The following is a 72,089-nucleotide window of genomic DNA, read 5'->3' as shown; positions in this document are numbered from 1 at the left end:
CGTCAATAAGAAGGTCCAAGGGATACAGAAAACGTGAAGTGAAGCATCGTAATCTATAACGAGGGTCACAGGAATGGTTCAAAACATAGACAGTGGGAAGAGACAGTCTTCTTGTACTTAAGTCGGCATTGTGCCTTTTGTATTTTATTCCGAACAATTTCTGTGTTTCAGCGTCAATAAGATGGTCGAAGGGATACAGTAAACCTGAAGTGAAGCATCGGAATCTATAACGAGTGTCACAGGAATGGTTCAAAACATAGACAGTAGGAAGAGTCAGTCTTCTTGTCCTTAAGTCGACATTGTGCCTTTTGTATTTAATTCCGATGCAATTTCTGTGTTTCATCGTCATTAAGAAGGTCCAATGGATACAGTAAACCTGGAGTGTAGCATCGGAAACTATAACTAGTGGCACAGGAATGGTTCAAATCATAGACAGTAAGAAAAGTCAGTCTTCGTGTACTTAAGTCGGCATTTTGCCTTTTGAATTTAATTCCGATGCAATTTCTGTGTTTCATCGTCAATAAGAAGGTCCAAGGGATACAGTAAACCTGAAGTGAAGCATCGGAATCTATAACTAGTGTCGCCGGAATGGTTCAAAACATAGTCAGTAAGAAGAGTCAGTCTTCTTGTACTTAAGTCGGCATTTTGCCTTTTGAATTTAATTCCGATGCAATTTCTGTGTTTCATTGTCAATAAGAAGGTCCAAGGGATACAGTAAACCTGAAGTGAGGCATCGGAATCTATAACTAGTGTCACAGGAATGGTTCAAACATAGTCAGTAGGAAGAGTCGGTCTTCATGTACTTATGTCGGCATTGTGCCTTTTGTATTTAATTCCGATGCAATTTCTGTGTTTCATCGTCAATAAGAAGGTCCAATGGATACAGTAAACCTGGAGTGTAGCATCGGAAACTATAACTAGTGTCACAGGAATGGTTCAAATCATAGACAGTAAGAAAAGTCAGTCTTCGTGTACTTAAGTCGGCATTTGGCCTTTTGAATTTAATTCCGATGCAATTTCTGTGATTCATCGTCAATAAGAAGGTCCAAGGGATACAGTAAACCTGGAGTGAAGCATCGGAATCTATAACTAGTGTCACAGGAATGGTTCGAAACATAGACAGTAAGAAGAGTCAGTCTTCTTGTACTTAATTCGGCATTCTGCCTTTTGTATTTATTTCCGATGCAATTTCTGTGTTTCATCGTCAATAAGAAGGTCCAAGGGATACAGTAAACCTGAAGTGAAGCATCGGAATCTATAACTAGTGACACACTAATGGTTCAAAACAAAGTCTGTAGGAAGAGTCAGTCTTCTTGTCCTTAAGTCGGCATTGTGCCTTTTGTATTTAATTCCGAATCAATTTCTGTGTTTCATCGTCAACAAGAAAGTCCAAGGGATACAGTAAACCTGGAGTGTAGCATCGGAACCTGTAACTAGTGTCACAGGAATGGTTCAAAACATAGACAGTAAGAAGAGTCAGACTTCGTGTACTTAAGTCGGCATTGTGCCTATTGTATTTAATTCCGATGCAATTTCTGTGTTTCATCGTCAACAAGAAGGTCAGAGGGATACAGTAAACCTGAAGTGAAGCATCGGAATCTATAACGTGAGTCTCAGGAATGGTTCAAAACATAGACAGTAGGAAGAGTCAGTCTTCTTGTCCTTAAGTCGGCATTGTGCCTTTTGTATTTAATTCCGATGCAATTTCTCTGTTTCATCGTCAATAAGAAGGTCCAAGGGATACAGTAAACCTGGAGTGTGGCATCGGAATCTATAACTAGTGTCACAGGAATGGTTCAAATCATACACTGTAAGAAAAGTCAGTCTTCCTGTACTTTAGTCGGCATTTTGCCTTTTGTATTTAATTCCGATGCAATTTCTGTGTTTCATCGTCAATAAGAAGGTCCAAGGGATACAGTAAACCTGAAGTGAAGCATCGGAATCTATAACTAGTGACACAGGAATGGTTCAAAACATAGTCAGTAAGAAGAGTCAGTCTTCTTGTACTTAAGTCGGCATTGTGCCTATTTTATTTAAATCCGATGCAATTTGTGTGTTTCTTCGTCAATAAGAAGGTCCAAGGGATACAGTAAACCTGGAGTGAAGCATCGGGATCTATAACTAGTGTCACAGGAATGGTTCAAAACATAGACAGTAAGAAGAGTCAGTCTACTTGTATTTAATTCGGCATTGTACCTTTTGTATTTAATTCCGATGCAATTTCTGTGTTTCATCGTCAATAAGAAGGTCCAAGGGATACAGTAAACCTAAAGTGAGGCATCGGAATCTATAACTAGTGTCACAGGAATGGTTCAAAACATAGTCAGTAGGAAGAGTCGGTCTTCATGTACTTATGTCGGCATTGTGCCTTTTGTATTTAATTCCGATGCAATTTCTGTGTTTCATCGTCAATAAGAAGGTCCAAGGGATACAGTAAACGTGAAGTGAAGCATCGTAATCTATAACGAGGGTCACAGGAATGGTTCAAAACATAGTCAGTAGGACGAGTCAGTCTTCTTGTCCTTAAGTCGACATTGTGCCTTTTGTATATAATTCCGATGCAATTTCTGTGTTTCATCGTCTATAAGAAGGTCCAAGGGATACAGTAAACCAGGAGTGAAGCATCGGAATCTATGACTGGTGTCACAGGAATGGTTAAAAACATAGACAGTAAGAAGAGTCAGTCTTCTTGTACTTAAGTCGGCATTGTGCCTTTTCTATTTAATTCCGATGCAATTTCTGTGTTTCATCGTCAATAAGAAGTTCCAAGGGATACAGTAATCCTCAAGTGAAGCATCGGAATCTGTAACTAGTGTCACAGGAATGGTTCAAAACATAGTCAGTAGGAAGAGTCGGTCTTCATGTACTAAAGTCGGCATTGTGCATTTTGTATTTAATTCCGATGCAATTTCTGTGTTTCATCGTCAATAAGAATGTCCAAGGGATACAGTAAACCTGAAGTGAAGCATCGGAATCTATAACTAGTGTCACACTAATGGTCCAAAACAAAGTCAGTAGGAAGAGTCAGTCTTCTTGTCCTTAAGTCGGCATTGTGCCTTTTGTATTTGATTCCGATGCAATTTCTGTGTTTCATCGTCAATAAGAAGGTCCAAGGGATACAGTAAACCTGTAGTGTAGCATCGAAACCTGTAACTAGTGTCACAGGAATGGTTCAAAACATAGACAGTAAGAAGAGTTAGTCTTCGTGTACTTAAGTCGACATTGTGCCTTTTGTATTTAATTCCGATGCAATTTCTATGATTCATCGTCAATAAGAAGGTCCAAGGGGTACAGTAAACCTGAAGTGAAGCATCGGAATCTATAACTAGTGTCACAGGAATGGTTCAAAACATAGTCAGTAAGAAGAGTCAGTCTTCTTGTACTTAAGTCGGCATTGTGCCTTTTGTATTTAATTCCGATGCAATTTCTGTGTTTCATCGTCAATAAGAAGGTCCAAGGGATACAGTAAACCTGAAGTGAGACATCGGAATGTATAACTAGTGTCACAGGAATGGTTCAAAACATAGTCAGTAGGAAGAGTCGGTCTTCATGTACTTAAGTCGGCATTGTGCCTTTTGTATTTAATTCCGATGCAATTTCCGGTGTTCATCGTCAATAACAAGGTCCAAGGGATACAGTAAACCTGAAGTGAAGCATCGGAATCTATAACTAGTGACACACTAATGGTTCAAAACAAAGTCTGTAGGAAGAGTCAGTCTTCTTGTCCTTAAGACAGCATTGTGGCTTTTGTATTTAATTCCGAATCAATTTCTGTGTTTCATCGTCAACAAGAAGGTCCAAGGGATACAGTAAACCTGGAGTGTAGCATCGGAACCTGTAACTAGTGTCACAGAAATGGTTCAAAACATAGACAGTAAGAAGAGTCAGACTTCCTGTACTTAAGTCGGCATTGTGCCTTTTGTATTTAATTCCGATGCAATTTCTGTGTTTCATCGTCAATAAGAAGGTCCAAGGTATACAGTAAACGTGAAGTGAAGCATCGTAATCTATAACGAGGGTCACAGGAATGGTTCAAAACATAGACAGTGGGAAGAGACAGTCTTCTTGTACTTAAGTCGGCATTGTGCCTTTTGTATTTAATTCCGAACAATTTCTGTGTTTCAGCGTCAATAAGATGGTCCAAGGGATACAGTAAACCTGAAGTGAAGCATCGGAATCTATAACGAGTGTCACAGGAATGGTTCAAAGCATAGACAGTAGGAAGAGTCAGTCTTCTTGTCCTTAAGTCGACATTGTGCCTTTTGTATTTAATTCCGATGCAATTTCTGTGTTTCATCGTCAATAAGAAGGTCCAATGGATACAGTAAACCTGGAGTGTAGCATCGGAAACTATAACTAGTGTCACAGGAATGGTTCAAATCATAGACAGTAAGAAAAGTCAGTCATCGTGTACTTAAGTCGGCATTTTGCCTTTTGAATTTAATTCCGATGCAATTTCTGTGTTTCATCGTCAATAAGAAGGTCCAAGGGATACAGTAAACCTGAAGTGAAGCATCGGAATCTATAACTAGTGTCAATGGAATGGTTCCAAACATAGACATTAAGAAGAGTCAGTCTTCTTTTACTTAAGTCGGCATTGTGCCTTTTGTATTTAATTCCGATGCACTTTCTGTGTTTCATCGTCTATAAGAAGGTCCAAGGGATACAGTAAACCAGGAGTGAAGCATCGGAATCTATAACTGGTATCACAGGAATGGTTCAAAACATAGACAGTAAGAAGAGTCAGTCTTCTTGTACTTAAGTCGGCATTGTGCCTTTTCTATTTAATTCCGATGCAATTTCTGTGTTTCATCGTCAATAAGAAGTTCCAAGGGATACAGTAATCCTCAAGTGAAGCATCGGAATCTATAACTAGTGTCACAGGAATGGTTCAAAACATAGTCAGTAGGAAGAGTCGGTCTTCATGTACTAAAGTCGGCATTGTGCATTTTGTATTTAATTCCGATGCAATTTCTGTGTTCCATCGTCAATAAGAATGTCCAAGGCATACAGTAAACCTGAAGTGAAGCATCGGAATCAATAACTAGTGTCACACTAATGGTCCAAAACAAAGTCAGTAGGAAGAGTCAGTCTTCTTGTCCTTAAGTCGGCATTGTGCCTTTTGTATTTAATTCCGATGCAATTTCTGTGTTTCATCGTCAATAAGAAGGTCCAAGGGATACAGTAAACCTGTAGTGTAGCATCGGAACCTGTAACTAGTGTCACAGGAATTGTTCAAATCATAGACAGTAAGAAGAGTTAGTCTTCGTGTACTTAAGTCGGCATTGTGCCTTTTGTATTTAATTCCGATGCAATTTCTATGTTTCATCGTCAATAAGAAGGTCCAAGGGGTACAGTAAACTTGAAGTGAAGCATCGGAATCTATAACTAGTGTCACAGGAATGGTTCAAAACATAGTCAGTAGGAAGAGTCAGTCTTCTTGTACTTAAGTCGGCATTGTGCCTTTTCTATTTAATTCCGATGCAATTTCTCTGTTTCATCGTCAATAACAAGGTCCAAGGGATACAGTAACCCTGAAGTGAAGCATCGGAATCTATAACTAGTGTCGCCGGAATGGTTCAAAACATAGTCAGTAAGAAGAGTCAGTCTTCTTGTACTTAAGTCGGCATTTTGCCTTTTGAATTTAATTCCGATGCAATTTCTGTGTTTCATTGTCAATAAGAAGGTCCAAGGGATACAGTAAACCTGAAGTGAGGCATCGGAATCTATAACTAGTGTCACAGGAATGGTTCAAAACATAGTCAGTAGGAAGAGTCGGTCTTCATGTACTTATGTCGGCATTGTGCCTTTTGTATTTAATTCCGATGCAATTTCTGTGTTTCATCGTCAATAAGAAGGTCCAATTGATACAGTAAACCTGGAGTGTAGCATCGGAAACTATAACTAGTGTCACAGGAATGGTTCAAATCATAGACAGTAAGAAAAGTCAGTCTTCGTGTACTTAAGTCGGCATTTTGCCTTTTGAATTTAATTCCGATGCAATTTCTGTGTTTCATCGTCAATAAGAAGGTCCAAGGGATACAGTAAACCTGGAGTGAAGCATCGGAATCTATAACTAGTGTCACAGGAATGGTTCGAAACATAGACAGTAAGAGGAGTCAGTCTTCTTGTACTTAATTCGGCATTTTGCCTTTTGTATTTATTTCCGATGCAATTTCTGTGTTTCATCGTCAATAAGAAGGTCCAAGGGATACAGTAAATCTGAAGTGAGACAACGGAATGTATAACTAGTGTCACAGGAATGGTTCAAAACATAGTCACTAGGAAGAGTCGGTCTTCATGTACTTATGTCGGCATTGTGCCTTTTGTATTTAATTCCGATGCAATTTCTGTGTTTCATCGTCAATAAGAAGGTCCAAGGGATACAGTAAACGTGAAGTGAAGCATCGTAATCTATAACGAGGGTCACAGGAATGGTTCAAAACATAGACAGTAGGAAGAGTCAGTCTTCTTGTCCTTAAGTCGACATTGTGCCTTTTGTATTTAATTCCGATGCAATTTCTGTGTTTCATCGTCAATAAGAAGGTCCAATGGATACAGTAAACCTGGAGTGTAGCATCGGAAACTATAACTAGTGTCACAGGAATGGTTCAAAACATAGACAGTAAGAAGAGTCAGTCTTCTTGTACTTAAGTCGGCATTGTGCCTTTTGTATTTAATTCCGATGCAATTTCTGTGTTTCATCGTCTATAAGAAGGTCCAAGGGATACAGTAAACCTGGAGTGAAGCATCGGAATCTATGACTGGTGTCACAGGAATGGTTAAAAACATAGACAGTAAGAAGAGTCAGTCTTCTTGTACTTAAGTCAGCATTGTGCCTTTTCTATTTAATTCCGATGCAATTTCTGTGTTTCATCGTCAATAAGAAGTTCCAAGGGATACAGTAATCCTCAAGGTAAGCATCGGAATCTATAACTAGTGTCACAGGAATGGTTCAAAACATAGTCAGTAGGAAGAGTCGGTCTTCATGTACTAAAGTCGGCATTGTGCATTTTGTATTTAATTCCGATGCAATTTCTGTGTTTCATCGTCAATAAGAATGTCCAAGGGATACAGTAAACCTGAAGTGAAGCATCGGAATCTATAACTAGTGTCACACTAATGGTCCAAAACAAAGTCAGTAGGAAGAGTCAGTCTTCTTGTCCTTAAGTCGGAATTGTGCCTTTTGTATTTAATTCCGATGCAATTTCTGTGTTTCATCGTCAATAAGAAGGTCCAAGGGATACAGTAAACCTGTAGTGTAGCATCGGAACCTGTAACTAGTGTCACAGGAATGGTTCAAAACATAGACAGTAAGAAGAGTTAGTCTTCGTGTACTTAAGTCGGCATTGTGCCTTTTGTATTTGATTCCGATGCAATTTCTATGATTCATCGTCAATAAGAAGGTCCAAGGGGTACAGTAAACCTGAAGTGAAGCATCGGAATCTATAACTAGTGTCACAGGAATGGTTCAAAACATAGTCAGTAAGAAGAGTCAGTCTTCTTGTACTTAAGTCGGCATTGTGCCTTTTGTATTTAATTCCGATGCAATTTCTGTGTTTCATCGTCAATAAGAAGGTCAGAGGGATACAGTAAACCTGAAGTGAAGCATCGGAATCTATAACGTGAGTCTCAGGAATGGTTCAAAACATAGACAGTAGGAAGAGTCAGTCTTCTTGTCCTTAAGTCGGCATTGTGCCTTTTGTATTTAATTCCGATGCAATTTCTCTGTTTCATCGTCAATAAGAAGGTCCAAGGGATACAGTAAACCTGGAGTGTGGCATCGGAATCTATAACTAGTGTCACAGGAATGGTTCAAATCATACACTGTAAGAAAAGTCAGTCTTCCTGTACTTAAGTCGGCATTTTGCCTTTTGTATTTAATTCCGATGCAATTTCTGTGTTTCATCGTCAATAAGAAGGTCCAAGGGATACAGTAAACCTGAAGTGAAGCATCGGTATCTATAACTAGTGTCACAGGAATGGTTCAAAACATAGTCAGTAAGAAGAGTCAGTCTTCATGTACTTATGTCGGCATTGTGCCTTTTGTATTTAATTCCGATGCAATTTCTGTGTTTCATCGTCAATAAGAAGGTCCAAGGGATACAGTAAACGTGAAGTGAAGCATCGTAATCTATAACGAGGGTCACAGGAATGGTTCAAAACATAGACAGTGGGAAGAGACAGTCTTCTTGTACTTAAGTCGGCATTGTGCCTTTTGTATTTAATTCCGAACAATTTCTGTGTTTCAGCGTCAATAAGATGGTCCAAGGGATACAGTAAACCTGAAGTGAAGCATCGGAATCTATAACGAGTGTCACAGGAATGGTTCAAAACATAGACAGTAGGAAGAGTCAGTCTTCTTGTCCTTAAGTCGACATTGTGCCTTTTGTATTTAATTCCGATGCAATTTCTGTGTTTCTTCGTCAATAAGAAGGTCCAATGGATACAGTAAACCTGGAGTTTAGCATCGGAAACTATAACTAGTGTCACAGGAATGGTTCAAATCATAGACAGTAAGAAAAGTCAGTCTTCGTGTACTTAAGTCGGCATTTTGCCTTTTGAATTTAATTCCGATGCAATTTCTGTGTTTCATCGTCAATAAGAAGGTCCAAGGGATACAGTAAACCTGAAGTGAAGCATCGGAATCTATAACTAGTGTCAATGGAATGGTTCCAAACATAGACATTAAGAAGAGTCAGTCTTCTTTTACTTAAGTCGGCATTGTGCCTTTTGTATTTAATTCCGATGCACTTTCTGTGTTTCATCGTCTATAAGAAGGTCCAAGGGATACAGTAAACCAGGAGTGAAGCATCGGAATCTATAACTGGTATCACAGGAATGGTTCAAAACATAGACAGTAAGAAGAGTCAGTCTTCTTGTACTTAAGTCGGCATTGTGCCTTTTGTATTTAATTCCGATGCAATTTCTGTGTTTCATCGTCAATAAGAAGGTCCAATTGATACAGTAAACCTGGAGTGTAGCATCGGAAACTATAACTAGTGTCACAGGAATGGTTCAAATCATAGACAGTAAGAAAAGTCAGTCTTCGTGTACTTAAGTCGGCATTTTGCCTTTTGAATTTAATTCCGATGCAATTTCTGTGTTTCATCGTCAATAAGAAGGTCCAAGGGATACAGTAAACCTGGAGTGAAGCATCGGAATCTATAACTAGTGTCACAGGAATGGTTCGAAACATAGACAGTAAGAAGAGTCAGTCTTCTTGTACTTAATTCGGCATTTTGCCTTTTGTATTTATTTCCGATGCAATTTCTGTGTTTCATCGTCAATAAGAAGGTCCAAGGGATACAGTAAATCTGAAGTGAGACAACGGAATGTATAACTAGTGTCACAGGAATCGTTCAAAACATAGTCACTAGGAAGAGTCGGTCTTCATGTACTTAAGTCGGCATTGTGCCTTTTGTATTTAATTCCGATGCAATTTCCGGTGTTCATCGTCAATAACAAGGTGAAAGGGATACAGTAAACCTGAAGTGAAGCATCGGAATCTATAACTAGTGACACACTAATGGTTCAAAACAAAGTCTGTAGGAAGAGTCAGTCTTCTTGTCCTTAAGTCGGCATTGTGCCTTTTGTATTTAATTCCGAATCAATTTCTGTGTTTCATCGTCAACAAAAAGGTCCAAGGGATACAGTAAACCTGGAGTGTAGCATCGGAACCTGTAACTAGTGTCACAGGAATGGTTCAAAACATAGACAGTAAGGAGAGTCAGTCTTCTTGTACTTAATTCGGCATTTTGCCTTTTGTATTTATTTCCGATGCAATTTCTGTGTTTCATCGTCAATAAGAAGGTCCAAGGGATACAGTAAATCTGAAGTGAGACAACGGAGTGTATAACTAGTGTCACAGGAATGGTTCAAAACATAGTCACTAGGAAGAGTCGGTCTTCATGTACTTAAGTCGGCATTGTGCCTTTTGTATTTAATTCCGATGCAATTTCCGGTGTTCATCGTCAATAACAAGGTGAAAGGGATACAGTAAACCTGAAGTGAAGCATCGGAATCTATAACTAGTGACACACTAATGGTTCAAACAAAGTCTGTAGGAAGAGTCAGTCTTCTTGTCCTTAAGTCGGCATTGTGCCTTTTGTATTTAATTCCGAATCAATTTCTGTGTTTCATCGTCAACAAAAAGGTCCAAGGGATACAGTAAACCTGGAGTGTAGCATCGGAACCTGTAACTAGTGTCACAGGAATGGTTCAAAACATAGACAGTAAGAAGAGTCAGACTTCGTGTACTTAAGTCGGCATTGTGCCTATTGTATTTAATTCCGATGCAATTTATGTGTTTCATCGTCAACAAGAAGGTCAGAGGGATACAGTAAACCTGAAGTGAAGCATCGGAATCTATAACGTGAGTCTCAGGAATGGTTCAAAACATAGACAGTAGGAAGAGTCAGTCTTCTTGTCCTTAAGTCGGCATTGTGCCTTTTGTATTTAATTCCGATGCAATTTCTCTGTTTCATCGTCAATAAGAAGGTCCAAGGGATACAGTAAACCTGGAGTGTGGCATCGGAATCTATAACTAGTGTCACAGGAATGGTTCAAATCATACACTGTAAGAAAAGTCAGTCTTCCTGTACTTAAGTCGGCATTTTGCCTTTTGTATTTAATTCCGATGCAATTTCTGTGTTTCATCGTCAATAAGAAGGTCCAAGGGAAACAGTAAACCTGAAGTGAAGCATCGGAATCAATAACTAGTGACACAGGAATGGTTCAAAACATAGTCAGTAAGAAGAGTCAGTCTTCTTGTACTTAAGTCGGCATTGTGCCTTTTGTATTTAATTCCGATGCAATTTGTGTGTTTCTTCGTCAATAAGAAGGTCCAAGGGATACAGTAAACCTGGAGTGAAGCATCGGGATCTATAACTAGTGTCACAGGAATGGTTCAAAACATAGACAGTAAGAAGAGTCAGTCTACTTGTATTTAATTCGGCATTGTACCTTTTGTATTTAATTCCGATGCAATTTCTGTGTTTCATCGTCAATAAGAAGGTCCAAGGGATACAGTAAACCTAAAGTGAGGCATCGGAATCTATAACTAGTGTCACAGGAATGGTTCAAAACATAGTCAGTAGGAAGAGTCGGTCTTCATGTACTTATGTCGGCATTGTGCCTTTTGTATTTAATTCCGATGCAATTTCTGTGTTTCATCGTCAATAAGAAGGTCCAAGGGATACAGTAAACGTGAAGTGAAGCATCGTAATCTATAACGAGGGTCACAGGAATGGTTCAAAACATAGACAGTAGGAAGAGTCAGTCTTCTTGTCCTTAAGTCGACATTGTGCCTTTTGTATTTAATTCCGATGCAATTTCTGTGTTTCATAGTCAATAACAAGGTCGAAAGGAAACAGTAAACCTGGAGTGAAGCATCGGAATCTATAACTAGTGTCAATGGAATGGTTCAAAACATAGACAGTAAGAAGAGTCAGTCTTCTTGTACTTAAGTCGGCATTGTGCCTTTTGTATTTAATTCCGATGCAATTTCTGTGTTTCATCGTCTATAAGAAGGTCCAAGGGATACAGTAAACCTGGAGTGAAGCATCGGAATCTATGACTGGTGTCACAGGAATGGTTAAAAACATAGACAGTAAGAAGAGTCAGTCTTCTTGTACTTAAGTCAGCATTGTGCCTTTTCTATTTAATTCCGATGCAATTTCTGTGTTTCATCGTCAATAAGAAGTTCCAAGGGATACAGTAATCCTCAAGTGAAGCATCGGAATCTATAACTAGTGTCACAGGAATGGTTCAAAACATAGTCAGTAGGAAGAGTCGGTCTTCATGTACTAAAGTCGGCATTGTGCATTTTGTATTTAATTCCGATGCAATTTCTGTGTTTCATCGTCAATAAGAATGTCCAAGGGATACAGTAAACCTGAAGTGAAGCATCGGAATCTATAACTAGTGTCACACTAATGGTCCAAAACAAAGTCAGTAGGAAGAGTCAGTCTTCTTGTCCTTAAGTCGGAATTGTGCCTTTTGTATTTAATTCCGATGCAATTTCTGTGTTTCATCGTCAATAAGAAGGTCCAAGGGATACAGTAAACCTGTAGTGTAGCATCGGAACCTGTAACTAGAGTCACAGGAATGGTTCAAAACATAGACAGTAAGAAGAGTTAGTCTTCGTGTACTTAAGTCGGCATTGTGCCTTTTGTATTTGATTCCGATGCAATTTCTATGATTCATCGTCAATAAGAAGGTCCAAGGGGTACAGTAAACCTGAAGTGAAGCATCGGAATCTATAACTAGTGTCACAGGAATGGTTCAAAACATAGTCAGTAAGAATAGTCAGTCTTCTTGTACTTAAGTCGGCATTGTGCCTTTTGTATTTAATTCCGATGCAATTTCTGTGTTTCATCGTCAATAAGAAGGTCAGAGGGATACAGTAAACCTGAAGTGAAGCATCGGAATCTATAACGTGAGTCTCAGGAATGGTTCAAAACATAGACAGTAGGATGAGTCAGTCTTCTTGTCCTTAAGTCGGCATTGTGCCTTTTGTATTTAATTCCGATGCAATTTCTCTGTTTCATCGTCAATAAGAAGGTCCAAGGGATACAGTAAACCTGGAGTGTGGCATCGGAATCTATAACTAGTGTCACAGGAATGGTTCAAATCATACACTGTAAGAAAAGTCAGTCTTCCTGTACTTAAGTCGGCATTTTGCCTTTTGTATTTAATTCCGATGCAATTTCTGTGTTTCATCGTCAATAAGAAGGTCCAAGGGATACAGTAAACCTGAAGTGAAGCATCGGTATCTATAACTAGTGTCACAGGAATGGTTCAAAACATAGTCAGTAAGAAGAGTCAGTCTTCATGTACTTATGTCGGCATTGTGCCTTTTGTATTTAATTCCGATGCAATTTCTGTGTTTCATCGTCAATAAGAAGGTCCAAGGGATACAGTAAACGTGAAGTGAAGCATCGTAATCTATAACGAGGGTCACAGGAATGGTTCAAAACATAGACAGTGGGAAGAGACAGTCTTCTTGTACTTAAGTCGGCATTGTGCCTTTTGTATTTAATTCCGAACAATTTCTGTGTTTCAGCGTCAATAAGATGGTCCAAGGGATACAGTAAACCTGAAGTGAAGCATCGGAATCTATAACGAGTGTCACAGGAATGGTTCAAAACATAGACAGTAGGAAGAGTCAGTCTTCTTGTTCTTAAGTCGACATTGTGCCTTTTGTATTTAATTCCGATGCAATTTCTGTGTTTCTTCGTCAATAAGAAGGTCCAATGGATACAGTAAACCTGGAGTGTAGCATCGGAAACTATAACTAGTGTCACAGGAATGGTTCAAATCATAGACAGTAAGAAAAGTCAGTCTTCGTGTACTTAAGTCGGCATTTTGCCTTTGGAATTTAATTCCGATGCAATTTCTGTGTTTCATCGTCAATAAGAAGGTCCAAGGGATACAGTAAACCTGAAGTGAAGCATCGGAATCTATAACTAGTGTCAATGGAATGGTTCCAAACATAGACATTAAGAAGAGTCAGTCTTCTTTTACTTAAGTCGGCATTGTGCCTTTTGTATTTAATTCCGATGCACTTTCTGTGTTTCATCGTCTATAAGAAGGTCCAAGGGATACAGTAAACCAGGAGTGAAGCATCGGAATCTATAACTGGTATCACAGGAATGGTTCAAAACATAGACAGTAAGAAGAGTCAGTCTTCTTGTACTTAAGTCGGCATTGTGCCTTTTCTATTTAATTCCGATGCAATTTCTGTGTTTCATCGTCAATAAGAAGTTCCAAGGGATACAGTAATCCTCAAGTGAAGCATCGGAATCTATAACTAGTGTCACAGGAATGGTTCAAAACATAGTCAGTAGGAAGAGTCGGTCTTCATGTACTAAAGTCGGCATTGTGCATTTTGTATTTAATTCCGATGCAATTTCTGTGTTTCATCGTCAATAAGAATGTCCAAGGGATACAGTAAACCTGAAGCGAAGCATCGGAATCTATAACTAGTGTCACACTAATGGTCCAAAACAAAGTCAGTAGGAAGAGTCAGTCTTCTTGTCCTTAAGTCGGCATTGTGCCTTTTGTATTTAATTCCGATGCAATTTCTGTGTTTCATCGTCAATAAGAAGGTCCAAGGGATACAGTAAACCTGTAGTGTAGCATCGGAACCTGTAACTAGTGTCACAGGAATGGTTCAAATCATAGACAGTAAGAAGAGTTAGTCTTCGTGTACTTAAGTCGGCATTGTGCCTTTTGTATTTAATTCCGATGCAATTTCTATGTTTCATTGTCAATAAGAAGGTCCAAGGGGTACAGTAAACCTGAAGTGAAGCATCGGAATCTATAACTAGTGTCACAGGAATGGTTCATAACATAGTCAGTAAGAAGAGTCAGTCTTCTTGTACTTAAGTCGGCATTGTGCCTTTTCTATTTAATTCCGATGCAATTTCTCTGTTTCATCGTCAATAACAAGGTCCAAGGGATACAGTAAACCTGGAGTGAAGCATCGGAATCTATAACTGGTGTCAATGGAATGGTTAAAAGCATAGACAGTTAGAAGAGTCAGTCTTCTTGTACTTTAGTCGGCATTGTGCCTATTGTATTTAATTCCGATGCAAATTCTGTGTTTCATCGTCAACAAGAAGGTCTGAGGGATACAGTAAACAAGAAGTGAAGCATCGGAATCTATAGCTAGTGTCACAGGAATGGTTCAAACATAGTCAGTAAGAAGAGTCAGTCTTCATGTTCTTAAATCGGCATTGTGCTTTTTGTATTTAATCCCGATGCAATTTCTGTGTTTCATTGTCAATAAGATGGTCCAAGGGATACAGTAAACCTGGAGCGAAGCATCGGAATCTATAACTAGTGTCACAGAAATGGTTCAAAACATAGACAGTAAGAAGAGTCAGTCTTCTTGTCTTAAGTCGGCATTGTGCCTTTTGTATTTAATACCGATACAATTTCTGTGTTTCATCGTCAATAAGAAGGTCCAAGGGATACAGTAAACCTCAAGTGAAGCATTGGTATCAATAACTAGTGTCACAGGAATGGTTCAAAACATAGTCAGTAAGAAGAGTCAGTCTTCTTGTACTTAAGTCGGCATTGTGCCTTTTGTATTTAATTCCGATGCAATTTGTGTGTTTCTTCGTCAATAAGAAGGTATAAGGGATACAGTAAACCTGGAGTGAAGCATCGGAATCTATAACTAGTGTCACAGGAATGGTTCAAAACATAGACAGTAAGAAGAGTCAGTCTTCTTGTACTTAATTCGGCATTGTACCTTTTGTATGTAATTCCGATGCAATTTCTGTGTTTCATCGTCAATAAGAAGGTCCAAGGGATACAGTAAACCTGAAGTGAGGCATCGGAATCTATAACTAGTGTCACAGGAATGGTTCAAAACATAGTCAGTAGGAAGAGTCGGTCTTCTTGTCCTTAAGTCGGCATTGTGCCTTTTGTATTTAATTCCGATGCAATTTCTGTGTTTCATCCTCTATAAGAAGGTCCAAGGGATACAGTAAACCTGAGGTGAAGCATCGGAATCTATAACGAGTGTCACAGGAATGGTTCAAAACATACACAGTAGGAAGAGTCAGTCTTCTTGCCCTTAAGTCGACATTGTGCCTTTTGTATTTAATTCCGATGCAAGTTCTGTGTTTCATCGTCAATAAGAAGGTCCAAGGGATACAGTAAATCCGGAGTGTAGCATCGGAATCTATAACTAGTGTCACAGGAATGGTTCAAATCATAGACAGTAAGAAAAGTCAGTCTTCGTGTACTTAAGTCGGTATTTTGCCTTTTGTATTTAATTCCGATGCAATTTCTTTGTTTCATCGTGAATAAGAAGGTCCAAGGGATACAGTAATCCTGAAGTGAAGCATCGGAATCTATAACTAGTGTCACAGGAATGGTTCAAAACATAGTCAGTAAGAAGAGTCAGTCTTCTTGTACTTAAGTCGGCATTGTGCCTTTTCTATTTAATTCCGATGCAATTTCTGTGTTTCATCGTCAATAACAAGGTCCAAAGGAAATAGTAAACCTGGAGTGAAGCATCGGAATCTATAACTAGTGTCAATGGAATGGTCTTAAATATAGACAGTAAGAATAGTCAGTCTTCTTGTACTTAAGTCCTCATTGTGCCTTTTGTGTTTAATTCCGATGCAATTTCTGTGTTTCATCCTCTACAAGAAGGTCCAAGGGATACAGTAAACCTGGAGTGTGGCATCGGAATCTATAACTAGTCTCACAGGAATGGTTCAAATCATACACAGTAAGAAAAGTCAGTCTTCGTGTACTTAAGTCGGCATTTTGCCTTTTGTATTTAATTCCGATGCAATTTCTGTGTTTCATCGTCAATAAGAAGGTCCAAGGGATACAGTAAACCTGGAGTGTGGCATCGGAATCTATAACTAGTCTCACAGGAATGGTTCAAATCATACACAGTAAGAAAAGTCAGTCTTCTTGTACTTAATTCGGCATTGTGCCTTTTGTATTTAATTCCGAATCAATTTCTGTGTTTCAGCGTCAATAAGATGGTCCAAGGGATACAGTAAGCCTTAAGTGAAGCATAGGAATCTATAACTAGTGTCACAGGAATTGTTCAAAACGTAGTCAGTAGGAAGAGTCGGTCCTCATGTACTTAAGTCGGCATTGTCCTTTTTGTATTTAATTCCGATGCAATTTCTGTGTTTCATCGTCAATAAGAAGGTCCAAGGGATACAGTAAACCTGAAGTGAAGCATCGGAATCTATAACTAGTGTCACAGGAATGGTTCAAAACATAGTCAGTAAGAAGAGTCAGTCTTCTTGTACTTAAGTCGGCATTGTGCCTTTTGTATTTAATTCCGATACAATTTGTGTGTTTCTTCGTCAATAAGAAAATCCAAGGGTTACAGTAAACCTGGAGTGAAGCATCGGAACCTATAACTAGTGTCACAGGAATGGTTCAAAACATAGACAGTAAGAAGAGTCAGTCTTCTTGTACTTAATTCGGCATTGTACCTTTTGTATTTAATTCCGATGCAATTTCTGTGTTTCATCCTCTATAAGAAGGTCCAAGGGATACAGTAAACCTGGAGTGAAGCATGAGAATCTATAACTGGTGTCACAGGAATGGTTCAAAACATAGACAGTAAGAAGAGTCAGTCTTCTTGTACTTAAGTCGGCATTGTGCCTTTTCTATTTAATTCCGATGCAATTTCTGTGTTTCATCGTCAATAAGAAGGTCCAAGGGATACAGTAAACCTGGAGTGTGGCATCGGAATCTATAACTAGTCTCACAGGAATGGTTCAAATCATACACAGTAAGAAAAGTCAGTCTTCGTGTACTTAAGTCGGCATTTTGCCTTTTGTATTTAACTCCGATGCAATTTCTGTGTTTCATCGTCAATAAGAAGGTCCAAGGGATAAAGTAAACCTGAAGTGAAGCATCGGAATCTATAACTAGTGTCACAGGAATTGTTCAAAACATAGTCAGTAAGAAGAGTCAGTCTTCTTGTACTTAAGTCGGCATTGTGCCTTTTGTATTTAATTCCGATGCAATGTGTGTGTTTCTTCGTCAATAAGAAGGTGCAAGGGATACAGTAAACCTGGAGTGAAGCATCGGAATCTATAACTAGTGTCACAGGAATGGTTAAAAACATAGACAGTAAGAAGAGTCAGTCTTCTTGTACTTAATTCGGCATTGTACCGTTTGTATTTAATTCCGATGCAATTTCTGTGTCTCACCGTGAATAAGAAGGTCCAAGGGATACAGTAAATCTGAACTGAGGCATCGGTATCTATAACTAGTGTCACAGGAATGGTTCAAAGCATAGTCAGTAGGAAGAGTCGGTCTTCATGTACTTAAGTCGGCATTGTGCCTTTTGTATTTAATTCCGATGCAATTTCTGTGTTTCATCGTCAATAAGAAGGTCCAAGGGATACAGTATACGTGAAGTGAAGCATCGTTATCTATTACGAGTGTCACAGGAATGGTTCAAAACATAGACAGTAGGAAGAGTCAGTCTTCTTGTACTTAATTCGGCATTGTGCCTTTTGTATTTACTTCTGAATCAATTTCTGTGTTTCAGCGTCAATAAGATGGTCCAAGGGATACAGTAAACATAGAGTGAAGCATCGGAATCAATAACTAGTGTCACAGGAATGGTTCAAAACATAGTCAGTAAGAAGAGTCAGTCTTCTTGAACTTAAGTCGGCATTGTGCCTTTTCTATTTAATTCCGATGCAATTTCTGTGTTTCATCGTCAATAACAAGGTCCAAAGGAATCAGTAAACCTGGAGTGAAGCATCGGAATCTATAACTAGTGTCACAGGAATGGTTCATAACATAGTCAGTAAGAAGAGGCAGTCTTCTTGTACTTAAGTCGGCATTGTGCCTTTTCTATTTAATTCCGATGCAATTTCGGTGTTTCATCGTTAATAACAAGGTCCAAAGGAAACAGTAAACCTGGAGTGAAGCATCGGAATCTATAACTAGTGCCAATGGAATGGTCTTAAATATAGACAGTAAATAGAGTCAGTCTGCTTGTACTTAAGTCGGCATTGTGCATTTTGTATTTAATTCTGATGCAATTTCTGTGTTTCATCCTCTATAAGAAGGTCCAAGGGATACAGTAAACCTGGAGTGAAGCATCAGAATCTGTAACTGGTGTCACAGGAATGGTTCAAAGCATAGACAGGAAGAAGAGTCAGTCTTCTTGTACTTAAGTCGGCATTGTGCCTTTTCTATTTAATTCCGATGCAATTTCTGTGTTTCATCGTCAATAAGAAGTTCCAAGGGATACAGTAAGCCACAAGTGAAGCATAGGTATCTATAACTAGTGTCACAGGAATGGTTCAAAACATAGTCAGTAGGAAGAGTCGGTCTTCATGTACTTAATTCGGCATTGTGCATTTTGTATTTAATTCCGATGCAATTTCTGTGTTTCATCGTCAATAAGAAGGTCCAAGGGATACAGTAAACCTGGAGTGTAGCATCGGAACCTGTAACTAGTGTCACAGGAATGGTTCAAAACATAGACAGTAAGAAGAGTCAGTCTTCGTGTACTTAAGTCGGCATTGTGACTTTTGTATTTAATTCCGATGCAATTTCTGTGTTTCATCGTCAATAAGAAGGTCCAAGGGATACAGTAAACCTGAAGTGAAGCATCGGAATCTATAACTAGCGTCACAGGAATGGTTCAAAACATAGTCCGTAGGAAGGATCAGTCTTCTTGTACTTAAGTCGGCATTGTGCCTTTTGTATTTAATTCCGATGCAATTTGTGTGTTTCTTCGTCAATAAGAAGGTCCAAGGGATACAGTAAACCTGGAGTGAAGCATCGGAATCTATAACTAGTGTCACAGGAATGGTTCATAACATAGACTGTGAGACGAGTCAGTCTTCTTGTACTTAATTCGGCATTGTACCTTTTATATTTAATTCCGATGCAATTTCTGTGTTTCATCATAAATAAGAAGGTCCAAGGGATACAGTAAACATGAAGTGAGGCATCGGAATCTATAACTAGTGTCACAGGAATGGTTCAAAACATAGTCAGTAGGAAGAGTCGGTCTTCATGTACTTAAGTCGGCATTGTGCCTTTTGTATTTATTTCCGATGCAATTTCAGTGTTTCATCCTCTATAAGAAGGTCCAAGGGATACAGTAAACCTGGAGTGAAGCATGAGAATCTATAACTTGTGTCACAGGAATGGTTCAAAACATAGACAGTAAGAAGAGTCAGTCTTCTTGTACTTAAGTCGGCATTGTGCCTTTTCTATTTAATTCCGATGCAATTTCTGTGTTTCATCGTCAATAAGAAGGTCCAAGGGATACAGTAAACCTGGAGTGTGGCATCGGAATCTATAACTAGTCTCACAGGAATGGTTCAAATCATACACAGTAAGAAAAGTCAGTCTTCGTGTACTTAAGTCGGCATTTTGCCTTTTGTATTTAATTCCGATGCAATTTCTGTGTTTCATCCTCTATAAGAAGGTCCAAGGGATACAGTAAACCTGAAGTGAAGCATGAGAATCTATAACTGGTGTTACAGGAATGGTTCAAAACGTAGACAGTAAGAAGAGTCAGTCTTCTTGTACTTAAGCCGGCATTGTGCCTTTTCTATTTAATTCCGATGCAATTTCTGTGTTTCATCGTCAATAAGAAGGTCCAAGGGATACAGTAAACCTGGAGTGCAGCATCGGAACCTGTAACTAGTGTCACAGGAATGGTTCAAAACATAGACAGTTAGAAGAGTCAGTCTTCGTGTACTTAAGTCGGCATTGTGCCTTTTGTATTTAATTCCGATGCAATTTCTGTGTTTCATCGTCAATAAGAAGGTCCAAGGGATACAGTAAACCTGAAGTGAAGCATCGGAATCTATAACTAGTGTCACAGGAATGGTTCAAAACATAGTCAGTAAGAAGAGTCAGTCTTCTTGTACTTAAGTCGGCATTGTGGCTTTTGTATTTAATTCCGATGCAATTTGTGTGTTTCTTCGTCAATAAGAAGGTCCAAGGGATACAGTAAACCTGGAGTGAAGCATCGGAATCTATAACTAGTGTCACAGGAATGGTTCAAAACATAGACAGTAAGAAGAGTCAGTCTTCTTATACTTAATTCGGCATTGTACCTTTTGTATTTAATTCCGATGCAATTTCTGTGTTTCATCGTCAATACGAAGGTCCAAGGGATACAGTAAACCTGAAGTGAGGCATCGGAATCAATAACTAGTGTCAGAGGAATGGTTAAAACATAGTCAGTAGGAAGAGTCGGTCTTCATGTACTTAAGTCGGCATTGTGCCTTTTGTATTTAATTCCGATGCAATTTCTGTGTTTCATCGTCAATAAGAAGGTCCAAGGGATACAGTAAACGTGAAGTGAAGCATCGTAATCTATAACGAGTGTCACAGGAATGGTTCAAAACATAGACAGTAGGAAGAGTCAATCTTCTTGTACTTAAGTCGGCATTGTGCCTTTTGTATTTAATTCCGCATCAATTTCTATGTTTCAGCGTCAATAAGATGGTCCAAGGGATACAGTAAACCTGAAGTGCAGCATCGGAATCTATAACGAGTGTCACAGGAATAGTTCACAACATAGACAGTAGGAAGAGTCAATTTTCTTGTCCTTAAGTCGACATTGTGCCTTTTGTATTTAATTCCGATGCAATTTCTGTGTTTCATCGTCAATAAGAATTTCCAGGGGATACAGTAAACCTGGAGTGTAGCATCGGAATCTATAACTAGTGTCACAGGAATGGTTCAAATCATAGACAGTAAGAAAAGTCAGTCTTCGTGTACTGAAGTCTGCATTTTGCGTTTTGTATTTAATTCCGATGCAATTTCTGTGTTTCATCGTCAATAAGAAGGTCCAGGGGATACAGTAAACCTGAAGTGAGGCATCGGAATCTATAACTAGTGTCACAGGAATGGTTCAAAGCATAGTCAGTAGGAAGAGTCGGTCTTCATGTACTTAAGTCGGCATTGTGCCTTTGTATTTAATTCCGATGCAATTTCTGTGTTTCTTCGACAATAAGAAGGTCCAAGGGATACAGTAAACCTGAAGTGAAGCATCGGAATCTATAACTAGTGTCACAGGAATGGTTCAAATCATAGTCAGTAAGAAGAGTCAGTCTTCTTGTACTTAAGTCGGCATTGTGCCTTTTCTATTTAATTCCGATGCAATTTCTGTGTTTCATCGTCAATAACAAGGTCCAAAGGAAACAGTAAACCTGGAGTGAAGCATCGGAATCTATAACTAGTGTCAATGGAATGATCCTAAACATAGACAGTAAGAAGAGTCAGTCTTCTTGTACTTAAGTCTGCATTGTGTCTTTTGTATTTAATTCCGATGCAATTTCTGTGTTTCATCGTCTATAAGAAGGTCCAAGGGATACAGTAAACCTGGAGTGAAGCATCAGAATCTATAACTGGTGTCACAGGAATGGTTCAAATCATAGACAGTAAGAAGAGTCAGTCTTCTTTTACTTAAGTCGGCATTGTGCCTTTTCTATTTAATACCGATGCAATTTCTGTGTTTCATCGTCAATAAGAAGTTCCAAGGGATACAGTAAGCCTCAAGTGAAGCATCGGAATCTATAACTAGTGTCACAGGAATGGTTCTAAACATAGTCAGTAGGAAGAGTCGGTCTTCATGTACTTAAGTCGGCATTGTGCATTTTGTATTTAATTCCGATGCAATTTCTGTGTTTCATCGTCAATAAGAAGGTCCAAGGGATACAGTAAACATGGAGTGTAGCATCGGAACCTGTAACTAGTGTCACAGGAATGGTTCAAAACATAGACAGTAAGAAGAGTCAGTCTTCGTGTACTTAAGTCGGCATTGTGCCTTTTGTATTTAATTCCGATGCAATTTCTGTGTTTCATCGTCAATAAGAAGGCCCAAGAGATACAGTAAACCTGGAGTGTAGCATCGGAACCTGTAACTAGTGTCACAGGAATGGTTCAAAACATAGACAGTAAGAAGAGTCAGTCATCTTGTACTTAATTCGGCATTGTGCCTTTTGTATTTAATTCCGATGCCATTTCTGTGTTTCATCGTCAATAAGACGGTCCAAGGGATACAGTAAACCTGAAGTGAGGCATCGAAATCTATAACTAGTGTCACAGGAATGGTTCAAAGCATAGTCAGTAGGAAGAGTCGGTCTTCATGTACTTAAGTTGCCATTGTGCCTTTTGTATTTAATTCCGATGCAATTTCTGTGTTTCATCGTCAATAAGAAGGTCCAAGGGATACAGTAAACCTGATGTGAAGCATCGTAATCTATAACGAGTGTCACAGGAATGATTCAAATCATAGACAGTAGGATGAGTCAGTCTTCTTGTACTTAGGTCGGCATTGTGCCTTTTGTATTTAATTCCGAATCAATTTCTGTGTTTCAGCGTCAATAAGAGGGTCCAGGGGATACAGTAAACCTGAAGTGAAGCATCGGAATCTATAACGAGTGTCACAGGAATGGTTCGAAACATAGACAGTAGGAAGAGTCAGTCTTCTTGTCCTTAAGTCGGCATTGTGCCTTTTGTATTTAATTCCGATGCAATTTCTGTGTTTCATCGTCAATAAGAGGGTCCAAGGGATACAGTAAACCTGGAGTGTAGCATCGAAATCTATAACTAGTGTCACAGGAATGGTTCAAATCATAGACAGTAAGAAAAGTCAGTCTTCGTGTACTTAAGTCGGCATTTTGTCTTTTGTATTTAATTCCGATGCAATTTCTATGTTTCTTCGTCAATTCGAAGGTCCAAGGGATACAGTAAACCTGACGTGAAGCATCGGAATCTATAACTAGTGTCACAGGAATGGTTCAAATCATAGTCAGTAAGAAGAGTCAGCCTTCTTGTACTTAAGTCGGCATTGTGCCTTTTCTATTTAATTCCGATGCAATTTCTGTGTTTCATCGTCAATAACAAAGTCCAAGGGAAGCAGTAAACCTGGAGTGAAGCATCGGAATCTATAACTAGTGTCAATGAAATGGTTCCAAACATAGACAGTAAGAAGAGTCAGTCTTCTTGTACTTAAGTCGGCATTGTGCCTTTTGTATTTAATTCCGATGCAATTTCTGTGTTTCATCGTCAATAAGAAGGTCCAAGGAATACAGTAAACCTGGAGCGAAGCATCAGAATCTATAACTGGTGTCACAGGAATGGTTCAAGACATAGACAGTAAGAAGAGTCAGTCTTCTTGTACTTAAGTCGGCATTGTGCCTCTTGTATTTAATTCCGAAGCCATTTCTGTGTTTCATCGTCAATAGGAAATTCAGAGGGATAAAATAAACCTGAAGTGAAGCATCGGAATCTATAACTAGTGTCACAGGAATGGTTCGATACATAGACAGTAAGAAGAGTCAGTCTTCTTGTACTTAAGTCGGCATTGTGCCTTTTGTATTTAATTCCGATGCAAATTTGTGTGTTACTTTGTCAACAAGAAGGTCCAAGGGATACAGTAAACGTGGAGTGAAGCATCGGAATCTATAACTAGAGTCACAGGAATGGTTCAAAGCATAGACAGTAAGAAGAGTCAGTCTTCTTGTACTTATGTCGGCATTGTGCCTTTTGTATTTAATTCCGATGCAATTTCTAAGTTTCATCGTCAATAAGAAGGTCCAAGGGATACAGTAAACCTGAAGTGAAGCATCGGAAACTATAACTAGTGTCACACTAATGGTTCAAAACAAAGTCACTAGGAAGAGTCAGTCTTCTTGTCCTTAAGTCGGCATTGTGCCTTTTGTATTTAATTCCGATGCAATTTCTGTGTTTTATCGTCAACAAGAAGGTCCAAGGGATTCAGTAAACCTGGAGTGTAGCATCGGAATCTGTAACTAGTGTGACAGGAATGGTTCAAAACATAGACAGTAAGAAGAGTCAGCCTTCGTGTACTTAAGTCGGCATTTTGCCTTTTGTATTTAATTCCGATGCAATTTCTGTGTTTCAACGTCAATAAGAACTCCCAAGGGATACAGTAAACCTGGAGTGTAGCATCGGAACCTGTAACTAGTGTCACAGGAATGGTTCAAAACATAGACAGTAAGAAGAGTCAGTCTTCGTGTTCTTAAGTCGGCATTGTGCCTTTTGTATTTAATTCCGATGCAATTTCTGTGTTTCATCGTCAATAAGAAGGTCCAAGGGATACAGTAAACCTGAAGTGAAGCATCGGAATCTATAACTAGTGCCACAGGAATGGTTCAAAACATAGTCAGTAAGAAGAGTCAGTCTTCTTGTACTTAAGTCGGCATTGTGCCTTTTGTATTTAATTCCGATGCTATTTGTGTGTTTCTTCGTCAATAAGAAGGTCCAAGGGATACAGTAAACCTGGAGTGAAGCATCGGCATCTATAACTAGTGTCACAGGAATGGTTCAAACCGTTGACAGTAAGAAGAGTCAGTCTTCTTGTACTTAATTCGGCATTGTACCTGTTGTATTTAATTCCGATGCAATTTCTGTGTTTCATCGTCAATAAGAAAGTCCAAGGGATACAGTAAACCTGAAGTGAGGCATCGGAATCTATAACTAGTGTCACAGGAATGGTTCTAAACATAGTCAGTAGGAAGAGTCGGTCTTCATGTACTTAAGTCGGCATTGTGCCTTTTGTATTTAATTCCGATGCAATTTCTGTGTTTCATCGTCAATAAGAAGGTCCAAGGGATACAGTAAACGTGAAGTAAAGCATCGTAATCTATAACGAGTGTCACAGGAATGGTTCAAATCATAGACAGAAGGAAGAGTCAGTCTTCTTGTACTTAAGTCGGCATTGTGCCTTTTGTATTTAATTCCGAATCAATTTCTGTGTTTCAGCGTCAATAAGATGGTCCTAGGGATACACTAAACCTGAAGTGCAGCATCGGAATCTATAACGAGTGTCACAGGAATGGTTCAAATCATAGACAGTAGGAAGAGTCAGTCTTCTTGTCCTTAAGTCGACATTGTGCCTTTTGTATTTAATTCCGATGCAGTTTCTGTGTTTCATCCTCAATAAGAAGGTCCAAGGGATACAGTAAACATGGAGTGTACCATCGGAATCTATAACTAGTGTCAGAGGAATGGTTAAAATCATAGACAGTAAGAAAAGTCAGTCTTCGTGTACTTAAGTCTGCATTTTGCCTTTTGTATTTGATTCATATGCAATTTGTGTGTTTCTTCGTCACTAAGACGGTCCAAGGGATACGGTAAACCTGTAGTGAAGCATCGGAATCTATAACTAGTGTCACAGGAATGGTTCAAAACATAGACAGTAAGAAGAGTCAGTCATCTTGTACTTAATTCGGCACTGTGCCTTTTATATTTAATTCCGATGCCATTTCTGTGTTTCATCGTCAATAAGAAGGTCCAAGGGATACAGTAAACCTGAAGTGAGGCATCGGAATCTATAACTAGTGTCACAGGAATGGTTCAAAGCATAGTCAGTAGGAAGAGTCGGTCTTCATGTACTTAACTTGGCATTGTGCCTTTTGTATTTAATTCCGATGCAATTTCTGTGTTTCATCGTCAATAAGAAGGTCCAAGGGATACAGTAAACGTGAAGTGAAGCATCGTTATCTATAACGAGTGTCAAAGGAATGGTTCAAAACATAGACAGTAGGAAGAGTCAGTCTTCTTGTACTTAAGTCTACAATGTGCCTTTTCTATTTAATTCCGATGCAATTTCTGTGTTTCATCGTCAATAACAAAGTCCAAGGGAAGCAGTAAACCTGGAGTGAAGCATCGGAATCTATAACTAGTGTCAATGGAATGGTTCCAAACATAGACAGTAAGAAGAGTCAGTCTTCTTGTACTTAAGGCGGCATTGTGCCTTTTGTATTTAATTCCGATGCAATTTCTGTGTTTCATCGTCAATAAGAAGGTCCAAGGAATACAGTAAACCTGGAGCGTAGCATCAGAATCTATAACTGGTGTCACAGGAATGGTTCAAGACATAGACAGTAAGAAGAGTCAGTCTTCTTGTACTTAAGTCGGCATTGTGCCTTTTGTATTTGATTCCGAAGCCATTTCTGTGTTTCGTCGTCAATAGGAAAGTCAGAGGGATAAACTAAACCTGAAGTGAAGCATCGGAATCTATAACTAGTGTCACAGGAATGGTTCGATACATAGACAGTAAGAAGAGTCAGTCTTCTTGTACTTAAGTCGGCATTGTGCCTTTTCTATTTAATTCCGATGCAAATTTGTGTGTTGCTTTGTCAACAAGAAGGTCCAAGGGATACAGTAAACCTGGAGTGAAGCATCGGAATCTATAACTAGAGTCACAGGAATGGTTCAAAACATAGACAGTAAGAAGAGTCAGTCTTCTTGTACTTATGTCGGCATTGTGCCTTTTGTATTTAATTCCGATGCAATTTCTAAGTTTCATCGTCAATAAGAAGGTCCAAGGGATACAGTAAACCTCAAGTGAAGCATCGGAAACTATAACTAGTGTCACACTAATGGTTCAAAACAAAATCACTAGGAAGAGTCAGTCTTCTTGTCCTTAAGTCGGCATTGTGCCTTTTGTATTTAATTCCGATGCAATTTCTGTGTTTTATCGTCAACAAGAAGGTCCAAGGGATTCAGTAAACCTGGAGTGTAGCATCGGAATCTGTAACTAGTGTGACAGGAATGGTTCAAAACATAGACAGTAAGAAGAGTCAGCCTTCGTGTACTTAAGTCGGCATTTTGCCTTTTGTATTTAATTCCGATGCAATTTCTGTGTTTCATCGTCAATAAGAAGGCCCAAGGGATACAGTAAACCTGGAGTGTAGCATCGGAACCTGTAACTAGTGTCACAGGAATGGTTCAAAACATAGACAGTGAGAAGAGTCAGCCTTCGTGTTCTTAAGTCGGCATTGTGCCTTTTGTATTTTATTCCGATGCAATTTCTGTGTTTCATCGTCAATACGAAGGTCCAAGGGATACAGTAAACCTGAAGTGAAGCATCGGAATCTATAACTAGTGTCACAGGAATGGTTCAAAACATAGTCAGTAAGAAGAGTCAGTCTTCTTGTACTTAAGTCGGCATTGTGCCTTTTGTATTTAATTCCGATGCTATTTGTGTGTTTCTTCGTCAATAAGAAGGTCCAAGGGATACAGTAAACCTGGAGTGAAGCATCGGAATCTATAACTAGTGTCACAGGAATGGTTCAAAACGTAGACAGTAAGAAGAGTCAGTCTTCTTGTACTTAATTCGGCATTGTACCTTTTGTATTTAATTCCGATGCAATTTCTGTGTTTCATCGTCAATAAGAAAGTCCAAGGGATACAGTAAACCTGAAGTGAGGCATCGGAATCTATAACTAGTGTCACAGGAATGGTTCAAAACATAGTCAGTAGGAAGAGTCGGTCTTCATGTACTTAAGTCGGCATTGTGCCTTTTGTATTTAATTCCGATGCAATTTCTGTGTTTCATCGTCAATAAGAAGGTCCAAGGGATACAGTAAACGTGAAGTGAAGCATCGTAATCTATAACGAGTGTCACAGGAATGGTTCAAATCATAGACAGAAGGAAGAGTCAGTCTTCTTGTACTTAAGTCGGCATTGTGCCTTTAGTATTTAATTCCGAATCAATTTCTGTGTTTCAGCGTCAATAAGATGGTCCTAGGGATACACTAAACCTGAAGTGCAGCATCGGAATCTATAACGAGTGTCACAGGAATGGTTCAAAACATAGACAGTAGGAAGAGTCAGTTTTCTTCTCCTTAAGTCGACATTGTGCCTTTTGTATTTAATTCCGGTGCAGTTTCTGTGTTTCATCCTCAATAAGAAGGTCCAAGGGATACAGTAAACCTGGAGTGTACCATCGGAATCTATAACTAGTGTCAGAGGAATGGTTAAAAACATAGACAGTAAGAAAAGTCAGTCTTTGTGTACTTAAGTCTGCATTTTGCCTTTTGTATTTAATTCCTATGCAATTTGTGTGTTTCTTCGTCACTAAGACGGTCCAAGGGATACGGTAAACCTGTAGTGAAGCATCGGAATCTATAACTAGTGTCACAGGAATGGTTCAAAACATAGACAGTAAGAAGAGTCAGTCATCTTGTACTTAATTCGGCATTGTGCCTTTCGTTTTTAATTCCGATGCCATTTCAGTGTTTCATCGTCAATAAGAAGGTCCAAGGGATACAGTAGACCTGAAGTGAGGCATCGGAATCTATAACTAGTGTCACAGGAATGGTTCAAAACATAGTCAGTAGGAAGAATTGGTCTTCATGTACTTAAGTTTGCATTGTGCCTTTTGTATTTAATTCCGATGCAATTTCTGTGTTTCATCGTCAATAAGAAGGTCCAAGGGATACAGTAAACCTGATGTGAAGCATCGTAATCTATAACGAGTGTCACAGGAATGGTTCAAATCATAGACAGTAGGATGAGTCAGTCTTCTTGTACTTAGGACGGCATTGTGCCTTTTGTATTTAATTCCGATGCAATTTCTGTGTTTCATCGTCAATAAGAAGGTCCAAGAGATACAGTAAACCTGATGTGAAGCATCGTAATCTATAACGAGTGTCACAGGAATGGTTCAAATCATAGACAGTAGGATGAGTCAGTCTTCTTGTACTTAGGTCGGCATTGTGCCTTTTGTATTTAATTCCGAATCAATTTCTGTGTTTCAGCGTCAATAAGAGGGTCCAGGGGATACAGTAAACCTGAAGTGAAGCATCGGAATCTATAACGAGTGTCACAGGAATGGTTCAAAACATAGGCAGTAGGAAGAGTCAGTCTTCTTGTCCTTAAGTCGGCATTGTGCCTCTTGTATTTAATTCCGCTGCAATTTCTGTGTTTCATCGTCAATAAGAAGGTCCAAGGGATACAGTATACCTGGAGTGTAGGATCGGAATCTATAAGTAGTGTCACAGGAATGGTTCAAATCATAGACAGTAAGAAAAGTCAGTCTTCGTGTACTTAAGTCGGCATTTTGTCTTTTGTATTTAATACCGATGCAATTTCTGTGTTTCTTTGTCAATACGAAGGACCGAGGGATACAGTAAACCTGAAGTGAAGCATCGGAATCTATAACTAGTATCACAGGAATGGTTCAAAACATAGTCAGTAAGAAGAGGCAGTCTTCTTGAACTTAAGTCGGCATTGTGCATTTTCTATTTAATTCCGATGCAATTTCTGTGTTTCATCGTCAATAACAAAGTCCAAGGGAAGCAGTAAACCTGGAGTGAATCATCGGAATCTATAACTAGTGTCAATGGAATGGTTCCAAACATAGACAGTAAGAAGAGTCAGTCTTCTTGTACTTAAGTCGGCATTGTGCCTTTTGTATTTAATTCCGATGCAATTTCTGTGTTTCATCGTCAATAAGAAGGTCCAAGGAATACAGTAAACCTGGAGCGAAGCATCAGAATCTATAACTGGTGTCACAGGAATGGTTCAAGACATAGACTGTAAGAAGAGTCAGTCTTCTTGTACTTAAGTCGGCATTGTGGCTTTTGTATTTAATTCCGAAGCCATTTCTGTGTTTCATCGTCAATAGGAAAGTCAGAGGGATAAACTAAACCTGAAGTGAAGCATCGGAATCTATAACTAGTGTCACAGGAATGGTTCAAAACATAGACAGTAAGAAGAGTCAGTCTTCTTGTACTTAAGTCGGCATTGAGCCTTTTGTATTTAATTCCGATGCAAATTTGTGTGTTACTTCGTCAACAAGAAGGTCCAAGGGATACAGTAAACCTGGAGTGAAGCATCGGAATCTATAACTAGAGTCTCAGGAATGGTTCAAAACATAGACAGTAAGAAGAGTCAGTCTTCTTGTACTTATGTCGGCATTGTGCCTTTTGTAATTAATTCCGATGCAATTTCTGAGTTTCATCGTCAATAAGAAGGTCCAAGGGATACAGTAAACCTGAATTGAAGCATCGGAAACTATAACTAGTGTCACACTAATGGTTCAAAACAAAGTCAGTAGGAAGAGTCAGTCTTCTTGTCCTTAAGTCGGCATTGTGCCTTTTGTATTTAATTCCGATGCAATTTCTGTGTTTTATCGTCAACAAGAAGGTCCAAGGGATTCAGTAAACCTGGAGTGTAGCATCGGAATCTGTAACTAGTGTGACAGGAATGGTTCAAAACATAGACAGTAAGAAGAGTCAGCCTTCGTGTACTTAAGTCGGCATTTTGCCTTTTGTATTTAATTCCGATGCAATTTCTATGTTTCATCGTCAATAAGAAGGTCCAAGGGGTACAGTAAACCTGAAGTGAAGCATCGGAATCTATAACTAGTGTCACAGGAACGTTTCAAACATAGTCAGTAAGAAGAGTCAGACTACTTGTACTTACGTCGGCATTGTGCCTTTTCTATTTAATTCCGATGCAATTTCTGTGTTTCATTGTCAATAACAAGGTCCAAGGGATACAGTAAACCTGGAGTGAAGCATCGGAATCTGTAACTAGTGTCAATGGAATGGTTCAAAACATAGACAGTAAGATGTGTCAGTCTTCTTGTACTTAAGTCGGCATTGTGCCTATTGTATTTAATTCCGATGCAATTTCTGTGTTTCATCGTCAACAAGATGGTCAGAGGGATACAGTAAACCTGAAGTGAAGCATCGGAATCTATAGCTAGTGTCACAGGAATGGTTCAAACATAGTCAGTAAGAAGAGTCAGTCTTCTTGTTCTTAAGTCGGCATTGTGCTTTTTGTATTTATTTCCGATGCAATTTCTGTGTTTCATCATCAATAAGAAGGTCCAAGGGATACAGTAAACCAGAAGTGAGGCAACGGAATCTATAACTAGTGGCACAGGAATGGTTCAAAATATAGTCAGTAGGAAGAGTCGGTCTTCATTTACTTAAGTCGGCATTGTGCCTTTTGTATTTAATTCCGATGCAATTTCTGTGTTTCATCGTCAATAAGAACGTCCAAGGGATACAGTAAACCTGAAGTGAAGCATCGTAATCTAAAACGAGTGTCACAGGAATGTTTCAAAACATAGTCAGTAAGAAGAGTCAGACTTCTTGTACTTAAGTCGGCATTGTGCCTTTTGTATTTAATTCCGATGCAATTTCTGTGGTTCATTGTCAATAAGAAGGTCCAAGGGATACAGTAAACCGGGAGTGTAGCATCGGAATCTATAACTAGTGTCACAGGAATGGTTCAAAACATAGACCGTAGGAAGAGTCAGTCTTCTTGTACTTAAGTCGGCATTGTGCCTTTTGTATGTAATTCCGATGCAATTTCTGTGTTCCATCGTCAATAACCAGGTCCTAGGGATACAGTAAACCTGGAGTGAAGCATCGGAATCTATAACTAGTGTCAATGGAATGGTTCAAAACATCGACTGTAAGAAGAGTCAGTCTTCTTGTACTTAAGTCGGCATTGTGCCCATTGTATTTAATTCCGATGCAATTTCTGTATTTCATCGTCAACAAGAGGGTCAGAGGGATACAGTAAACCTGAAGTGAAGCATCGGAATCTATAGCTAGTGTCACAGGAATGGTTCAAACATAGTCAGTAAGAAGAGTCAGTCTTCTTGTTCTTAAGTCGGCATTATGCTTTTTGTATTTAATTCCGATGCAATTTCTGTGTTTCATTGTCAATAAGAGGGTCCAAGGGATACAGTAAACCTGAAGCGAAGCATCAGAATCTATAATTAGTGTCACAGGAATGGTTCAAAACATAGACAGTAAGAAGAGTCAGTCTTCTTGTACTTAAGTCGGCACTGAGACTTTTGTATTAAATCCGATGCAATTTCTGTGTTTCATCGTCAGTAAGAAGGTCCAAGGGATACAGTTAACCTAAAGTGAAACATCGGAATCTATAACTAGTGTCACAGGAATGGTTCAAAACATAGTCAGTAGGAAGAGTCGGCCTTCATGTACTTAAGTCGGCATTGTGCCTTTTGTATTTAATACCGATACAAATTCTGTGTTTCATCGTCAATAAGAAGGTCTAAGGGATACAGTAAACCTCAAGTGAAGCATCGGTATCGATAACTAGTGTCACAGGAATGGTTCAAAACATAGTCAGTAGGAAGAGTCGGTCATCATGTACTTAAGTCGGCATTGTGCCTTTTGTATTTAATTCCGATGCAATTTCTGTGTTTCATCGTCAATAAGAAGGTCCAAGGGATCCAGTAAACCTGAAGTGAAGCATCGGAATTTGTAAGTAGTGTCAGAGGAATGGTTCAAAACATAGACCGTAGGAAGAGTCAGTCTTCTTGTACTTAAGTCGGCATTGTGCCTTTTGTATTTAATTACGATGCAATTTCTGAGTTTCATCGTCAATACGAATGTCCAAGGGATACAGTAAACCTGAAGTGAAGCATCGGAATCTATATCTAGTGTCACACCAATGGTTCAAAACAAAGTCAGTAGGAAGAGTCAGTCTTCTTGTCCTTAAGTCGGCATTGTGCCTTTTGTATTTAATTCCGATGCAATATCTGTGTTTTATCGACAACAAGAAGGTCCAAGGGATTCAGTAAACCTGGAGTGTAGCATCGGAACCTGTAACTAGTGTGACAGGAATGGTTCAAATCATAGACAGTAAGAAGAGTCAGCCTTCGTGTACCTAAGTCGGCATTTTGCCTTTTGTATTTAATTCCGATGCAATTTCTATGTTTCATCGTCAATAAGAAGGTCCAAGGGGTACAGTAAACCTGAAGTGAAGCATCGGAATCTATAACTAGTGTCACAGGAATGTTTCAAAGCATAGTCAGTGAGAAGAGTTAGACTTCTTGTACTTACGTCGGCATTGTGCCTTTTCTATTTAATTCCGATGCAATTTCTGTGTTGCATTGTCAATAACAAGGTCCAAGGGATACAGTAAACCTGGAGTGAAGCATCGGAATCTATAACTAGTGTCAATGGAATGGTTCAAAACATAGACAGTAAGAAGTGTCAGTCTTCTGGTACTTAAGTCTGCATTGTGCCTATTGTATTTAATTCCGATGCAATTTCTGTGTTTCATCGTCAGCAAGAGGGTCGGAGGGATACAGTAAACCTGAAGTGAAGCATCGGAATCTATAGCTAGTTTCACAGGAATGGTTCAAACATAGTAAGAAGAGTCAGTCTTCTTGTTCTTAAGTCGGCATTGTGCTTTTTGTATATAATTCCGATGCAATTTCTGTGTTTCATCATCAATAATAACGTCCAAGGGATACAGTAAACCTGAAGTGAAGCATCGGAATCTATAACTAGTGTCACCGGAATGGTTCAAAATATAGTCAGTAGGAAGAGTCGGTCTTCATGTACTTAAGTCGGCATTGTGCATTTTGTAATTATTTCCGATGCAATTTCTGTGTTTCATCGTCAATAAGAAGGTCCAAGGGATCCAGTAAACCTGAAGTGAAGCATCGGAATCTATAACTAGTGTCAATGGAATGGTTCAAAACATAGACAGTAAAAGGGGTCAGCCTTCGTGTACTTAAGTCGGCATTTTGCCTTTTGTATTTAATTCCGATGCAATTTCTATGTTTCATCGTCAATAAGAAGGTCCAAGGGGTACAGTAAACCTGAAGTGAAGCATCGGAATCTATAACTAGTGTCACAGGAATGGTTCAAAACATAGTCAGTAAGAATAGTCAGACTTATAGTACTTACGTCTGCATTGTGCCTTTTCTATTTAATTCCGATGCAATTTCTGTGTTTATCGTCAATAACCAGGTCCAAGGGATACAGTAAACCTGGAGTGAAGCATCGGAATCTATAACTAGTGTCAATGGAATGGTTCAAAACATAGACAGTAAGAAGAGTCAGTCTTCTTGTACTTAAGTCGGCATTGTGCCTATTGTATTTAATTCCGATGCCATTTCTGTGTTTCATCGTCAACAAGATTGTCAGAGGGATACAGTAAACCTGAAGTGAAGCATCGGAATCTATAGCTAGTGTCACAGGAATGGTTCAAACATAGTCAGTAAGAAGAGTCAGTCTTCTTGTTCTTAAGTCGGCATTGTGGTTTTTGTATTTAATTCCGATGCAATTTATGTGTTTCATTGTCAATAAGAGGGTCCAAGGGATACAGTAAACCTGGAGCGAAGCATCAGAATCTATAATTAGTGTCACAGGAATGGTTTAAAACATAGACAGTAAGAAGAGTCAGTCTTCTTGTACTTAAGTCGGCACTGTGCCTTTTGTATTTAATTCCGATGCAATTTTTGTGTTTCATCGTCAGTAACAAGGTCCAAGGGATACAGTTAACCTCAAGTGAAACATCGGAATCTATAACTAGTGTCACAGGAATGGTTCGAAACATAGTCAGTAGGAAGAGTCGGTCTTCATGTACTTAAGTCGGCATTGTGCCTTTTGTATTTAATACCGATACAAATTCTGTGTTTCATCGTCAATAAGAAGGTCCAAGGGATACAGTAAACCTCAAGTGAAGCATCGGTATCAATAACTAGTGTCACAGAAATGGTTCAAAAGATAGTCAGTAGGAAGAGTCGGTCATCATGTACTTATGTCGGCATTGTGCCTTTTGTATTTAATTCCGATGCAATTTCTGTGTTTCATCGTCAATAAGAAGGTCCAAGGGATACAGTAAACCTGGAGTGAAGCATCGGAATCTATAATTAGTGTCACAGGAATGGTTCAAAACATAGACAGTAAGAAGAGTCAGTCTTCTTGTACTTAAGTCGGCACTGTGCATTTTGTATTTAATTCCGATGCAATTTCTGTGTTTCATCGTCAGTAAGAAGGTCCAAGGGATACATTTAACCTCAAGTGAAACATCGGAATCTATAACTAGTGTCACAGGAATGGTTCAAACATAGTCAGTAGGAAGAGTCGTTCTTCATGTACTTAAGTCGGCATTGCGCTTTTTGTATTTAATTCCGACGCAATTTCTGTGTTTCATCGTCAATAAGAAGGTCCAAGGGATACAGTAAACCTGAAGTAAAGCATCGCAATCTATAACTAGTGTCAATGGAATGGTTCCAAAATTAGACAGTAAGAAGAGTCAGTCTTCTTGTACTTAATTCGGCATTGTGCCTTTTGTATTTACTTCCGATGCAATTTCTGTGTTTCATCATCAATAAAAAGGTCCAAGGGATGCAGTAAACCTGAAGTGAAGCATGGTAATCTATAACGAGTGTCACAGGAATGGTTCAAAACATAGACAGTAGGAAGAGTCAGTCTTCTTGTACTTCAGTCGGCATTGTGCCTTTTGTATTTAATTCCGATGCAATTTCTGTGTTTCATCGTCAATAAGAAGGTCCAAGGGATACAGTAAACCTGGAGTGTAGAATCGGAATCTATAACCAGTGTCACAGGAATGGTTCAAAACATAGACAGTAAGAGGGGTCAGCCTTCGTGTACTTAAGTCGGCATTTTGCCTTTTGTATATAATTCCGATGCAATTTCTATGTTTCATCGTCAATAAGAAGGTCCAAGGGGTACAGTAAACCTGGAGTGAAGCATCGGAATCTATAACTAGTGTCACAGGAATGGTTCAAAACATAGTCAGTAAGAAGAGTCAGACTTATAGTACTTACGTCTGCATTGTGCCTTTTCTATTTAATTCCGATGCAATTTCTGTGTTTCATCGTCAATAACCAGGTCCAAGGGATACAGTAAACCTGGAGTGAAGCATCGGAATCTATTACTAGTGTCGATGGAATGGTTCAAAACATAGACAGTAAGAAGAGTCAGTCTTCTTGTTCTTAAGTCGGCATTGTGCTTTTTGTATCTAATTCCGATGCAATTTCTGTGTTTCATTGTCAATAAGAGGGTCCAAGGGATACAGTAAACCTGGAGCGAAGCATCAGAATCTATAATTAGTGTCACAGGAATGGTTCAAAACATAGACAGTAAGAAGAGTCAGTCTTCTTGTACTTAAGTCGGCACTGTGCCTTTTGTATTTAATTCCGATGCAATTTCTGTGTTTCATCGTCAGTAAGAAGGTCCAAGGGATACAGTTAACCTCAAGTGAAACTTCGGAATCTATAACTAGTGTCACAGGAATGGTTCAAAACATAGTCAGTGGGAAGAGTCGGTCTTCATGTACTTAAGTCGGCATTGTGCCTTTTGTATTTAATACCGATACAAATTCTGTGTTTCATCGTCAATAAGAAGGTCCAAGGGATACAGTAAACCTCAAGTGAAGCATCGGTATCAATAACTAGTGTCACAGAAATGGTTCAAAAGATAGTCAGTAGGAAGAGTCGGTCATCATGTACTTAAGTCGGCATTGTGCCTTTTGTATTTAATTCCGACGCAATTTCTGTGTTTCATCGTCAATAAGAAGGTCCAAGGGATACAGTAAACCTGAAGTAAAGCATCGCAATATATAACTAGTGTCAATGGAATGGTTCCAAACATAGACAGTAAGAAGAGTCAGTCCTCTTGTACTTAAGTCGGCATTGTGCCTTTTGTATTTAATTCCGAATCCATTTCTGTATTTCATCGTCAATAAGAAAGTCAGAGGGATACACTAAACCTGAAGTGAAGCATCGGAATCAATAGCTAGTGTCACAGGAATGGTTCAAATCATAGTCAGTAAGAAGTGTCAGTCTTCTTGTCCTTAAGTCGGCATTGTGCCTTTTGTATTTAATTCCGATGCAATTTGTGTGTTTCTTCGTCAATAAGAAGGTCCAAGGGATACAGTAAACCTGGAGTGTAGAATCGGAATCTATAACCAGTGTCACAGGAATGGTTCAAATCATAGACAGCAAGAAAAGTCAGTCTTCGTTAACTTAAGACGGCATTTTGCCTTTTGTATTTAATTCCGATGCAATTTCTGTGTTTCACCGTCAATAAGAAGGTTCAAGGGATACAGTAAACCTGAAGTGAAGCATCGGAATCTATAACTAGTGTCACAGGAATGGTTCAAAACATAGTCAGTAGGATGAGTCGGTCTTCATGTACTTAAGTCGGCATTGTGCATTTTGTATTTAATTCCGATGCAATTTCTGTGTTTCATCGTCAATAAGAAGGTCCAAAGGATACAGTAAACCTGGAGTGAAGCATCGGAATCTATAACTAGAGTCACAGGAATGGTTCAAAACATAGACTCTAAGAAGAGTCAGTCTTCTTGTACTTAATTCGGCATTGTGCCTTTTGTATTTACTTCCGATGCAATTTCTGTGTTTCATCATCAATAAAAAGGTCCAAGGGATACAGTAAACCTGAAGTGAAGCATCGTAACCTATAACGAGTGTCACAGGAATGGTTCAAAACATAGACAGTAGGAAGAGTCAGTCTTCTTGTACTTCAGTCGGCATTGTGCCTTTTGTATTTAATTCCGATGCAATTTCTGTGTTTCATCGTCAATAAGAAGGTCCAAGGGATACAGTAAACCTGGAGTGTAGAATCGGAATCTATAACCAGTGTCACAGGAATGGTTCAAATCATAGACAGCAAGAAAAGTCAGTCTTCGTTAACTTAAGACGGCATTTTGCCTTTTGTATTTAATTCCGATGCAATTTCTGTGTTTTTCTTCGTCAATAAGAAGGTTCAAGGGATACAGTAAACCTGAAGTGAAGCATCGGAATCTATAACTAGTGTCACAGGAATGGTTCAAAACATAGTCAGTAGGATGAGTCGGTCTTCATGTACTTAAGTCGGCATTGTGCATTTTGTATTTAATTCCGATGCAATTTCTGTGTTTCATCGTCAATAAGAAGGTCCAAGGGATCCAGTAAACCTGAAGTGAAGCATCGGAATCTATAACTAGTGTCACAGGAATGGTTCAAAACATAGACCGTAGGAAGAGTCAGTCTTCTTGTACTTAAGTCGGCATTGTGCCTTTTGTATGTAATTCCGATGCAATTTCTGTGTTTCATCGTCAATAAGAAGGTCCAAGGGATACAGTCAACCTGAAGTGAAGCATCGGAATCTGTAACTAGTGTCACACTAGTGGTTCAAAACAAAGTCAGTAGGTAGAGTCTGTCTTCTTGTCCTTAAGTCGGCATTGTGCCTTTTGTATTTATTTCCGATGCAATTTCTGTGTTTCACCGTAAACAAGAAGGTCCAAGGGACTCAGTAAACCAGAAGTGAGGCATCGGAATCTATAGCTAGTGTCACAGGAATGGTTCAAAGCATAGTCAGTAAGAAGAGTCAGTCTCCTTGTCCCTAAGTCGGCATTGTGCCTTTTGTATTTAATTCCGATGCAATTTGTGTGTTTCTTCGTCAATAAGAAGGTCCAAGGGATACAGTAAACCTGGAGTGAAGCATCGGAATCTGTAACTAGTGTCACAGGAATGGTTCAAAACATAGACAGTAAGAAGAGTCAGTCTACTTGTACTTAATTCGGCATTGTGCCTTTTGTATTTAATTCCGATGCAATTTCTGTGTTTCATCGTCTATAAGAAGGTCCAAAAGATGCAGTAAACCTGAAGTCAGGCATCGGAAACTATAACTAGTGTCACAGGAATGGTTCAAAGCATAGTCAGTAGGAAGAGTCGGTCTTCATTTACTTAAGTCGGCATTGTGCCTTTTGTATTTAATTCCGACGCAATATCTGTGTTTCATCGTCAATAAGAAGGTCCAAGGGATACAGTAAACCTGAAGTAAAGCATCGTAAACTATAACGAGTGTCACAGGAATGGTTCAAAAAAATAGACAGTAGGAACAGTCAGTCTTCTTGTACTTAAGTCGGCATTGTGCCTATTGTATTTAATTCCGATGCAAATTCTGTGTTTCATCGTCAACAAGCAAGTCAGAGGGATACAGTAAACCTGAAGTGAAGCATCGGAATCTATAGCTAGTGTCACAGGAATGGTTCAAACATAGTCAGTAAGAAGAGTCAGTCTTCTTGTTCTTAAATCGGCATTGTCCTTTTTGTATTTAATCTTGATGCAATTTCTGTATTTCATCGCCAATAAGAAGGTCCAAGTGATACAGTAAACCTCCAGTGAAGCATCGGAATCTATAACTGGTGTCACAGGAATGGTTCAAAACATAGAGAGTAAGAAGAGTCAGTCTTCTTGTACTTAAGTCGGCAATGTGCCTTTTGTATTTAATTCCGATGCAATTTGTGTGTTTCTTCGTCAATAAGAAGGTCCAAGGTATACAGTAAACCTGTAGTGAAGCATCGGAATATATAACTAGTGTCACATGAATGGTTCAAAACATAGACAGTAGGAAGAGTCAGTCTTCTTGTACTTAATTTGGCATTGTGTCTTTTGTATTTAATTCCGAATCAATTTCAGTGTTTCAGCTTCAATAAGAGGGTCCAAGGGATACAGCAAACCTGAAGTGAAGCATCGGAATCTATAACTAGTATCACAGGAATGGTTCAAAACATAGACAGTAGGAAGAGTCAGTCTTCTTGTCCTTAAGTCGTCATTGTGCCTTTTGTATTTAATTCCGATGCGATTTCTGTGTTTCATCGTCAATAAGAAGGTCCAAGGGATACAGTAAACCTGGAGTGTAGCATCGGAATCTATAACTAGTGTCACAGGAATGGTTCAAATCATAGACAGTAGGAAAAGTCAGTCTTCGTGTACTTAAGTCGGCATTGTGCAATTTGTATTTAATTCCGATGCAATTTCTGTGTTTCTACGTCAATAAGAAGGTCCAAGGGATACAGTAAACCTGAAGTGAAGCATCGGAATCTATAACTAGTGTCACAGGAATGGTTCAAAACATAGTCAGTAAGAAGAGTCAGTCTTCTTGAACTTAAGTCGGCATTGTGCCTTTTCTAATTAATTCCGATGCAATTTGTGTGTTTCATCGTCAATAACAAAGTCCAAGGGAAACAGTAAACCTGGAGTGAAGCATCGGAATCTATAACTAGTGTCAATGGAATGGTTCCAAACATAGACAGTAAGAAGAGTAAGTCTTCTTGTACTTAAGTCGGCATTGTGCCTTTTGTATTTAATTCCGATGCAATTTCTGTACTTCATCGTCAATAAGAAGGTCCAAGGGATACAGTAAACCTGGAGTGAAGCGTCGGAATCTATAACTGGTGTCGCAAGAATGGTTCTAAACATAGACAGTAAGAAGAGTCAGTCTTCTTGTACTTATGTCGGCATTGTGCCTTTTGTATTTAATTCCGAAGCCATTTCTGTGTTTCATCGTCAATCGGAAAGTCAGAGGGATACACTAATCCTGAAGTGAAGCATCGGAATCTATAACTAGTGTCACAGGAATGGTTCAAAACATAGCCAGTAAGAAGAGTCAGTATTCTTGTACTTAAGTCGGCATTGTGCCTTTTGTATTTAATTTCGATGCAATTTGTGTGTTACTTCGTCAATAAGAAGGTCCAAGGGATACAGTAAACCTCAAGTGAAGCATCGGAATCTATAACTAGTGTCAGAGGAATGGTTCAAAACATAGACACTAAGTAGAGTCAGTCCTCGTGTACTTAAGTCGGCATTGTGCCTTTTGTATTTAATTCCGAAGCCATTTCTGTGTTTCATCGTCAATATGAAAGTCAGAGGGATACAGTAAACCTGAAGTGAAGCATCGGAATCTATAGCTAGTGTCACAGGAATGGTTGAAACATAGTCAGTAAGAAGAGTCAGTCTTCTTGTTCTTAAATCGGCATTGTCCTTTTTGTATTTAATCCCGATGCAATTTCTGTATTTCATCGCCAATAAGAAGTTCCAAGGGATACAGTAAACCTCCAGTGAAGCATCGGAATCTATAACTGGTGTCACAGGAATGGTTCCAAACATAGAGAGTAAGAAGAGTCAGTCTTCTTGTACTTAAGTCGGCATTGTGCCCTTTGTATTTAATTCCGAAGCCATTTCTGTGTTTCATCGTCAATAGGAGAGTCAGAGGGATACACTAAACCTGAAGTGAAGCATCGGAATCTATAGCTAGTATCACAGGAATGGTTCAAAACATAGTCAGTAAGAAGAGTCAGTCTTCTTGTACTTAAGTCGGCAATGTGCCTTTTGTATTTAATTCCGATGCAATTTGTGTGTTTCTTCGTCAATAAGAAGGTCCAAGGGATACAGTAAACCTGAAGTGAAGCATCGGAATCTATAACAAGTGTCACACTAATGGTTCAAAACGAAGTCAGTAGGAAGAGTCTGTCTTCTTGTCCTTCAGTCGGCATTGTGCCTTTTGTATTTAATTCCGATGCAATTTCTGTGTTTCACCGTCAACAAGAAGGTCCAAGGGATTCAGTAAACCTGGAGTGTAGCATCGGAATCTGTAACTAGTGTCACAGGAATGGTTCAAATCATAGACAGTAAGAAGAGTCAGCCTTCGTGTACTTAAGTCGGCATTTTGCCTTTTGTATTTAATTGCGATGCAATTTCTATGTTTCATCGTCAATAAGAAGGTCCAAGGGGTACAGTAAACCTTAAGTGAAGCATCGGAATCTATAACTAGTGTCACAGGAATGGTTCAAACATAGTCAGTAAGAAGAGTCAGACTTCTTGTACTTACGTCGGCATTGTGCCTTTTCTATTTAATTCCGATGCAATTTCTGTGTTTCATCGTCAATAACAAGGTCCAAGGGATACAGTAAACCTGGAGTGAAGCATCGGAATCTATAACTAGTGTCAATGGAATGGTTCAAAACATAGACAGTAAGAAGAGTCAGTCTTCTTGTACTTAAGTCGGCATTGTGCCTATTGTATTTAATTCCGATACAGTTTCTGTGTTTCATCGTCAACAAGAGGGTCAGAGGGATACAGTAAACCTGAAGTGAAGCATCGGAATCTATAGCTAGTGTCACAGGAATGGTTCAAACATAGTCAGTAAGAAGAGTCAGTCTTCTTGTTCTTAAGTCGGCATTGTGCTTTTTGTATTTAATTCCGATGCAATTTCTGTGTTTCATCATCAATAAGAAGGTCCAAGGGATACAGTAAACCAGAAGTGAGGCATCGGAATCTATTACTAGTGTCACAGGAATGGTTCAAAACATAGTCAGTAGGAAGAGTCGGTCTTCATGTACTTAAGTCGGCATTGTGCCTTTTGTATTTAATTCCGATGCAATTTCTGTGTTTCATCGTCAATAAGAACGTCCAAGGGATACAGTAAACCAGAAGTGAAGCATCGTAATCTATAACGAGTGTCACAGGAATGGTTCAAAACATTGAAAGTAGGAAGAGTCAGTCTTCTTGTACTTAAGTCTGCATTGTGCCTTTTGTATTTAATACCGATACAATTTCTGTGTTTCATCGTCAATAAGAAGGTCCAGGGGATACAGTAAACCTCAAGTGAAGCATCGGTATCAATAACTAGTGTCACAGGAATGGTTCAAAACATAGTCAGTAGGAAGAGTCGGTCATAATGTACTTAAGTCGGCATTGTGCTTTTGTATTTAATTCCGATGCAATTTCTGTGTTTCATCGTCAATAAGAAGGTCCAAGGGATACAGTAAACCTGAAGTGAAGCATCGGAATCTATAACTAGTGTCAGAGGAATGGTTCAAAACATAGACAGTAAGAAGAGTCAGTCATCTTGTACTTAAGTCGGCATTGTGCCTTTTGTATTTAATTCCGAAGCCATTTCTGTGTTTCATCGTCAATAAGAAAGTCAGAGGGATACACTAAAACTGAAGTGAAGCATCGGAATCTATAGCTAGTGTCACAGGAATGGTTCAAAACATAGTCAGTAAGAAGAGTCAGTCTTCTTGTCCTTAAGTCGGCATTGTGCCTTTTGTATTTAATTCCGATGCAATTTGTGTGTTTCTTCGTCAATAAGAAGGTCCAAGGGATACAGTAAACCTGGAGTGAAGCATCGGAATCTATAACTAGTGTCACAGGAATGGTTCAAAACATAGACAGTAAGAAGAGTAGGTCTACTTGTACTTAATTCGGCATTGTGCCTTTTGTATTTAATTCCGATGCAATTTCTGTGTTTCATCGTCTATAAGAAGGTCCAAAAGATGCAGTAAACCTGAAGTCAGGCATCGGAAACTATAACTAGTGTCACAGGAATGGTTCAAAGCATAGTCAGTAGGAAGAGTCGGTCTTCATTTACTTAAGTCGGCATTGTGCCTTTTGTATTTAATTCCGACGGAATATCTGCGTTTCATCGTCAATAAGAACGTCCAAGGGATACAGTAAACCTGAAGTAAAGCATCGTAATCTATAACGAGTGTCACTGGAATGGTTCAAAAAAATAGACAGTAGGAACAGTCAGTCTTCTTGTACTTAAGTCGGCATTGTGCCTATTGTATTTAATTCCGATGCAAATTCTGTGTTTCATCGTCAACAAGCAAGTCAGAGGGATACAGTAAACCTGAAGTGAAGCATCGGAATCTATAGCTAGTGTCACAGGAATGGTTCAAACATAGTCAGTAAGAAGAGTCAGTCTTCTTGTACTTGAATCGGCATTGTCCTTTTTGTATTTAATCTTGATGCAATTTCTGTATTTCATCGCCAATAAGAAGGTCCAAGGGATACAGTAAACCTCCAGTGAAGCATCGGAATCTATAACTGGTGTCACAGGAATGGTTCAAAACATAGAGAGTAAGAAGAGTCAGTCTTCTTGTACTTAAGTCGGCATTGTGCCTTTTGTATTTAATTCCGAAGCCATTTCTGTGTTTCATCGTCAATAGGAGAGTCACAGGGATACACTAAACCTGAAGTGAAGCATCGGAATCTATAGCTAGTATCACAGGAATGGTTTAAAACATAGTCAGTAAGAAGAGTCAGTCTTCTTGTACTTAAGTCGGCAATGTGCCTTTTGTATTTAATTCCGATGCAATTTGTGTGTTTCTTCGTCAATAAGAAGGTCCAAGGGATACAGTAAACCTGTAGTGAAGCATCGGAATATATAACTAGTGTCACATGAATGGTTCAAAACATAGACAGTAGGAAGAGTCAGTCTTCTTGTACTTAATTTGGCAATGTGTCTTTTGCATTTAATTCCGAATCAATTTCTGTGTTTCAGCTTCAATAAGAGGGTCCAAGGGATACAGTAAACCTGAAGTGAAGCATCGTAATCTATAACTAGTGTCACAGGAATGGTTCAAAACATAGACAGTGGGAAGAGTCAGTCTTCTTGTCCTTAAGTCGTCATTGTGCCTTTTGTATTTAATTCCGATGCGATTTCTGTGTTTCATCGTCAATAAGAAGGTCCAAGGGATACAGTAAACCTGGAGTGTAGCGTCGGAATCTATAACTAGTGTCACAGGAATGGTTCAAATCATAGACAGTAGGAAAAGTCAGTCTTCGTGTACTTAAGTCGGCATTGTGCAATTTGTATTTAATTCCGATGCAATTTCTGTGTTTCTACGTCAATAAGAAGGTCCAAGGGATACAGTAAACCTGAAGTGAAGCATCGGAATCTATAACTAGTGTCACAGGAATGGTTCAAAACATAGTCAGTAAGAAGAGTCAGTCTTCTTGTACTTAAGTCGGCATTGTGCCTTTTCTAATTAATTCCGATGCAATTTGTGTGTTTCATCGTCAATAACAAGGTCCAAGGGAAACAGTAAACCTGGAGTGAAGCATCGGAATCTATAACTAGTGTCACAGGAATGGTTCAAATCATAGACAGTAAGAAGAGTCAGCCTTCGTGTACTTAAGTCGGCATTTTGCCTTTTGTATTTAATTGCGATGCAATTTCTATGTTTCATCGTCAATAAGAAGGTCCAAGGGGTACAGTAAACCTTAAGTGAAGCATCGGAATCTATAACTAGTGTCACAGGAATGGTTCAAACATAGTCAGTAAGAAGAGTCAGACTTCTTGTACTTACGTCGGCATTGTGCCTTTGCTATTTAATTCCGATGCAATTTCTGTGTTTCATCGTCAATAACAAGGTCCAAGGGATACAGTAAACCTGGAGTGAAGCATCGGAATCTATAACTAGTGTCAATGGAATGGTTCAAAACATAGACAGTAAGAAGAGTCAGTCTTCTTGTACTTAAGTCGGCATTGTGCCTATTGTATTTAATTCCGATACAGTTTCTGTGTTTCATCGTCAACAAGAGGGTCAGAGGGATACAGTAAACCTGAAGTGAAGCATCGGAATCTATAGCTAGTGTCACAGGAATGGTTCAAACATAGTCAGTAAGAAGAGTCAGTCTTCTTGTTCTTAAGTCGGCATTGTGCTTTTTGTATTTAATTCCGATGCAATTTCTGTGTTTCATCATCAATAAGAAGGTCCAAGGGATACAGTAAACCAGAAGTGAGGCATCGGAATCTATAACTAGTGTCACAGGAATGGTTCAAAACATAGTCAGTAGGAAGAGTCGGTCTTCATGTACTTAAGTCGGCATTGTGCCTTTTGTATTTAATTCCGATGCAATTTCTGTGTTTCATCGTCAATAAGAACGTCCAAGGGATACAGTAAACCAGAAGTGAAGCATCGTAATCTATAACGAGTGTCACAGGAATGGTTCAAAACATTGAAAGTAGGAAGAGTCAGTCTTCTTGTACTTAAGTCAGCATTGTGCCTTTTGTATTTAATACCGATACAATTTCTGTGTTTCATCGTCAATAAGAAGGTCCAGGGGATACAGTAAACCTCAAGTGAAGCATCGGTATCAATAACTAGTGTCACAGGAATGGTTCAAAACATAGTCAGTAGGAAGAGTCGGTCATCATGTACTTAAGTCGGCATTGTGCTTTTGTATTTAATTCCGATGCAATTTCTGTGTTTCATCGTCAATAAGAAGGTCCAAGGGATACAGTAAACCTGAAGTGAAGCATCGGAATCTATAACTAGTGTCAGAGGAATGGTTCAAAACATAGACAGTAAGAAGAGTCAGTCATCTTGTACTTAAGTCGGCATTGTGCCTTTTGTATTTAATTCCGAAGCCATTTCTGTGTTTCATCGTCAATAAGAAAGTCAGAGGGATACACTAAAACTGAAGTGAAGCATCGGAATCTATAGCTAGTGTCACAGGAATGGTTCAAAACATAGTCAGTAAGAAGAGTCAGTCTTCTTGTCCTTAAGTCGGCATTGTGCCTTTTGTATTTAATTCCGATGCAATTTGTGTGTTTCTTCGTCAATAAGAAGGTCCAAGGGATACAGTAAACCTGGAGTGAAGCATCGGAATCTATAACTAGTGTCACAGGAATGGTTCAAAACATAGACAGTAAGAAGAGTCAGTCTACTTGTACTTAATTCGGCATTGTGCCTTTTGTATTTAATTCCGATGCAATTTCTGTGTTTCATCGTCTATAAGAAGGTCCAAAAGATGCAGTAAACCTGAAGTCAGGCATCGGAAACTATAACTAGTGTCACAGGAATGGTTCAAAGCATAGTCAGTAGGAAGAGTCGGTCTTCATTTACTTAAGTCGGCATTGTGCCTTTTGTATTTAATTCCGACGGAATATCTGTGTTTCATCGTCAATAAGAAGGTCCAAGGGATACAGTAAACCTGAAGTAAAGCATCGTAATCTATAACGAGTGTCACTGGAATGGTTCAAAAAAATAGACAGTAGGAATAGTCAGTCTTCTTGTACTTAAGTCGGCATTGTGCCTATTGTATTTAATTCCGATGCAAATTCTGTGTTTCATCGTCAACAAGCAAGTCAGAGGGATACAGTAAACCTGAAGTGAAGCATCGGAATCTATAGCTAGTGTCACAGGAATGGTTCAAACATAGTCAGTAAGAAGAGTCAGTCTTCTTGTACTTGAATCGGCATTGTCCTTTTTGTATTTAATCTTGATGCAATTTCTGTATTTCATCGCCAATAAGAAGGTCCAAGGGATACAGTAAACCTCCAGTGAAGCATCGGAATCTATAACTGGTGTCACAGGAATGGTTCAAAACATAGAGAGTAAGAAGAGTCAGTCTTCTTGTACTTAAGTCGGCATTGTGCCTTTTGTATTTAATTCCGAAGCCATTTCTGTGTTTCATCGTCAATAGGAGAGTCAGAGGGATACACTAAACCTGAAGTGAAGCATCGGAATCTATAGCTAGTGTCACAGGAATGGTTCAAAACATAGACAGTGGGAAGAGTCAGTCTTCTTGTCCTTAAGTCGTCATTGTGCCTTTTGTATTTAATTCCGATGCGATTTCTGTGTTTCATCGTCAATAAGAAGGTCCAAGGGATACAGTAAACCTGGAGTGTAGCATCGGAATCTATAACTAGTGTCACAGGAATGGTTCAAATCATAGACAGTAGGAAAAGTCAGTCTTCGTGTACTTAAGTCGGCATTGTGCAATTTGTATTTAATTCCGATGCAATTTCTGTGTTTCTACGTCAATAAGAAGGTCCAAGGGATACAGTAAACCTGAAGTGAAGCATCGGAATCTATAACTAGTGTCACAGGAATGGTTCAAAACATAGTCAGTAAGAAGAGTCAGTCTTCTTGTACTTAAGTCGGCATTGTGCCTTTTCTAATTAATTCCGATGCAATTTGTGAGTTTCATCGTCAATAACAAGGTCCAAGGGAAACAGTAAACCTGGAGTGAAGCATCGGAATCTATAACTAGTGTCAATGGAATGGTTCCAAACATAGACAGTAAGAAGAGTCAGTCTTCTTGTACTTAAGTCGGCATTGTGCCTTTTGTATTTAATTCCGATGCAATTTCTGTACTTCATCGTCAATAAGAAGGTCCAAGGGATACAGTAAACCTGGAGTGAAGCGTCGGAATCTATAACTGGTGTCACAGGAATGGTTCTAAACATAGACAGTAAGAAGAGTCAGTCCTCTTGTACTTATGTCGGCATTGTGCCTTTTGTATTTAATTCCGAAGCCTTTTCTGTGTTTCATCGTCAATAGGAAAGTCAGAGGGATACACTAAACCTGAAGTGAAGCTTCGGAATCTATAACTAGTGTCACAGGAATGGTTCAAAACATAGCCAGTAAGAAGACTCAGTTTTCTTGTACTTAAGTCGGCATTGTGCCTTTATTATTTAATTCCGATGCAATTTGTGTGTTACTTCGTCAATAAGAAGGTCCAAGGGATACAGTAAACCTGGAGTGAAGCATCGGAATCTATAACTAGAGTCACAGGAATGGTTCAAAGCATAGACAGTAAGAAGAGTCAGTCTTCTCGTACTTAAGTCGGCATTGTGCCTTTTGTATTTAATTCCGATGCAATTTCTGTGTTTCATTGTCAATAAGAAGGTCAAGGGATACAGTAAACCTGGAGTGAAGCATCGGAATCTATAACTGGTGTCACAGGAATGGTTCAAAACATAGACAGTAAGAAGAGTCGGTCTTTTTGTACTTAAGTCGGCATTGTGCCTTTTGTATTTAATTCCGATGAAATTTCTGTGTTTCATCGTCAATAAGAAGTTCCAAGGGATACAGTAAGCCTCAAGTGAAGCATCGGAATCTATACCTAGTGTCACAGGAATGGTTCAGACCATAGTCAGTAGGAAAAGTCGGACTTCATGTACTTAAGTCGGCATTGTGCTTTTGTATTTAATTCCGATGCAATTTCTGTGTTTCATCGTCAATAAGAAGGTCCAAGGGATACAGTAAACCTGGAGTGTAGCATCGGAATCTATAACTAGTGTCACAGGATTGGTTGAAATCATAGACAGTAAGAAAAGTCAGTCTTCGTGTACTTAAGACGGCATTTTGCCTTTTGTATTTAATTCCGCTGCAATTTCTGTGTTTCATCGTCAATAAGAAGGTTCAAGGGATACAGTAAACCTGAAGTGAAGCATCGGCATCTATAACTAGTGTCACAGGAATGGTTCGAAACATAGTCAGTAGGAAGAGTCGGTCTTCATGTACTTAAGTCGGCATTGTGCATTTTGTATTTAATTCCGTTACAATTTCTGTGTTTCATCGTCAATAAGAAGGTCCAAGATATCCAGTAATCCTGAAGTGAAGCATCGGAATCTATAGCTAGTTTTCAGGAATGGTTCAAAACATAGACCGTAGGAAGAGTCAGTCTTCTTGTACTTATGTCGGCATTGTGCCTTTTGTATTTAATTCCGATGCAATTTCTGTGTTTCATCGTCAATAAAGAGGTCCAAGGGATATAGTAAACCTGAAGTGAAGCATCTGAATCTATAACTAGTGTCACACTAATGGTTCAAAACAAAGTCAGTAGGAAGAGTCACTCTTCTTGTCCTTAAGTCGGCATTGTGCCTTTTGTATTTAATTCCGATGCAAATCCTGTGTTTCATCGTCAACAAGCAAGTCAGAGGGATACAGTAAAACTGAAGTGAAGCATCGGAATCTATAGCTAGTGTCACAGGAATGGTTCAAACATAGTCAGTAAGAAGAGTCAGTCTTCTTGTCCTTAAATCGGCATTGTCCTTTTTGTATATAATAACGATGCAATTTCTGTATTTCATCGCCAATAAGAAGGTCCAAGGGATACAGTAAACCTCCAGTGAAGCATCGGAATCTATAACTGGTGTCACAGAAATGGTTCAAAACATAGAGAGTAAGAAGAGTCAGTCTTCTTGTACTTAAGTCGGCATTGTGCCTTTTGTATTTAATTCCGAAGCCATTTCTGTGTTTCATCGTCAATAAGAAAGTCAGAGGGATACACTAAAACTGAAGTGAAGCATCGGAATCTATAGCTAGTGTCACAGGAATGGTTCAAAACATAGTCAGTAAGAAGAGTCAGTCTTCTTGTCCTTAAGTCGGCATTGTGCCTTTTGTATTTAATTCCGATGCAATTTGTGTGTTTCTTCGTCAATAAGAAGGTCCAAGGGATACAGTAAACCTGGAGTGAAGCATCGGAATCTATAACTAGTGTCACAGGAATGGTTCAAAACATAGACAGTAAGAAGAGTCAGTCTACTTGTACTTAATTCGGCATTGTGCCTTTTGTATTTAATTCCGATGCAATTTCTGTGTTTCATCGTCTATAAGAAGGTCCAAAAGATGCAGTAAACCTGAAGTCAGGCATCGGAAACTATAACTAGTGTCACAGGAATGGTTCAAAGCATAGTCAGTAGGAAGAGTCGGTCTTCATTTACTTAAGTCGGCATTGTGCCTTTTGTATTTAATTCCGACGGAATATCTGTGTTTCATCGTCAATAAGAAGGTCCAAGGGATACAGTAAACCTGAAGTAAAGCATCGTAATCTATAACGAGTGTCACTGGAATGGTTCAAAAAAATAGACAGTAGGAATAGTCAGTCTTCTTGTACTTAAGTCGGCATTGTGCCTATTGTATTTAATTCCGATGCAAATTCTGTGTTTCATCGTCAACAAGCAAGTCAGAGGGATACAGTAAACCTGAAGTGAAGCATCGGAATCTATAGCTAGTGTCACAGGAATGGTTCAAACATAGTCAGTAAGAAGAGTCAGTCTTCTTGTACTTGAATCGGCATTGTCCTTTTTGTATTTAATCTTGATGCAATTTCTGTATTTCATCGCCAATAAGAAGGTCCAAGGGATACAGTAAACCTCCAGTGAAGCATCGGAATCTATAACTGGTGTCACAGGAATGGTTCAAAACATAGAGAGTAAGAAGAGTCAGTCTTCTTGTACTTAAGTCGGCATTGTGCCTTTTGTATTTAATTCCGAAGCCATTTCTGTGTTTCATCGTCAATAGGAGAGTCAGAGGGATACACTAAACCTGAAGTGAAGCATCGGAATCTATAGCTAGTGTCACAGGAATGGTTCAAAACATAGACAGTGGGAAGAGTCAGTCTTCTTGTCCTTAAGTCGTCATTGTGCCTTTTGTATTTAATTCCGATGCGATTTCTGTGTTTCATCGTCAATAAGAAGGTCCAAGGGATACAGTAAACCTGGAGTGTAGCATCGGAATCTATAACTAGTGTCACAGGAATGGTTCAAATCATAGACAGTAGGAAAAGTCAGTCTTCGTGTACTTAAGTCGGCATTGTGCAATTTGTATTTAATTCCGATGCAATTTCTGTGTTTCTACGTCAATAAGAAGGTCCAAGGGATACAGTAAACCTGAAGTGAAGCATCGGAATCTATAACTAGTGTCACAGGAATGGTTCAAAACATAGTCAGTAAGAAGAGTCAGTCTTCTTGTACTTAAGTCGGCATTGTGCCTTTTCTAATTAATTCCGATGCAATTTGTGAGTTTCATCGTCAATAACAAGGTCCAAGGGAAACAGTAAACCTGGAGTGAAGCATCGGAATCTATAACTAGTGTCAATGGAATGGTTCCAAACATAGACAGTAAGAAGAGTCAGTCTTCTTGTACTTAAGTCGGCATTGTGCCTTTTGTATTTAATTCCGATGCAATTTCTGTACTTCATCGTCAATAAGAAGGTCCAAGGGATACAGTAAACCTGGAGTGAAGCGTCGGAATCTATAACTGGTGTCACAGGAATGGTTCTAAACATAGACAGTAAGAAGAGTCAGTCCTCTTGTACTTATGTCGGCATTGTGCCTTTTGTATTTAATTCCGAAGCCTTTTCTGTGTTTCATCGTCAATAGGAAAGTCAGAGGGATACACTAAACCTGAAGTGAAGCTTCGGAATCTATAACTAGTGTCACAGGAATGGTTCAAAACATAGCCAGTAAGAAGACTCAGTTTTCTTGTACTTAAGTCGGCATTGTGCCTTTATTATTTAATTCCGATGCAATTTGTGTGTTACTTCGTCAATAAGAAGGTCCAAGGGATACAGTAAACCTGGAGTGAAGCATCGGAATCTATAACTAGAGTCACAGGAATGGTTCAAAGCATAGACAGTAAGAAGAGTCAGTCTTCTCGTACTTAAGTCGGCATTGTGCCTTTTGTATTTAATTCCGATGCAATTTCTGTGTTTCATTGTCAATAAGAAGGTCAAGGGATACAGTAAACCTGGAGTGAAGCATCGGAATCTATAACTGGTGTCACAGGAATGGTTCAAAACATAGACAGTAAGAAGAGTCGGTCTTTTTGTACTTAAGTCGGCATTGTGCCTTTTGTATTTAATTCCGATGAAATTTCTGTGTTTCATCGTCAATAAGAAGTTCCAAGGGATACAGTAAGCCTCAAGTGAAGCATCGGAATCTATACCTAGTGTCACAGGAATGGTTCAGACCATAGTCAGTAGGAAAAGTCGGACTTCATGTACTTAAGTCGGCATTGTGCTTTTGTATTTAATTCCGATGCAATTTCTGTGTTTCATCGTCAATAAGAAGGTCCAAGGGATACAGTAAACCTGGAGTGTAGCATCGGAATCTATAACTAGTGTCACAGGATTGGTTGAAATCATAGACAGTAAGAAAAGTCAGTCTTCGTGTACTTAAGACGGCATTTTGCCTTTTGTATTTAATTCCGCTGCAATTTCTGTGTTTCATCGTCAATAAGAAGGTTCAAGGGATACAGTAAACCTGAAGTGAAGCATCGGCATCTATAACTAGTGTCACAGGAATGGTTCGAAACATAGTCAGTAGGAAGAGTCGGTCTTCATGTACTTAAGTCGGCATTGTGCATTTTGTATTTAATTCCGTTACAATTTCTGTGTTTCATCGTCAATAAGAAGGTCCAAGATATCCAGTAATCCTGAAGTGAAGCATCGGAATCTATAGCTAGTTTTCAGGAATGGTTCAAAACATAGACCGTAGGAAGAGTCAGTCTTCTTGTACTTATGTCGGCATTGTGCCTTTTGTATTTAATTCCGATGCAATTTCTGTGTTTCATCGTCAATAAAGAGGTCCAAGGGATATAGTAAACCTGAAGTGAAGCATCTGAATCTATAACTAGTGTCACACTAATGGTTCAAAACAAAGTCAGTAGGAAGAGTCACTCTTCTTGTCCTTAAGTCGGCATTGTGCCTTTTGTATTTAATTCCGATGCAAATCCTGTGTTTCATCGTCAACAAGCAAGTCAGAGGGATACAGTAAAACTGAAGTGAAGCATCGGAATCTATAGCTAGTGTCACAGGAATGGTTCAAACATAGTCAGTAAGAAGAGTCAGTCTTCTTGTCCTTAAATCGGCATTGTCCTTTTTGTATATAATAACGATGCAATTTCTGTATTTCATCGCCAATAAGAAGGTCCAAGGGATACAGTAAACCTCCAGTGAAGCATCGGAATCTATAACTGGTGTCACAGAAATGGTTCAAAACATAGAGAGTAAGAAGAGTCAGTCTTCTTGTACTTAAGTCGGCATTGTGCCTTTTGTATTTAATTCCGAAGCCATTTCTGTGTTTCATCGTCAATAGGAGAGTCACAGGGATACACTAAACCTGAAGTGAAGCATCGGAATCTATAGCTAGTATCACAGGAATGGTTTAAAACATAGTCAGTAAGAAGAGTCAGTCTTCTTGTACTTAAGTCGGCAATGTGCCTTTTGTATTTAATTCCGATGCAATTTGTGTGTTTCTTCGTCAATAAGAAGGTCCAAGGGATACAGTAAACCTGTAGTGAAGCATCGGAATATATAACTAGTGTCACATGAATGGTTCAAAACATAGACAGTAGGAAGAGTCAGTCTTCTTGTACTTAATTTGGCAATGTGTCTTTTGCATTTAATTCCGAATCAATTTCTGTGTTTCAGCTTCAATAAGAGGGTCCAAGGGATACAGTAAACCTGAAGTGAAGCATCGTAATCTATAACTAGTGTCACAGGAATGGTTCAAAACATAGACAGTGGGAAGAGTCAGTCTTCTTGTCCTTAAGTCGTCATTGTGCCTTTTGTATTTAATTCCGATGCAATTTGTGTGTTTCTTCGTCAATAAGAAGGTCCAAGGGATACAGTAAACCTGTAGTGAAGCATCGGAATATATAACTAGTGTCACATGAATGGTTCAAAACATAGACAGTAGGAAGAGTCAGTCTTCTTGTACTTAATTTGGCAATGTGTCTTTTGCATTTAATTCCGAATCAATTTCTGTGTTTCATCGTCAATAAGAAGGTCCAAGGGGTACAGTAAACCTTAAGTGAAGCATCGGAATCTATAACTAGTGTCACAGGAATGGTTCAAACATAGTCAGTAAGAAGAGTCAGACTTCTTGTACTTACGTCGGCATTGTGCCTTTGCTATTTAATTCCGATGCAATTTCTGTGTTTCATCGTCAATAACAAGGTCCAAGGGATACAGTAAACCTGGAGTGAAGCATCGGAATCTATAACTAGTGTCAATGGAATGGTTCAAAACATAGACAGTAAGAAGAGTCAGTCTTCTTGTACTTAAGTCGGCATTGTGCCTATTGTATTTAATTCCGATACAGTTTCTGTGTTTCATCGTCAACAAGAGGGTCAGAGGGATACAGTAAACCTGAAGTGAAGCATCGGAATCTATAGCTAGTGTCACAGGAATGGTTCAAACATAGTCAGTAAGAAGAGTCAGTCTTCTTGTTCTTAAGTCGGCATTGTGCTTTTTGTATTTAATTCCGATGCAATTTCTGTGTTTCATCATCAATAAGAAGGTCCAAGGGATACAGTAAACCAGAAGTGAGGCATCGGAATCTATAACTAGTGTCACAGGACTGGTTCAAAACATAGTCAGTAGGAAGAGTCGGTCTTCATGTACTTAAGTCGGCATTGTGCCTTTTGTATTTAATTCCGATGCAATTTCTGTGTTTCATCGTCAATAAGAACGTCCAAGGGATACAGTAAACCAGAAGTGAAGCATCGTAATCTATAACGAGTGTCACAGGAATGGTTCAAAACATTGAAAGTAGGAAGAGTCAGTCTTCTTGTACTTAAGTCAGCATTGTGCCTTTTGTATTTAATACCGATACAATTTCTGTGTTTCATCGTCAATAAGAAGGTCCAGGGGATACAGTAAACCTCAAGTGAAGCATCGGTATCAATAACTAGTGTCACAGGAATGGTTCAAAACATAGTCAGTAGGAAGAGTCGGTCATCATGTACTTAAGTCGGCATTGTGCTTTTGTATTTAATTCCGATGCAATTTCTGTGTTTCATCGTCAATAAGAAGGTCCAAGGGATACAGTAAACCTGAAGTGAAGCATCGGAATCTATAACTAGTGTCAGAGGAATGGTTCAAAACATAGACAGTAAGAAGAGTCAGTCATCTTGTACTTAAGTCGGCATTGTGCCTTTTGTATTTAATTCCGAAGCCATTTCTGTGTTTCATCGTCAATAAGAAAGTCAGAGGGATACACTAAAACTGAAGTGAAGCATCGGAATCTATAGCTAGTGTCACAGGAATGGTTCAAAACATAGTCAGTAAGAAGAGTCAGTCTTCTTGTCCTTAAGTCGGCATTGTGCCTTTTGTATTTAATTCCGATGCAATTTGTGTGTTTCTTCGTCAATAAGAAGGTCCAAGGGATACAGTAAACCTGGAGTGAAGCATCGGAATCTATAACTAGTGTCACAGGAATGGTTCAAAACATAGACAGTAAGAAGAGTCAGTCTACTTGTACTTAATTCGGCATTGTGCCTTTTGTATTTAATTCCGATGCAATTTCTGTGTTTCATCGTCTATAAGAAGGTCCAAAAGATGCAGTAAACCTGAAGTCAGGCATCGGAAACTATAACTAGTGTCACAGGAATGGTTCAAAGCATAGTCAGTAGGAAGAGTCGGTCTTCATTTACTTAAGTCGGCATTGTGCCTTTTGTATTTAATTCCGACGGAATATCTGTGTTTCATCGTCAATAAGAAGGTCCAAGGGATACAGTAAACCTGAAGTAAAGCATCGTAATCTATAACGAGTGTCACTGGAATGGTTCAAAAAAATAGACAGTAGGAACAGTCAGTCTTCTTGTACTTAAGTCGGCATTGTGCCTATTGTATTTAATTCCGATGCAAATTCTGTGTTTCATCGTCAACAAGCAAGTCAGAGGGATACAGTAAACCTGAAGTGAAGCATCGGAATCTATAGCTAGTGTCACAGGAATGGTTCAAACATAGTCAGTAAGAAGAGTCAGTCTTCTTGTACTTGAATCGGCATTGTCCTTTTTGTATTTAATCTTGATGCAATTTCTGTATTTCATCGCCAATAAGAAGGTCCAAGGGATACAGTAAACCTCCAGTGAAGCATCGGAATCTATAACTGGTGTCACAGGAATGGTTCAAAACATAGAGAGTAAGAAGAGTCAGTCTTCTTGTACTTAAGTCGGCATTGTGCCTTTTGTATTTAATTCCGAAGCCATTTCTGTGTTTCATCGTCAATAGGAGAGTCAGAGGGATACACTAAACCTGAAGTGAAGCATCGGAATCTATAGCTAGTATCACAGGAATGGTTTAAAACATAGTCAGTAAGAAGAGTCAGTCTTTTTGTACTTAAGTCGGCAATGTGCCTTTTGTATTTAATTCCGATGCAATTTGTGTGTTTCTTCGTCAATAAGAAGGTCCAAGGGATACAGTAAACCTGTAGTGAAGCATCGGAATATATAACTAGTGTCACATGAATGGTTCAAAACATAGACAGTAGGAAGAGTCAGTCTTCTTGTACTTAATTTGGCAATGTGTCTTTTGCATTTAATTCCGAATCAATTTCTGTGTTTCAGCTTCAATAAGAGGGTCCAAGGGATACAGTAAACCTGAAGTGAAGCATCGGAATCTATAACTAGTGTCACAGGAATGGTTCAAAACATAGACAGTGGGAAGAGTCAGTCTTCTTGTCCTTAAGTCGTCATTGTGCCTTTTGTATTTAATTCCGATGCGATTTCTGTGTTTCATCGTCAATAAGAAGGTCCAAGGGATACAGTAAACCTGGAGTGTAGCATCGGAATCTATAACTAGTGTCACAGGAATGGTTCAAATCATAGACAGTAGGAAAAGTCAGTCTTCGTGTACTTAAGTCGGCATTGTGCAATTTGTATTTAATTCCGATGCAATTTCTGTGTTTCTACGTCAATAAGAAGGTCCAAGGGATACAGTAAACCTGAAGTGAAGCATCGGAATCTATAACTAGTGTCACAGGAATGGTTCAAAACATAGTCAGTAAGAAGAGTCAGTCTTCTTGTACTTAAGTCGGCATTGTGCCTTTTCTAATTAATTCCGATGCAATTTGTGAGTTTCATCGTCAATAACAAGGTCCAAGGGAAACAGTAAACCTGGAGTGAAGCATCGGAATCTATAACTAGTGTCAATGGAATGGTTCCAAACATAGACAGTAAGAAGAGTCAGTCTTCTTGTACTTAAGTCGGCATTGTGCCTTTTGTATTTAATTCCGATGCAATTTCTGTACTTCATCGTCAATAAGAAGGTCCAAGGGATACAGTAAACCTGGAGTGAAGCGTCGGAATCTATAACTGGTGTCACAGGAATGGTTCTAAACATAGACAGTAAGAAGAGTCAGTCCTCTTGTACTTATGTCGGCATTGTGCCTTTTGTATTTAATTCCGAAGCCATTTCTGTGTTTCATCGTCAATAGGAAAGTCAGAGGGATACACTAAACCTGAAGTGAAGCTTCGGAATCTATAACTAGTGTCACAGGAATGGTTCAAAACATAGCCAGTAAGAAGAGTCAGTTTTCTTGTACTTAAGTCGGCATTGTGCCTTTATTATTTAATTCCGATGCAATTTGTGTGTTACTTCGTCAATAAGAAGGTCCAAGGGATACAGTAAACCTGGAGTGAAGCATCGGAATCTATAACTAGAGTCACAGGAATGGTTCAAAGCATAGACAGTAAGAAGAGTCAGTCTTCTCGTACTTAAGTCGGCATTGTGCCTTTTGTATTTAATTCCGATGCAATTTCTGTGTTTCATTGTCAATAAGAAGGTCAAGGGATACAGTAAACCTGGAGTGAAGCATCGGAATCTATAACTGGTGTCACAGGAATGGTTCAAAACATAGACAGTAAGAAGAGTCGGTCTTTTTGTACTTAAGTCGGCATTGTGCCTTTTGTATTTAATTCCGTGGAAATTTCTGTGTTTCATCGTCAATAAGAAGTTCCAAGGGATACAGTAAGCCTCAAGTGAAGCATCGGAATCTATACCTAGTGTCACAGGAATGGTTCAGACCATAGTCAGTAGGAAAAGTCGGACTTCATGTACTTAAGTCGGCATTGTGCTTTTGTATTTAATTCCGAAGCAATTTCTGTGTTTCATCGTCAATAAGAAGGTCCAAGGGATACAGTAAACCTGGAGTGTAGCATCGGAATCTATAACTAGTGTCACAGGATTGGTTGAAATCATAGACAGTAAGAAAAGTCAGTCTTCGTGTACTTAAGACGGCATTTTGCCTTTTGTATTTAATTCCGCTGCAATTTCTGTGTTTCATCGTCAATAAGAAGGTTCAAGGGATACAGTAAACCTGAAGTGAAGCATCGGCATCTATAACTAGTGTCACAGGAATGGTTCAAAACATAGTCAGTAGGAAGAGTCGGTCTTCATGTACTTAAGTCGGCATTGTGCATTTTGTATTTAATTCCGTTACAATTTCTGTGTTTCATCGTCAATAAGAAGGTCCAAGATATCCAGTAATCCTGAAGTGAAGCATCGGAATCTATAGCTAGTTTTCAGGAATGGTTCAAAACATAGACCGTAGGAAGAGTCAGTCTTCTTGTACTTATGTCGGCATTGTGCCTTTTGTATTTAATTCCGATGCAATTTCTGTGTTTCATCGTCAATAAAGAGGTCCAAGGGATATAGTAAACCTGAAGTGAAGCATCTGAATCTATAACTAGTGTCACACTAATGGTTCAAAACAAAGTCAGTAGGAAGAGTCACTCTTCTTGTCCTTAAGTCGGCATTGTGCCTTTTGTATTTAATTCCGATGCAAATCCTGTGTTTCATCGTCAACAAGCAAGTCAGAGGGATACAGTAAAACTGAAGTGAAGCATCGGAATCTATAGCTAGTGTCACAGGAATGGTTCAAACATAGTCAGTAAGAAGAGTCAGTCTTCTTGTCCTTAAATCGGCATTGTCCTTTTTGTATATAATAACGATGCAATTTCTGTATTTCATCGCCAATAAGAAGGTCCAAGGGATACAGTAAACCTCCAGTGAAGCATCGGAATCTATAACTGGTGTCACAGAAATGGTTCAAAACATAGAGAGTAAGAAGAGTCAGTCTTCTTGTACTTATGTCGGCATTGTGCCTTTTGAATTTAATTCCGAAGCCATTTCTGTGTTTCATCGTCAATAGGAGAGTCAGAGGGACACACTAAACCTGAAGTGAAGCATCGGAATCTATAGCTAGTATCCCAGGAATGGTTCAAATCATAGTCAGTAAGAAGAGTCAGTCTTCTTGTACTTAAGTCGGCAATGTGCCTTTAGTATTTAAATTCGAAGCAATTTGTGTGTTTCTTCGTCAATAAGAAGGTCCAAGGGATACAGTAAACCTGTAGTGAAGCACCGGAATCTATAACTAGTGTCACAGGAATGGTTCAAAACATAGACAGTAAGAAGACTCAGTCTTCTTGTACTTAATTCGGCATTGTGCCTTTTGTATTTAATTCCGAATCAATTTCTGTGTTTCAGTGTCCATAAGAGGGTCCAAGGGATACAGTAAACCTGAAGTGAAGCATCGGAATCTATAACTAGTGTCACAGGAATGGTTCAAAACATAGACAGTAGGAAGAGTCAGTCTTCTTGTCCTTAAGTCGGCATTGTGCCTTTCGTATTTAATTCCGATGCGATTTCTGTGTTTCATCGTCAATAAGAAGGTCCAAGGGATACAGTAAACCTGGAGTGTAGCATCGGAATCTATAACTAGTGTCACAGGAATGGTTCAAATCATAGACAGTAAGAAAAGTCAGTCTTCGTGTACTTAAGTCGGCATTGTGCATTTTGTATTTAATTCCGATGCAATTTCTGTGTTTCTTCGTCAGTAAGAAGGTCTAAGGGATACAGTAAACCTGAAGTGAAGCATCGGAAACTATAACTAGTGTCACAGGAATGGTTCAAAACATAGTCAGTAAGAAGAGTCAGTCTTCTTGTACGTAAGTCGGCATTGTGCCTTTTCTATTTAATTCCGATGCAATTTCTGTGTTTCATCGTCAATAACACGGTCCAAGGGAAACAGTAAACCTGGAGTGAAGCATCGGAATCTATAACTAGTGTCAATGGAATGGTTCCAAACATAGAAAGTAGGAAGAGTCAATCTTCTTGTACTTAAGTCGGCATTGTGCCTTTTGTATTTAATTCCGATGCAATTTCTGTGTTTCATCGTCAATAAGAAGGTCCAAGGGATACAGTAAACCAGAAGTGAGGCATCGGAATCTATAACTAGTGTCACAGGAATGGTTCAAAACATAGTCAGTAGGAAGAGTCGGTCTTCATGTACTTCAGTCGGCATTGTGCCTTTTGTATTTAATTCCGATGCAATTTCTGTGATTCATCGTCAATAAGAAGGTCCAAGGGATACAGTAAACCTGAAGTGAAGCATCGTAATCTATAACGAGTGTCACAGGAATGGTTCAAAACATAGACAGTAGGTAGAATCAGTCTTCTTGTGCATAAGTCGGCACTGTGCTTTTTGTATTTAATTCCGATGCAATATCTGTGTTTCATCGTCAATAAGAAGGTCCAAGGGATACAGTAAACCCGGAGTGTAGCATCGGAATCTATAACTAGTGTCACAGGAATGGTTGAAATCATAGACAGTAAGAAAAGTCAGTCTTCGTGTACTTAAGACGGCATTTTGCCTTTTGTATTTAATTCCGATGCAATTTCTGTGTTTCATCGTCAATAAGAAGGTTCAACGGATACAGTAAACCTGAAGTGAAGCATCGGAATCTATAACTAGTGTCACAGGAATGGTTCAAAATATAGTCAGTAGGAAGAGTCGGTCTTCATGTACTTAAGACGGCATTGTGCATTTTGTATTTAATTCCGTTGCAATTTCTGTGTTTCATCGTCAGTAAGAAGGTCCAAGGGATCCAGTAAACCTGAAGTGAAGCATCGGAATCTATAGCTAGTGTCACAGTAATGGTTCAAACATAGACCGTAGGAAGAGTCAGACTTCCTGTACTTAAGTCGGCATTGTGCCTTTTGTATTTAATTCCGATGCAATTTCTGTATTTCATCGTCAACAAGAAGGTCCAAGGGATTCAGTAAACCTGGAGTGTAGCATCGGAATCTGTAACTAGTGTCACAGGAATGGTTCAAAACATAGACAGTAAGAAGATTCTGCCTTCGTGTACTTAAGTCGGCATTTTGCCTTTTGTATTTAATTCCGTAGCTATTTCGATGTTTCATCGTCAATAAGAAGGTCCAAGGGGTACAGTAAACCTGAAGTGAAGCATCGGAATCTATAACTAGTGTCAGAGGAATGGTTCAAAACATAGTCAGTAAGAGGAGTCAGACTTCTTGTACTTACGTCGGCATTGTGCCTTTTCTATTTAATTCCGATGCAATTTCTGTGTTTCATCGTCAATAACAAGGTCCAATGGATACAGTAAACCTGGAGTGAAGCATCGGAATCTATAACTAGTGTCAATGGAATGGTTCAAAACATAGACAGTAAGAAGAGTCAGTCTTTTTGTTCTTAAGTCGGCATTGTGCTTTTTGTATTTAATTCCGATTCAATTTCTGTGTTTCATTGTCAATAAGGGGGTCCAAGGGATACAGTAAACCTGGAGCGAAGCATCAGAATCAATAATTAGTTTCACAGGAATGGTTCAAAACATAGACAATACGAAGAGTCAGTCTTCTTGTACTTAAGTCGGCATTGTGCCTTTTTTATTTAATTCCGATGCAATTTCTGTGTTTCATCGTCAATACGAAGGTCCAAGGGATACAGTTAACCTCAAGTGAAACATCGGAATCTATAACTAGTGTCACAGGAATGGTTCAAAACATAGTCAGTAGGAAGAGTCGGTCTTCATGTACTTAAGTCGGCATTTTGCCTTTTGTATTTAATTCCGTAGCTATTTCGATGTTTCATCGTCAATAAGAAGGTCCAAGGGGTACAGTAAACCTGAAGTGAAGCATCGGAATCTATAACTAGTGTCAGAGGAATGGTTCAAAACATAGTCAGTAAGAGGAGTCAGACTTCTTGTACTTACGTCGGCATTGTGCCTTTTCTATTTAATTCCGATGCAATTTCTGTGTTTCATCGTCAATAACAAGGTCCAATGGATACAGTAAACCTGGAGTGAAGCATCGGAATCTATAACTAGTGTCAATGGAATGGTTCAAAACATAGACAGTAAGAAGAGTCAGTCTTCTTGTTCTTAAGTCGGCATTGTGCATTTTGTATTTAATTCCGATGCAATTTCTGTGTTTCATCGTCAATAAGAACGTCCAAGGGATACAGCAAACCTCAAGTGAAGCATCGGAATCTATAACTAGTGTCACAGGAATGGTTTAAAACATAGACAGTAAGAAGAGTCAGTCCTCTTGTACTTAAGTCGGCATTGTGCCTTGTGTATTTAATTCCGATGCAATTTCTGTGTTTCATCGTCAATAAGTAGGTCCATGGGATACAGTAAACCTGAAGTGAGGCATCTGAATCTATAACTAGTGTCACAGGAATGGTTCAAAACATAGTCAGTAGGAAGAGTCGGTCTTCATGTACTTAAGTCGGCATTGTGCCTTTTGTATTTAATTCCGACGCAATTTCTGTGTTTCATCGTCAATAAGATGGTCCAAGGGATACAGTAAACCTGAAGTAAAGCATCGTAATCTGTAGCGAGTGTCACAGGAATGGTTCAAAACAAAGACAGTAGGAACAGTCAGTCTTCTTGTACTTAAGTCGGCATTGTGCCTTTTGTATTTAATTCCGATTCAGTTTCTCTGTTTCAGCGTCAATAAGAAGGTCCAAGGGATACAGTAAACCTGGAGTGAAGCATCGGAATCTATAACTAGTGTCACAGGAATGGTTCAAAACATAGTCAGTAGGAAGAGTCGGTCTTCATGTACTTAAGTCGGCATTGTGCCTTTTGTATTTAATTCCGATGCAATTTCTGTGTTTCATCGTCAATAAGTAGGTCCAAGGGATATAGTAAACCTGAAGTGAGGCATCAGAATCTATAACTAGTGTCACAGGAATGGTTCAAAACATAGACAGTAAGAAGTGTCAGTCATTTTGAACTTAAATCGGCATTGTGCCTTTTGTGTTTAATTCCGATGTGATTTCTGTGTTTCATCGTCAATAAGAAGGTCCAAGGGATACAGTAAACCTGAAGTGAAGCATCGGAATCGATAACAAGTGTCACAGGAATGGTTCAAAACATAAACAGTAAGAAGAGTAGGTCTTCTTGTACATAAGTCGGCATTGTGCCTTTTGTATTTAATTCCGATGCAATTTCTGTGTTTTATCGTCAATACGAAGATCAGAGGGATACAGTAAACCTGAAGTGAAGTATCGGAATCGTTAACTAGTGTCACAGGAATGGTTCAAAGCATTGCCAGTAGGAAGAGTCAGTCTTCTTGTACTTAAGTCGGCATTGTGCCTTTTGTATTTAACTCCGATGCAATTTCTGTGTTTCATCGTCAATGAGAAGGTCCAAGGGATACAGTAAAAATCAAGTGAAGCTTCGGAATCTATAACTAGTGTCACAGGAATGGTTCAAAACACAGACAGTAGTAAGACTCAGTCTTCTTGTACTTAAGTCGGCATTGTGCCTTTAGTATTTAATTCCGATGCAATTTCTGTGTTTCATCGTCAATAAGATGGTCAGAGGGATACTTTAAACCTGAAGTGAATCATCGGAATCTATAACTAGTGTCACAGGAATGGTTCAAAACATAGTCAGTAAGAAGTGTCAGTCATTTTGAACTTAAAACGGCATTGTGCCTTTTGTGTTTAATTCCGATGTGATTTCTGTGTTTCATCGTCAATAAGAGGGTCCAAGGGATACAGTAAACCTGAAGTGAAGCATCGGAATCTATAACTAGTGTCACAGGAATGGTTCAAAACATAGACAGTAAGAAGAGTAAGTCTTCTTGTACATAAGTCGACATTGTGCCTTTTGTATTTAATTCCGATGCAATTTCTGTGTTTCATCGTCAATACGAAGAACAGAGGGATACAGTAAACCTGAAGTGAAGCATCGGAATCGTTAATTAGTGTCACAGGAATGGTTCAAAACATTGCCAGTAGAAAGAGTCAGTCTTCTTGTACTTAAGCTGGCATTATGCCTTTTGTATTTAACTCCGATGCAATTTCTGTTTTTCATCGTGAATAAGAAGGTCCAAGGGATACAGTAAACCCGAAGTGAAGCATGGGAATCTATAACTAGTGTCACAGGAATAGTTCAAAACACAGACAGTAAGAAGAGCCAGTCTTCTTGCACTTAAGTCGGTATTGTGCCTTTTGTATTTAATTCCGATGCAATTTCTGTGTTTCATCGTCAAAAAGAAGGTCCAAGGGATACAGTAAACCTGAATTGAAGCATCGGAATCTATAACTAGTGTCACAGGAATGGTTCAAAACTTAGACAGTGAGAAGAGTCAGTCTTCTCGTACTTCAGTCGGCATTGTGCCTTTTCTATTTAATTCCGATGCAATTTCTGTGTTTCATTGTCAATAAGAAGTTCCAAGGGATACAGTAAGCCTGAAGTGAAGCATCGGAATCTATAACTACTGTCACAGGAATGGTTCAAATCATAGACAGAAAGATAAGTCAGTCTTCGTGTAGTTAAGTCGGCATTTTGCCTTTTGTATTTAATTCCGATGCAATTTCTGTGTTTCATCGTCAATAACAAGGTCCAAGGGAAACAGTAAACCTGGAGTGAAGCATCGGAATCTATAACTAGTGTCAATGGAATGGTTCAAAACATAGACAGTAAGAAGAGTCAGTCTTCTTGTACTTAAGTCGGCATTGTGCGTTTTGTATTTAATTCCGATGCAATTTCTGTGTTTCATCGTCAATAACAAGGTCCAAGGGAAACAGTAAACCTGGAGTGAAGCATCGGAATCTATAACTAGTGTCGATGGAATGGTTCAAAGCATAGACAGTAAGATGAGTCAGTCTTCTTGTACTTAGGTCGGCATTGTGCCTTTTGTATTTAATTCCGATGCAATTTCTGTGTTTCATTGTCAATAAGAAGGTCAAGGGATACAGTAAACCTGAAGTGAAGCATCGGAATCTATAACTGGTGTCACAGGAATGGTTCAAAACATAGACAGTAAGAAGAGTTTGTCTTTTTGTACTTAAGTCGGCATTGTGCCTTTTGTATTTAATTCCGATGAAATTTCTGTGTTTCATCGTCAATAAGAAGTTCCAAGGGATACAGTAAGCCTCAAGTGAAGCATCGGAATCTATACCTAGTGTCACAGGAATGGTTCAGACCATAGTCAGTAGGAAAAGTCGGACTTCATGTACTTAAGTCGGCATTGTGCTTTTGTATTTAATTCCGATGCAATTTCTGTGTTTCATCGTCAATAAGAAGGTCCAAGGGATACAGTAAACCTGAAGTGAAGCATCGGAATCTATAACTAGTGTCACAGGAATGGTTCAAAACATAGACAGTAGGAAGAGTCAGTCTTCTTGTACTTAAGTCGGCATTGTACCTTTTGTATTTAATTCCGATGCAATTTCTGTGTTTCATCGTCAATAAGAAGGTCCATGGGATACAGTAAACCTGAAGTGAAGCATCGGAATCTATAACTAGTGTCACACTAATGGTTCAAAACAAAGTCAGTAGGAAGAGTCAGTCTTCTTGTCCTTAAGTCGACATTGTGCCTTTTATATTTAATTCCAATGCAATTTCTGTGTTTCATCGTCAATAAGAAGGGCCAAGGGATACAGTAAACCTGGAGTGTAGCATCGGAATCTTTAACTAATGTCACAGGAATGGTTCAAAACATAGACAGTAAGAGGATTCAGTCTTCGTGTACTTAAGTCGGCATTTTGCCTTTTGTATTTAATTCCGATGCAATTTCTACGTTTCATCGTCAATAACAAGGTCCAAGGGAAACAGTAAACCTGGAGTGAAGCATCGGAATCTATAACTAGTGTCAATGGAATGGTTTAAAACATAGATAGTGAGAAGAGTCAGTCATCTTGTACTTAATTCGGCATTGTGCCTTTTGTATTTAATTCCGATGGAATTTATGTGTTTCATCGTCAATAAGATGGTCCAAGGGGTACAGAAAACCTGGAGTGAGGCATCGGAATCTATAACTGGTGTCACAGGAATGGTTCAAAGTATATACAGTAAGAAGAGTCGGTCTTCTTGTACTTAAGGCGGCATTGTGCCTTTTGTATTTAATTCCGATGCAATTTCTGTGTTTCATCGTCAATAAGAAGTTCCAAGGGATACAGTAAGCCTCAGGTGAAGCATCGGAATCTATAACTAGTGTCACAGGAATGGTTCAAATCATAGTCAGTAGGAAGAGTCGGTCTTCATGTACTTAAGTCGGCATTGTGCCTTTTGTATTTAATTCCGATGCAATTTCTGTGTTTCATCGTCAATAAGAAGGTCCAAGGGATACAGTAAACCTGAAGTGAAGCATCGTAATCTATAACTAGTGTCACAGGAATGGTTCAAAACATAGACAGTAGGAAGAGTCAGTCTTCTTGTACTTAAGTCGGCATTGTGCCTTTTGTATTTAATTCCGATGCAATTTCTGTGTTTCATCGTCAATACGAAGGTCCAAGGGATACAGTAAACCTGAAGTGAAGCATCGGAATCTATAACTAGTGTCACACTAATGGTTCAAAACAATGTCAGTAGGAAGAGTCAGTCTTCTTGCCCTTAAGTCGGCATTGTGCCTTTTGTATTTAATTCCGATGCAATTTCTGTGTTTCATCGTCATTAAGAAGGTCCAAGGGATACAGTAAACCTGAAGTGTAGCATCGGAATCTGTAACTAGTGTCACAGGAATGGTTCAAAACATAGTAAGTAAGAAGAGTCAGTCTTCGTGTACTTAAGTCGGCATTGTGCCTTTTGTATTTAATTCCGTTGCAATTTGTGTGTTTCTTCGTCAATAAGAAGGTCCAAGGGATACAGTAAACCTGGAGTGAAGCATCGGAATCTACAACTAGTGTCACAGGAATGGTTCAAAACATAGACGGTAAGAAGAGTCAGTCTTCTTGTAGTTAATTCGGCATTGTGCCTTTTATATTTAATTCCGATGCAATTTCTGTGTTTCATCGTCAATAAGAAGATCCAAGTGATACAGTAAACCTGAAGTGAGGCATCGGAATCTATAACTAGTGTCACAGGAATGGTTCAAAACATAGTCAGTAGGAAGAGTCGGTCTTCATGTACTTAAGTGGTCATTGTGCCTTTTGTATTTAATTCCGATGCAATTTCTGTGTTTCATCGTCAATAGGAAGGTCCAAGGGATACAGTAAACCTGAAGTAAAGCATCGTAATCTATAACGTGTGTCACAGGTATTGTTCAAATCATACACAGTAGGAATAGTCAGTCTTCATGTACTTAAGTCGGCATTGTGCCCATTGTATTTAATTCCGATTCAATTTCTTTGTTTCAGCGTCAATAAGAAGAACCAAGGGATACAGTAAACCTGAAGTGAAGAATCGAAATCTATAACTAGAGTCACAGGAATGGTTCAAAACAAAGTCAATAAGAAGAGTCAATCTTCTTGTCCTTAAGTCGGCATTGTGCTTTTGTATTTAATTCCGATGCAATTTCCGTGTTTCAGCGTCAATAAGAAGGTCCAAGCATTACAGTAAACCTGGAGTGTAGCATCGCAATCTATAACTAGTGTCACAGGAATGGTTCAAAACATAGACAGTAAGAAGAATCAGTCTTCGTGTACTTAAGACGGCATTTTGCCTTTTGTATTTAATTCCGATGCAATTTCTGTGTTTCATCGTCGATAAGAATGTCCAAGGGATACAGTAAACCTGAAGTGAAGCATCGGAATCTATAACTAGTGTCACAGGAATGGTTCAAAACATAGTCAGTAAGAAGAGTCAGTACTCTTTTACTTAAGTCGGCATTGCGCCTTTTCAATTTAATTCCGATGCAATTTCTGTGTTTCATCGTCAATAACAAGGTCCAAGGGAAACAGTCAACCTGGAGTGAAGCATCGGAATCCATAACTAGTGTCAATGGAATGGTTCAAAGCATAAACACTAAGAAGAGTCAGTCTTCTTGTACATAAGTCGGCATTGTGCCTTTTGTATTTAATTCCGATGCAATTTCAGTGTTTCATCGTCAATAAGGAGGTCTAAGGGATACAGTAAACCTCAGGTGAAGCATCGGAATCGATAACTAGTGTCACAGGAATGGTTCAAAACATAGTCAGTAGGAGGGGTCGGTCTTCATGTACTTAAGTCGGCATTGTGCCGTTTGTATTTAATTCAGATGCAGTTTCTGTGTTTCATCGTCAATGAGAAGGTCCAAGGGATACAGTAAAGCTCAAGTGAAGCTTCGGAATCTACACCTAGTGTCACAGTAATGGTTCAAAGCATAGTCAGTAGGAAGAGTCGGTCTTCATGTACTTAAGTCGGCATTGTGCCTTTTGGATTAAATTCCGATGCAATTTCTGTGTTTCATCGTCAATGAGAAGGTCCAAGGGATACAGTAAACTTCAAGTGAAGCTTCGGAATCTATAACTAGTGTCACAGGATTGGTTTATAACATAGATAGTAGGAAGACTCAGTCTTCTTGTACTTAAGTCGGCATTGTGCCTTTAGTATTTAATTCCGATGCAATTTCTGTGTTTCATCGTCAATAAGATGGTCAGAGGGATACTTTAAACCTGAAGTGAATCATCGGAATCTATAACTAATGTCACAGGAATGGTTCAAAACATAGTCAGTAAGAAGTGTCAGTCATTTTGAACATAAGTCGGCATTGTGCCTTTTGTGTTTAATTCCGATGCAATTTCTGTGTTTCATCGTCAATAAGAAGGTCCAAGGGATACAGTAAACCTCAGGTGAAGCATCGGAATCCATAACTAGTGTCACAGGAATGGTTCAAAACTTAGACAGTGAGAAGAGTCAGTGTTCTTGTACTTCAGTCGGCATATTGCCTTTTCTATTTAATTCCGATTCAATTCCTGTGTTTCATCGTCTATAAGTAGTTCCAAGGGATACAGTAAACCTGAAGTGAAGCATCGGAATCTATAACTACTGTCACAGGAATGGTTCAAATCATAGACAGAAAGATAAGTCAGTCTTCGTGTAGTTAAGTCGGCATTTTGCCTTTTGTATTTAATTCCGATGCAATTTCTGTGTTTCATCGTCAATAACAAGGTCCAAGGGAAACAGTAAACCTGGAGTGAAGCATCGGAATCTATAACTAGTGTCAATGGAATGGTTCAAAACATAGACAGTAAGAAGAGTCAGTCTTCTTGTACTTAAATCGGCATTGTGCCTTTTGTATTTAATTACGATGGAATTTCTGTGTTCCATCGTCAATAAGAAGGTCAAGGGATACAGTAAACCTGGAGTGAAGCATCGGAATCTATAACTGGTGTCACAGGAATGGTTCAAAGTATATACAGTAAGAAGAGTCGGTCTTCTTGTACTTAAGGCGGCATTGTGCCTTTTGTATTTAATTCCGATGCAATTTCTGTGTTTCATCGTCAATAAGAAGTTCCAAGGGATACAGTAAGCCTCAGGTGAAGCATCGGAATCTATAACTAGTGTCACAGGAATGGTTCAAATCATAGTCAGTAGGAAGAGTCGGTCTTCATGTACTTAAGTCGGCATTGTGCCTTTTGTATTTAATTCCGATGCAATTTCTGTGTTTCATCGTCAATAAGAAGGTCCAAGGGATACAGTAAACCTGAAGTGAAGCATCGTAATCTATAACTAGTGTCACAGGAATGGTTCAAAACATAGACAGTAGGAAGAGTCAGTCTTCTTGTACTTAAGTCGGCATTGTGCCTTTTGTATTTAATTCCGATGCAATTTCTGTGTTTCATCGTCAATACGAAGGTCCAAGGGATACAGTAAACCTGAAGTGAAGCATCGGAATCTATAACTAGTGTCACACTAATGGTTCAAAACAATGTCAGTAGGAAGAGTCAGTCTTCTTGCCCTTAAGTCGGCATTGTGCCTTTTGTATTTAATTCCGATGCAATTTCTGTGTTTCATCGTCATTAAGAAGGTCCAAGGGATACAGTAAACCTGAAGTGTAGCATCGGAATCTGTAACTAGTGTCACAGGAATGGTTCAAAACATAGTAAGTAAGAAGAGTCAGTCTTCGTGTACTTAAGTCGGCATTGTGCCTTTTGTATTTAATTCCGTTGCAATTTGTGTGTTTCTTCGTCAATAAGAAGGTCCAAGGGATACAGTAAACCTGGAGTGAAGCATCGGAATCTACAACTAGTGTCACAGGAATGGTTCAAAACATAGACGGTAAGAAGAGTCAGTCTTCTTGTAGTTAATTCGGCATTGTGCCTTTTATATTTAATTCCGATGCAATTTCTGTGTTTCATCGTCAATAAGAAGATCCAAGTGATACAGTAAACCTGAAGTGAGGCATCGGAATCTATAACTAGTGTCACAGGAATGGTTCAAAACATAGTCAGTAGGAAGAGTCGGTCTTCATGTACTTAAGTGGTCATTGTGCCTTTTGTATTTAATTCCGATGCAATTTCTGTGTTTCATCGTCAATAGGAAGGTCCAAGGGATACAGTAAACCTGAAGTAAAGCATCGTAATCTATAACGTGTGTCACAGGTATTGTTCAAATCATACACAGTAGGAATAGTCAGTCTTCATGTACTTAAGTCGGCATTGTGCCCATTGTATTTAATTCCGATTCAATTTCTTTGTTTCAGCGTCAATAAGAAGAACCAAGGGATACAGTAAACCTGAAGTGAAGAATCGAAATCTATAACTAGAGTCACAGGAATGGTTCAAAACAAAGTCAATAAGAAGAGTCAATCTTCTTGTCCTTAAGTCGGCATTGTGCTTTTGTATTTAATTCCGATGCAATTTCCGTGTTTCAGCGTCAATAAGAAGGTCCAAGCATTACAGTAAACCTGGAGTGTAGCATCGCAATCTATAACTAGTGTCACAGGAATGGTTCAAAACATAGACAGTAAGAAGAATCAGTCTTCGTGTACTTAAGACGGCATTTTGCCTTTTGTATTTAATTCCGATGCAATTTCTGTGTTTCATCGTCGATAAGAATGTCCAAGGGATACAGTAAACCTGAAGTGAAGCATCGGAATCTATAACTAGTGTCACAGGAATGGTTCAAAACATAGTCAGTAAGAAGAGTCAGTACTCTTTTACTTAAGTCGGCATTGCGCCTTTTCAATTTAATTCCGATGCAATTTCTGTGTTTCATCGTCAATAACAAGGTCCAAGGGAAACAGTCAACCTGGAGTGAAGCATCGGAATCCATAACTAGTGTCAATGGAATGGTTCAAAGCATAAACACTAAGAAGAGTCAGTCTTCTTGTACATAAGTCGGCATTGTGCCTTTTGTATTTAATTCCGATGCAATTTCAGTGTTTCATCGTCAATAAGGAGGTCTAAGGGATACAGTAAACCTCAGGTGAAGCATCGGAATCGATAACTAGTGTCACAGGAATGGTTCAAAACATAGTCAGTAGGAGGGGTCGGTCTTCATGTACTTAAGTCGGCATTGTGCCGTTTGTATTTAATTCAGATGCAGTTTCTGTGTTTCATCGTCAATGAGAAGGTCCAAGGGATACAGTAAAGCTCAAGTGAAGCTTCGGAATCTACACCTAGTGTCACAGTAATGGTTCAAAGCATAGTCAGTAGGAAGAGTCGGTCTTCATGTACTTAAGTCGGCATTGTGCCTTTTGGATTAAATTCCGATGCAATTTCTGTGTTTCATCGTCAATGAGAAGGTCCAAGGGATACAGTAAACTTCAAGTGAAGCTTCGGAATCTATAACTAGTGTCACAGGATTGGTTTATAACATAGATAGTAGGAAGACTCAGTCTTCTTGTACTTAAGTCGGCATTGTGCCTTTAGTATTTAATTCCGATGCAATTTCTGTGTTTCATCGTCAATAAGATGGTCAGAGGGATACTTTAAACCTGAAGTGAATCATCGGAATCTATAACTAATGTCACAGGAATGGTTCAAAACATAGTCAGTAAGAAGTGTCAGTCATTTTGAACATAAGTCGGCATTGTGCCTTTTGTGTTTAATTCCGATGCAATTTCTGTGTTTCATCGTCAATAAGAAGGTCCAAGGGATACAGTAAACCTCAGGTGAAGCATCGGAATCCATAACTAGTGT

The sequence above is a fragment of the Schistocerca americana genome, chromosome 4 (assembly GCF_021461395.2).
Source record: "Schistocerca americana isolate TAMUIC-IGC-003095 chromosome 4, iqSchAmer2.1, whole genome shotgun sequence".
Taxonomy (NCBI): Eukaryota; Metazoa; Arthropoda; class Insecta; order Orthoptera; family Acrididae; genus Schistocerca; species Schistocerca americana.
This window is presented reverse-complemented; position numbering follows the sequence as displayed.